The sequence below is a fragment of the Saccostrea cucullata genome, unplaced genomic scaffold (genome assembly GCF_032062105.1).
Source record: "Saccostrea cucullata isolate Sc308-1 unplaced genomic scaffold, CSIRO_AGI_Scuc_v1 ctg3955, whole genome shotgun sequence".
NCBI lineage: Eukaryota > Metazoa > Mollusca > Bivalvia > Ostreida > Ostreidae > Saccostrea > Saccostrea cuccullata.
In genome coordinates this window covers 47,985-120,073 of record NW_026919181.1, presented here as the reverse complement: position 1 = coordinate 120,073, position 72,089 = coordinate 47,985, and the positions used below count along the sequence as shown (strand labels likewise).

The window sequence follows — 72,089 nt, the reverse complement described above, 5'->3', positions numbered from 1 at the left end:
CAAAAATCAAGTGATATATATTCTCACGCTCCATATTTTGATAAGATTTTTTTTCTGATTTATCAAGTGTAATGACCCTGACTGCAGCCTTTAATTGGTTTGAGCTTATGGATTTGACCTACTTTTCAAAAACGTAAACTTTGGTCGTATTTACTGAATATTTTGTGCTAGGGATTAACTGTTTTACTGGTTCATTTCTTGTGGTAAGAGCCTCTCTTGAATACCTATATTTTCTTTTTATATGTTTATCCTTTTATTTGGACATCAGAGTTTGACCACCTTTTGAAAAAAACATTGGTGATAACTTTTGAATAGTTGATTTTGTGACTTTTATATTTCACCTTATGTATTCTTTTGAAATTTTTTTGGATATTAAATTGACTCCTTGACCTTGTCCAGTTTGACCTACTTTTGAAAATCTCTAACTTTGGTCATAATTACTGAACTGTTGCTGCTTTTATGGTTTTTATTTCTTGAAGGTAGACTCATTGTGAGGAACTTTTCTTCTGGTACCAAAATTAGTTTATATTGACCTTTGTGTTTGACCTACGAACGACAACATTAATCATAAGCCTCTTTGTTTCACAAACTTATCTTGAATTTTTATCATTAGCTCCTGAAACTTTTCCTATTGATTTAATAACAAATTTCAAGTTGTAGTCTATCAAATTTTTGGATATACTAGTATATAAATCATAGTTTACACATTGCACAATAGAGAATGACTTGTCACACATATTGAATCATTTTTTTTTAAAGATGTAGTCTCATAATTGCAAAAGTATTTGCAAACATATTGATTAATGTTAGCTTGCTAAGTTTTATTTGCAAAGGCAGTTGCAGATATAAGATAACATCTTTCAAAAAATAATAAATCAGTGCTCATTTTTTCTAACTCCTTGTCTTGTTTTGAAATTTGATTTCTTTTTTTAACTTACTTGAATTATCTCTAACCTAAATAACAATAAATTAAAATGATTTCAAATTTTGATTTTAACGTTTGTGACGTCCAAATAAAACGCATAATACACATGTAACCTTTTAATCCCTGATCTGTGTTCTGGTGTTTTGAAATAAAAAAAAAACACAATAAAAATTACAGTATCGAGATAAGTCTACTATAACGTATATCGTGCATTCAAGAGCAGAAAGATCTATTTCTTAATGATTATTTGTAGCAATAGAAGATATTGATCTTCAGAAAATGTGATTTTTTTTATTTTAATCTCATAATTAGGTATCATTGAGAATCTAGTATCTTTGCGTTTCTTGCCACAGCTAAAATTCAAGCTATCTAAATATATTTATGGTATAATTTGACTGGTGGAAAGAAATATTTAGTACGCCTCACTTCAACATTTTAGCTTATTTTCTCCATGATATTAAAAAAAAATAACAATAATTTCAATTTAAGCGGTTTTAAGTAGATTAATGGATAATAAATGCTCATACATTCAAAATACTGCATGCATGGAAAAAGATGAGGATATGTTTTTAGACAAGTATAATCTTAGGTGTATTTCCACAAAACATGACGATCAAATAAACCTATGATTAATAAAAAAACCTCCTTATTACAATGAAACTTGTCTTATCCGATATGCACGGGGAACAGCTGTGTTTGAATACACAAGGTGTAGTATTGCAGCATGTAAAGATCATTGAGATAAGTATAAATGACAATGGCTGAAATCACAGTAAAGAGTATTGCGTGTGTCGGATTAAACAGGTTCCACTGTAATAGGTTTAACAATCTTCATCCTAATTCTCCGTCCAGTTATCTCCATTTATCAGTGAACGAAATTTTTCTAATTTCAAATTTATTACAACACATATAAAGTACATCTTTTACTGAATACATTCCGTATAGCTTTACAGAGCAGTTCAACCCCCTTCTTTTACTGTTTATTACTTGATGTTAAATATAAAAAAAAATAACTCAGGGATAAAAATTAATTTTAATTATCTCTTGAGGTAGCATACTCCATGAATGATCACTCATCTGTTAAAAAATCAAATAAATACTTCACAGAAACATGTAAAATATAGCATATTTTTTTCTATTAAAAAACTTTTATAACTGAAATTTTCACAGTGATATGAAAAGAAAAAAAAAAAAACTTATTATTAATATTTAATGAGGTTTACCTAGTGAGGTTTTATCATCATGGTGGTCCCCTTCACTGACGGCCCACTCTCTACTGTGGGATACCAGGGACTTATCCAGTCTGCCGGGGGCCAGAGGCCGTTAAGGAAGGCCCAGTGGCAGTAGTTGAACCACCAGCCACCTCTAGTGTTACTGGAAGCAGCACAGTTACCACCCCTCCACAAGTCGTTATCTCTGTCTGGAGTGGAGAAGGACATCCCGGACAGATCACCATAAGAAGAACCAGTGTCTAACATACTGTCCCCTGTAATATTAAACAAAAGGAATCACAGAGACAATGGATTTATATATCTTCAATTGTTCATAATTGTTAAATTGTTAATAATCTTCTAAGATAGATAGCTTAAGGTGATGGAAAGAGAGATAATATTTATTTAGTTCAGTCCTAGAATCCCCACTGTGTATCATACTTGTACCTGCAGAATTACAGAAAATATATAGCACAGATAATAATTATGAATTTCTAATTTAAATCAGATAACAAAATACAATTCAATAAAACACTGCGAAATTCACACTGCATCCTTTCTAGTGTAACACAAAATCACAGGAGTGTTACACCTTTAAAGCTGGTATTTTTTTTTTTGTTTGTTTGTATGTTTAGAGGTCACTGGAAATATCAGAAAACATGAATTAATTATATATTCATACATGTCAGAGACCGTGCTTCTTAAAATGTATGAAATGCAATACGTATTACTCATTCATAATTAGAACGATATCAGATTTGATGTATCTGTAAATGTTTTCAAATATTAGGTTTTCATTCAATAAAGCATATGTACATGTAAATGTGAAACGCATTGAGGAGTTCTGATTGTAGATTATTAAAATCTTTTTTTTTCAAAAAATCTCCGATCATTTTTTGATCATTAGATTTTTGTAAACTTTTCGACATTTAAGATTATTAACGCTCTGTAAATTTCCTATTTCGTAGTATTTTAAATGTTATTTATTGAAGATCAGACAAGATTTTCATTAATAGAGAAAATATATAGTAAATGTGAAACACGTTGCGGTGTTGTTTTTTTTTTCTTAATTTGAATATGCTTCCGAACAAATAATTTTCTTTTAACAATAATTTTTTGTGAAAATGTTGACATGATAGATCATTTCAACTCTGTAAACTTGTTTCTCCGTAGTAGTTAAAATGTGAATTATTAAAAATTATCGGGAAACCCAAGCTGAATAACAATGGTTGAGCGAATGTAATAACTGGATTTGTTTGATGAATATAATTACATGATTTTCCTTGTACATAAAATAAATAATTTGAAATTCTAGCTTCTTGGAAAAATCCAATTCAATGTCTGCTGAATTCGTGAATTGTACCTGCAAATGATATTCTGAAATATTAAAATGTTTAATTAGTATGGAATCAAAAACGTATGCAGCATAAAAAAGGTATCTTTCTTTTTTTTCAACAACTTAATAATATTTCAATACAGATTAGTATTATAATGATAATATGCGTAATTTGGACCTAATTTTAGGAGCTTAACGTTGGTACACTTACCTAAAGTCCCCGTGGCAGGTCCTGCAAGAAAGAGTTGATATTTTCCAGCTTCGTCGGAGACGGAGAATCCGTCGTACATTTCATACAGCGTTGTACCATTCTGGAGAGTGATGGACACATACAGGGATGAGGTTTTTTCTTTTGTTAATTGATGGATTACGTCATTCCCTGTATTAAGATATATTTGAAATCATCTGAAAAGTTCATCGAATACAATTAATTCTTTTAAAGTCTATATGAATCTACCGTAATGAAAAATCAAATTATTTCCCATAGCTGTAGACAATAATTCTAAATTTGGTCTCTTAAGAATATGTCGCTAAATGATATTCTTCTTTTGTATATTTTAGATATCAATTAAACACGATGTCTGAATATCGTAGAACACACATTACCTAGTCTTAAATTTAGATCTTTATTATGCTTTAATTTTTTTTTTACCTGCAATAAGAATATTTTTATCTTCAAACTTTGAAGGAATGAAAAGCTTATTTGAAAGCAATTTACACTTACCAATCCAGACATTCTGTTCTGGTGAACCAAACCCATTTTTATAATCCGCCCAGAACCTGTCAAAGATCACGGATCCGTCTACGCGTTTCTGAATGGCCTTTGAAAATTAAAATTCATTATAATTCAATTTATTGCTTCAAACATTAATAGGATCCATATCTTATGATATAAACTACACGGATCCGTCTACGCGTTTCTGAATGGCCTTTGAAAATTAAAATTCATTACAATTCAATTTATTGCTTCAAACATTAATAGGATCCATATGTTAAGATATAAACTACAATACAATCCTACAATCCTTAAAACCACCAAACAATGTGTATTATATTAAGTACTTTTAATTCTAATTTAAACAACCTACCGTCCACCCCCCGCCCATTGTGGTCATATCGCAGAAAACACGGACAGGTACTGTTAGTGTACGGTAGGGGTATATATCATACACCCCTGTGATGGTATGTCCTTTTTCTCGAAGATCCTTGCAATCTTTGGGCGTGCTAGAAAAAACTTAAAACAAAAATACCAGAATCATACAATGTATATGTACAAAAAGTAAAAGGATGTATAATGCCTGCATGGTATATATATGTATATATGTTAATTGTTGATGCTAAAATGTTAATTACATGTATAATGCGTATTATGTTAAACTGTTTTTTGTTATCTAAAATCATTCTTGTTTTTTTAATAAATAAAGATCTTCGATTTATGACATGACTAAAAGTATTTCAAATTAAACACAATCATTTTCAATACTCTGTTGACTGAAAGAAATATGGAAGAGAAATCGATTGTAAATAAGATGACAAACAATTTTGACACAGAAATAGATGTTGAAAAATGAAGTAAATTCATGATATCGTTTTGTTGTATGGTAAAATGTCTGATCGATCGACAGGGAATGTTTAATTCTCCATGGCACAGGCCAACTGTTTTCAGGATTCACATCTTAGCTTTCAGAACAGCTGTTTTTAACATAGAAATCTTGAGATACTAGCTAAAATGAGTTTTTTTTTCGTTTATTTAGTTATAAAAAGCCAAACTTTTCCAATGGTTTGGACTGATCATTGTTACAAAGCTTAAATGAATATTACTAAATGCTCACGGTGTAGAAATTTTATCTTATGTTTTCCATTACATGCTAAGGAATTTAAAAAAAATAGAAAATTGAAAATAGAGAAAATCACTATGTATAATTCAATCAATCTCAAATTAAAAAATAATTCCAAATAAAAAAAAAAGATATATAAAGAAAAAAAATCAGGAAAGAGATGAGAATGTCACTAGAATAAATTATTTTGAAAATACAATTGTTTATACTAGATAAAAAGAAGTGTCAAAGAAAAAAAACCGTGTCTCTTCGAGAGGGATCTAAAAAAAACAAAGAAGTAAACAGAAAGATTTAAAGATTACAAATATACCTACCGTCATCCGAGTAGTATCTCCAACCGGCCTCATCAGACAGCTCAGACGTAAGACTTTTCTTATGCGTACGACATTTTTTCATTTGATGCCTGAAACCAAAGAAGCCGCACTTACTTTGACACAACGCAGCGCACTCGGTCAACGAATGAACATTGTATTCCCCTAAAAGTTCATAATTTGATTTCTTATCATTAAATTCCATTTTCGCGGTATATTTCTGAGAAAAAATTGTAGCTTTAGATAAAGCTAAGAAGCCTACAATTAAAGTGATAACCGCCTGACTGCCCATTTTTTTTCTTTCTTAAGAGAAAAGACTGCTGTGTTCTTGTGAATCTGTGATATTCTGCCGAATGGTCCTTCTACAGCCAAATATATATGTCGTACCTTAATCAATGCCTGAAAAGCGATTGGCTAACTGTTACGTACTCTATATTTTACAGTTGTTTATGTATCGATTTTATTGAATTTAATATGAATTTTCATAAGTGTATATTTTGAAATTGCATTTTAACGAGGCCGAGTCTAATTATTTCCGCCCTAGGGATTTTGATAATTTTTTGATAATTAATTTTTACTGTTATATTTATTGTTTTAGGATTAAAATATCAAATGTTTACCACCCCGTTTTCTTAGTGGGCCATCTTAAATGTTGTCAAACTTTACTATTGGACACTATGGGAATTTGTTGGAAAATAATTTTTTTCAATATTTTTGTACTTCTGCCTAGGGATTTCTTTTTCATTCAAGTAAATGAAAGTAAATGTAAAAAGTCACCAAATTGTGAAATTTCAAAAAAGTTTTCGATGGTTCTAGGTCGAAGAAAAATACCTCTAAAATTGCCATATTACGGTAAAAATACATATCTATGGTGACGTTGTTAGAGCCATTTCAACGTTCTTTTTCCAATAATTGTCGTAAAGATCACATTTTCATATCAGTAGGAGTTACAAATAATGTTAATTCTGTATTAAAATTAAAATAATTAATGACTGCTTGAAATTAAAAAGCTGATGTGCACTCGCAAAGTGATTAATTAAAAAATATACAATAAACGTGTGCTGTATATTTTACTAAGCTAATGCCTCTTATGTTGTGATTTTTTTTTTTCATTCGTTATCTTTGAAATAAGGATTTATAATACTGGCATATATTTCCTTGAATGAAATTGAAAAAAAAATCAGCTCTTTCGAAAGAAAATCTCAAAGAAATAATTATATGATGACATTATTATGATTCTCAGAAATTATAAAAAAAAAATACTGATTAATTCAAACTTTTATACATTAACCTCCAAATGTTCATATAACACAATGCATCATCATTGCTTTATTAACTTTTTAATCAGTTTCAAAGGACCACAATGAAAAGATATAAGAGGAACTTTGACAGCACCGAGCACATCTATAAACTGAAACTGAATCTGTTTTTTTAATCAAACGCCTATTTTACATCAACATATTCAATGGCGTTCTAGAAAATCTGTATAAAAATATATTAACATATAATATATATAAATATACATGGATACATGGAACGTAATGTAATTAAAATAAAGCATAAAGTCCCTAAAGTTGTAGCTTTTTAAATGTTTTTTTTTTAAATTCATGAATTGATTTTGATTTTTTATGTACAAAAGCAGTAAAATGCAGAACTTAGGACGTATACAGGACCTAGCACATCTCGGAAGAATGTAGACAAAACCGAGCACATCATAGAAGCTCGTAGACAGCACCGAGCACATCTTGGAAGAATGTAGACAGAATCGAGCACGTCATAGAAGCTCGTAGACAGCACAGAACACATTTTGGAAGAATGTAGACAGCACCGAGCACATCTTGGAAGAATGTAGAGCACATCATAGAAGCTCGTAGACAGCACCAAGCACATCTTGGAAGAATGTAGACAGAACCGAGCACATTATAGAAGCTCGTAGAAAGCACCGAGCACATCTTGAATCTTATCTTAACATTTCGACTTTAGGGACAGATGACACGAAAAAACTTTTGTCAAAAACTACTAAAATAACAACTAGAGTCTTCTTTAAATGAATACAATATGTAGTGTTTACATTTCTATTCAAAGTTGCACAAAAAATGGTATTTGAATTGAAAAATATTAGTATAGAATAATAAGGATGGTTTCAGAAGGGTAGAATTTGTACGTCACAGGTTAACATTTTCTTTATATTCTAGAAATTTATTATTATTGAGTTTCTGATTGACAATATCTATGTGGTTTTTGGAGACCAGGTATTCCAACAATCTATTGGAATTCCCATGGGTACAAATTGCGCCCCGTTATTAGCAGACTTATTTTTATATTCATATGAAGCAGAATTTATGCAAAATCTTTTGCGTGAAAAGAAGAAAACACTTGCTGTGGCCTTCAACTCGACATTTAGATATATCGACGACGTATTGTCAATTAATAATGATAATTTCCATTCCTACGTCGACACGATTTATCCTGGTGAGCTTGAGATAAAAGATACCACAGAGTCCGACACTTCTGCTTCATACTTGGATATTTTACTTGAAAAAGACACTAATGGTAATCTAACAACCAAGCTATATGATAAACGTGATGACTTTAACTTTTCTATCGTCAACTTCCCTTACTTATGCAGCAATATACCTTCATCACCTGCATACTGAGTATTTATATCTCAGTTGATTCGATACGCAAGAGCATGCTCTACGTATGAATGACAACACATTACTTATTTAGTTTTTTGTTTCTTGTAAACTTCAGCAATGTTTCGATAAGACTCTTTTTTTCTAACAATTTCCTGATTCTTTCTTTAATAATTCCTGTTTTCTTTTGTCCACCCCTCAGTTAGAAAATTAACCTTTCTTTGTAATGTTTCTTTGTTTTTCTATGCTAAGATAATCTACAGCCTTAAAGAACTAACTTCACTTTTGGATAATTCTAACGTCTGCCGTTGAGAGGAGATACTGTAAACCAAGTATTAAACGCGTGCGATAAATATCCGCGAGTTCCGCGAGTAACCTCTGCTCGCGGATATTTATCGTCGCGAACCAGTTGTTCATTTTCCCATGTTATGATTAGAGTTATTTGCCCTTATTTGTGTACCGATCCCGACGGTTCAATAAGTAATCACGGAAGAATTTTCGTGTTCTAGAAAGAGTTGAAGTTTTATTACAAACATTCAGAAAAATTATATAAACGAATGGAAAATCTAAATATATTTGTCTAAAAGGATTAAAATGTCAATAAATATTTCAGCTTGTGTTATCATTGTTCATTTATTGTCACAGACGAGTTAGAGATAGCCTGGTTAATTACGACTAATTATGGCCCAGTCCTGCTCCGTCCCAACCATTTATAATAATTGCCCTTTGGCTATGTAGATCTTGTAAAGCATCAATTACCCAATAAACACGAGGTACTTTTACACTTGAGAGTTTTAAACCAACTTAAATCTTTATTATTTGTTTACCGATTTTCATTCGAGCGTCGTGAATAATGCGTAAGAAGTATACTCATGGTAACATTTTACCTACTTTGGTTGCGGATATAAGATTTTTTAAAATAGACGCAATCCACAGAATGTCTTAAATAATACATAAGCAGTACTCACGGTAGCATTTTACCTAGTTTATGAGCGGATATGAAATTTTGATGCAAAAAATAAAATACTTGTGGAAATTAAAAAAAAAATATGACCACTTGTTCGCGGAAATAAATCGTCGCAGATTAGTTCTCCAGCGGTCAGTCATGAATAAAAAATGACGCGTATAATAATTGGTTTACAGTAATCGTTTCTGTAAATGCCATGTTTCAACTCTCTTCGCAGAACTAACACAGTCCACAGCTACCTAGACATCCTTGACGAAGGCTAAACGGAGGAAGGTCTTTTGGTTCATAATTTGTCGGAAAACATATATGCCAGGCTTCTCGTTCATCAAAGTCACAGAGTTTTACTACAGGTTAGCAGAGAACCCATCCTGACCTGTAATACTGACATAAAAAAAACAATAACAGAATGGAAAACATTATTCTTAAAAATCAGATGGAAAAATAACCAAAAAAGAGAGAACTGCAGCTTCTCAATCAGAGATTTTACACGGTATATATAGAAATGATTGAGGAATTCTTCCTATCCAATGATGTCATATGTGTACGAGGGTTGTCCGTAAAGTTCGTAGACAAGCTAAAAATTTAATAAAAGTTGTGTCATTGATATTTATTATTGGCATATTTTTAATCCTTTACTAAATATTAATTGAAAAATGAAAATTTTTATTCAATTATTTAATTGCAATTATGGCTACATAATTAGACTTGGAATGGAGACCCGGAGCACCACAAAATTTTCATTAAGAAATTATCTATCACTTTATAAATTTCATTTGTATTTTATAAAATTCTGCGGAAATCTTGAAGAATTTTACATTATGAGGTTGACAGAAGTTATCACGTCAAACCTGCAAAATTTGAACGTTCAAAGTTTCAAAATGGCTGAGCAATCAAAGTTAGAACATATTAAGACAGAGTTGGAATTGTTCATAAAAGGGACGTTTTCGGAATAGGTGGAGCAGTAAGCAGTAATAAAATTCTGCGTAGACATCGAAAAAACACCTAAAGAGACAAACGCGTTCTGTTAACAGTCGGGAAAACATAGAAAAAGAAGCCGTTTATTAGTATTAAAGTGGCATATAATATTTTCGGACGGAATGAACAGTTTACAGGATGACATGCTTGAAGGAAAACCATCATTCCGAAATTGAAGTGCTGTAAAAAATGAATTCGTAACGTAATCATGCCGTATTTTCTGTAAATAAATCGTCTTTACACGGAAAGAGGTTGGATGATTTCAGGATATAAGACAGGCATTGTTAAATAATATTTTACGTATGAAACCTGAACATTATGTGCAAATTTTTATTACTGGTTAAAACGATATAAGAAATGTATTGAGTATTAAATTTAAAAAAGTTACACGTGCTCGTATTTAGCTTTTGACGTCGGGTAACGTCAAAAATTTTCGTTTTAGTGCTCCGGGTATGAGTGTGTGTCTTTTCTGTATCTTATAAAAATATAACTATTTGTGCTTTGATTTTGTTGAAAACTTGCATATTTATAAAATGAAACATGAATTTAATGAAAATAATAGTTTCATACATTTTGTCAATGTTTATCAGTATTTATCAATGTTGTCCATGAACTTTACGGACAACCCTCGTATAAAGAGCTGCCTGGATTATTTATCAAAAATTAAGAATACAAAATAGGATCAGAGAAAACACGGGCCACCAAAACATAGGAGGTTGGATCAGATGCCATGGAGGAGTATCACCTTCCGACTTATAACACATGTTGTGTACTCCTTGTCATGATCGGGAAATAATGGGAAATCTGTCCTCAATTCATTTTAAATGATAGACTAAGAATACGTATAAAAACGAATCGGTATTTATCTCAAATATAATTGTATTTGCTGACAATAACATGTATAAACTATAGAACGTACGAAATGATGACTTGAAACCAGACTATTTAAATGTTTTTTGATCAACTTGTGATTCTATAATTTACATCGTTTGATTGATTGATTGATTGATTGTATATTGTTTAACGTCCCTCTCGAGAATTTTTCACTCATATGGAGACGCCACCACTTGCCGGTGGAGGGCTACAAATTTTGTCCTATGCTCGGCACTCAGGGCCTTTGAGCAGTGAGGGATCTTTTTCGTGCCAGCACCTACTGCGACACGGGGCCTCGGTTTATACGGTCTCATCCGAAGGACCGGTCTCCACGTCCCACAGTGGAATTCCAACCCGCGACGTAAGGATTGACTCCTTACTTCGCGAGTCTAGAGCAGACGCTCTAACCACTGCGCCACGCGGGCGACTAACATCGTTTGAGAAATTGTTTGTACGTAGAGCATGCTCTTGCGTTTTGCATCAACTGATATATGACGTAATATCTCCGAAAATGACGTCATTCATACACATACTTACAATACTGGCCATAAAAATGACGAAACAAAAGACACAATTTCATCAAGTTAAAATTTAAAAACAACTTTTGCTCATTACTCTGGCGCAAGCTATCGACCGCAAACGCCAGTTGGTAGAATGATTACATAGACTACAATATATCATATGGAGTTCTTTTTCGCAGATATTCTTGTTCTGAAATGGTTTAAGCGATTGTCAAACATCACATGTTTTTATAAAATCTCGCTCAAAATATTAAATTAAACAATAATTGCATTCTAACTGTGAGAAAAAGGCAAAGTTGACAAAAAGAAAAATAGACAGCCGTGTTACATAAATTTAATGGCATGGAACGTCAGGTATTTTAACCAGATTTGAGGGATCGATGAAGGCTCAAGAGAAGTTAAGTACTGTTCCACGTAAGAATCAGGCAGATAGTACTAATAAGCCGGTACAGTGAAAATCTGCGAATTCATTAAATCTGATTTTAATGTATTCATTTGGGTCTAAAATGAATGATAAGTAATGATTTTGCTGTAATTCTTCATTCATCATCCAGCTGGGGATAAATTTGTAAAGGGGGGTGTTCTGTATACATTGTATGTAAATAGTGTATATTTCATGAAATAATTTCCTTAAAACCCAACAGTATTTGGAAAAAAACTAAATACATGAATACAATAATGATGGAAAGTAGAAATAAAATATACTTTAATATTTTTGTGCAAATGAATGATTGCAAAGTTAAAGGGTAATCAAATAGTGCAATTTGCTACAATTCTTTGTAAAAATTATCTCCCTTGGGCAGTTTTCATAGGTGGCGCTAGTAAAATAAAAATGGCAGCCTCCATGGCAGATCGCTTTGCAAAATTGTATTGGAGCAATGTGCATTATTTATTGCAAATCTCTGGGTGAACTGACATAAATTGCATAAAAGGACTTCACAAGAACAGAACTATGGATGCAAGCACTAGTAAACGAAGTGAAAATCTGATGAGAGATACGGTGACGGTGAGCTGTAGCAGCAACTTGTGTATAACATGTCTATGGAATTACTATACTCGTATTGATCAAGGTGATGACAATTTTTTCATACTGCCGATATCAGTATGAAGTAAGAACAATTTCAGAAGTTCAACGACAAGGCCCTTCAGCTGAAAGCAAAAGTAAGCCCACGGAGAGACCGTCCACACCGCTTAGGCACTTACTCAACTTGGAAGGTGAGAGCAATGTAGTTTTGAAAGAGGTTAGATTAATTTTTATACAAAATTGACTTTTAAAAAAAATTGTTTATTGATTACACTTTAAACAGTAATTTAAAAGTATATTGGGGGGGGGGGGCTGACCAGTTCATTTGGATTTGAAACATAAGCATAGTACATGTATACATTCGCCCTTGATGCCGTTTGCTCTTATTGTGGTTCGCCTTGAGTCTGCTCACTCTAAAAAATTTTTTTTAACACTTGCTCCATTTGCGCATATGTTAGTTGGATAATACTCATAATTTCCTTTGATTTTTTTGAATTTTGGTTTAAATTATAATCTATTTTCAGAATTTAAAAAAAAATATTTTTAGTAATCGATGTGATAAACATTATTTTGAATTTATGTTCAATAAGGTATATTTAATATTAAAAGATTCTTAAAACTATATGTATTGTCAACATGCTCAACGGTTTCATGGTTAACGTCACTCTCAATTTCCTTAATTATTTCAAAACATACATGCTAATATGAACCCTTAAAAACTAACAAAGAAGAAGTTCTCTTACAGTAATAACAAAATTAACAGCAATTTAACCAAATCAGTCTTTAAATAATATTAAAATCAGAAATAAAGTCAATAAGTACAGATGGGAGAAAAACTAGATTATCTTTTAAAAAACAAAAATGACTAGAAATCCGGGATAATGACAGGAGTAAATATTTACAATAGAGCGATCAGGATCTATGGCGAACAGGACATAAGGACGAACACGAACAAACCCTGCACAAACGGACTCGTGCGAACAGGTAGATGATGCGAACGGACCTGATACCTATGTTCTGTTATATACAATTGTTGTAAACTCTGGCCAGATTAAAGGTGTTTGAGGGTAATTTCTCAAGTATTTGATGATGCAGTCCATTAAGACATTATTGTGTTCACTTCAAATCTGTATTAAAAAAAAGTGACGTAGCATAATTATATGATTTTATAGACATGTTAAAAGGAACATATTTTTTTTTTTATTTAATGTCTTGAAAATTCCAGGCATATGCAAGCAATGTTATGCCAAGTGACTGAAACAGAAGAGTTTTATCTCACAGTCTTGAACTGGAAGATGACGAAACATTTCAATGGTAAGGATCAGTCTGTGTCGTATGTAGAGATATGCATGTATGCTTAAATTGATGTATTTAAAATTAAGCAACACATGTTTGCACTTTGCACTATTCATTTATGTGATTTATTAACTGCAGGAACTTACTGACTTAGTATTGATGGGGGGCTCCCCCTTTGTTTTTACTACATATAAATGAAATGTTTATTGAATGTCCAGCCCCCTCCCCCATCCCATACATAGTGACACACACACCCATGTTGTACAGTTGGAGAAATGTAGTACATGTATTTGAGTGGACAATTTGAGATTAGAAGAAGAATATTTCAACCACCCATCCCTTACCTTTTAACACTGACATACACACACAATTGACATTTAAAAGGATTTCTGAGTTTGTTTTTTTTTCTCCCCCCCCCAAAAAAAAAAGCAGAAAATATCAAAAAATCAAAAAAAAAAAAAAAAAATGGTGCAATGTCAGTGAACTGTGTTTGTCATTTATGGCATCGATTGCCTACATCAAAGATGCTAAAATAATATTCTCTGTTTTGTATGATATTTTACACAAACAGTACAACTACATGTGGCATTTGTACATTAAGAAGCCATTCAACTGCATCAACATTGACCTTGACTTCACAATCACATTCCTTAGATTTGTGATTTGTGTTTAGCCCAGTTTCACAGAAAATATTCATGATATTTTTATGAAAGTTTATTTGCAGATTCATAATTTCATATTGTTGAGAGCATAAATATTTTTTATCATGTTTTTTGCCATGACTTTGAGTCTTTGACTTGGTCATGCAAGTCCATTTACATGTTTGTTTGAATGTATATTTGTTGTGACCCAATAAATTGTACACGTTTCATAATTTCTATTTAAAATAAAATTTCATTATTCTTATATAACTTATTCAAATGTAATAAAGCAAATGCAAGATAAATATTAGTCCCATAATAAATGAATACTCAATACCGACTCCTAAACTTCAATTTTGATAAACCTTTTATACAATAAATATCAATTGTTTGGTGATAATTGATAACCTTATTATTTCAGAAATCTCTGGAAATGGCATCATCAAATAAACAAAGACTGGAGTTCAGAAGACCAGTTCAACACTTCGGATAAAATTTATCAGGCAGTGACTTTCATCTTCGACTTCCATGCGTTTATAAGCACTAAAGATTACAGTTTTATGTCTCGGAATAAGACTATTAGAGACTACTAAACAAATGGTAGTTGTTGATTTCAAAAGAAAAACTGTGTTGAATTCTGATATTCTGTTTTACATATTTCCCAGTAGTGAGGTTTTAATGAAAAGATTTATTTTTCATGAATTCAACTTTGTTGAAATTTTTTGAAAGTCATTTGAATATATGATCAACCTGAAGGGCAAACATGTGTGATGTGTGAAAAATGTCGCTCAGATCATGAATATATTTACATGTACTAGTTATGATTGAAATGTATTACATGTACAAAAAGGACAACATAAAATATATATCAGTGTGTAAATAAAAATCATGTTGTATATTATACAATTTAGGAAAATTTTCTTAGTCACTTTAATGATTTTTCTAATTGAAGAATACAATATTCTCTGACCTCAAAAACAGCCTCAGATATTTGATATTTTCAGGTTTTAACACTTTTGGATTATCTCCCCTTTTCAGTTAAATTAGAGCATCTTAGTGGGCAGACATAAAAATTATTACATTGATTTACTGGAAAAAAGCATAGAATTGTGTTGTATTTGAACTTGAAAATTTGAAACAATTGTTTTGAACTGTAAAATTCATTTTACATGCAGGCATCTATGGCGTATACTGGACGTTGACATAGAAAAGTAAAATCGCTCATTTTTGTTAGAAATCATCCCCCCAATACATGCAATAATTTACACAAAAATGTTTTAATTTCATATACCATAGAGTATGATGTCTTTTGAAAAAATGCAGCTTTTTCTGTTGGCTGTTTGATTTTTATATTTTTGAAAAAGTGAAAATCCTCTAAAATCTATATTTTTGTTTTTTGCATATTTGGATTATCTCCCCTTTGCCAGTATAAAATTAGAGAGATTTTACAGGGCATGAGTATGACAATATTTATTTTTGAAAAAAGGTACCTGTGTTGTTGTATTTATAGTTAAAATAAAAAGAAAATTTTTTAGATTTGTATTCATTGCAGTTGTATATCCTGTATTTCTATGGCATATGGACTTCGACAAAAATAGTAGTAAAAATTTTTCTTTTTTGTTCGAAACTCATCCATAATTTTCAGATGTTCATGATTATTTGAGCAAAAATGTTTTTATATTTTTATAAGCTTCAAGGTATGATGTCTGTTGAAATAGTACAGTCTTTTAAGTTGAGTGTTTTTTTTTATATTTTGATGGCTGAAAATCTCCTAAAATTGATATTTTCATGATTTTGCATATTTTGGATTATCTCCCCTTTTCAGTTCAAAATTAGAAAGTTTCACTGTTCATGGAAATGCTTTGTTAAATTGCAAAAAGGCACTTGTGTTGTTGTATTTTGAGTTGAAAATAATAAGAAATTGTTTAGAAATGTAATATTAATTTCAGATATATATATCTATGGCATATACTGGACTTTGACAAAAATAGTGAAATTTCTCTTTTTTGTATGAAAATCATCTATAATTTTCTGATATTTAATATAATTTGCACAAAAATGTTTTTATACTTTTGTAAGCCACAGGGTATGGTGTATTTGGAAAAAAACATAATCTTTTGATTTGGCTGTTGGGTTTTTATATTTTTTAATAGCCTAAAATCACCTTAAAATCAATATTTTCATGTTTTTGCATTTAAGCATTATCTCCCCTTTTCTGTCTAAAATTAGAACACCTTACTGGACATAATTACATTATAATTATTTATGACAAGTTACTAGTTGAGCTGTATTTTAATGAGAAATAAACGTAATTGTGATACCTTTTCCTATCTTGTTTTAATTCAAACTTGAAAATTGGCAATTTTGCATATTTTTTAAGGGAATTTCAGTCATGATAGGCCGAAAAGAGTATTTCTGTTGCCATGGAAACCAGACGCTGATTTGATAAAAAATAAATTTATTTTAGGAAGTCACTAAGTATACTCTACCAGCATGCAAAGTTTAAAAAAAATCTGAGACACCTCATGTGCCGCCCCTTGCCTGATTCTTACGTGGAATAGTACTTAAGTCTAGTGTGTCCCATTTTTTCTCGTAAAATTTAAATGGCAGGGGCGCAGTTGTAACCCCACCTTGCCTCCACATATTCACAGAATATAATTCCTGGAAATTAAATAAGATTTTACATGTCTGTGTAACATAAACCTTTTTGGGAGTCAAACGTCAAAAGCAGTAGTGAGTTTTTAGGGCGCCAAAGTTGAATTAATAAGAAAAAAATACGCATAGAAGCAAGTCAGGGCAATACTTTTGTACATTTTATTTGTAAACGGTAAGAGTACTGTTACTCAAACTATGTTTGTTGAAAAGTGCATTAATATACTTCAGTTTTATACAGAACATGTTTTATTTCATACAATGGAACACTATATAAAAGACTGAAAATACAAGTCGTATTATGTAACTTAAAATCTTAAATGAATGTCGATAGCATAACCAGACATAAACCGTGTCAGTAATCAAACCAAACAATGAAATATAGAATTGTTGATAAAGAGTACCATAGTCCTACTCTACTTCTTTGCAAATGAAAATTTTCTTTGAAGTTTTTTTTTCAAATAAGCCATTGGCAGCACTTTTAAAATCGTCTCATGTGGATAAGAACGCGATTTTTTGTATGCTAAACATTCCATATTCTGACGTTATTTCGGAGATATTACGTCATAAAAATTATAAAGTGACGTCACAGTATGTGTATATTTTTCTGATCTTACCAATGATATCAAACTCAATAATTTCCGTAAAACGATTATTTTTTTATTAAACAGTTCTCAGGACTTTTGAAATGCCCCTCGTATAAAGTGATGACGAACAGTATACAAGCATTCAGTTTCAGCAAACTATACAATTAAGGAGCTAAGCAGGCACGAACCTTTCAAAAATCAAAGATGTGATCAGGTGTCAACAGGTGCCATGGATGAGTGAAAAAAAACGGAAAAAAAGCTGCCGATAATTTAATGTGCAAAGCATGCCTCTACAATTACTTTGAAGAACAACAGTAAGTATATCACCTAGCAGGTAATAATAAATTATATTTGCTAACAAGAGCATATTGTATCAAACACAATTCAATAATGTACCCTGCAAACAAGGACAAATTTATCACCTGCTTTGTCAGTTTGGACCAGTACATACAGATCGTGTAATCTATATAATTGTTTTTCCCTTCTGCCTTATCTAACGCAGAAGGGAAATGTCTTTCTTTTACGGATCTAAACCTCTAAAAGTTTACTCATGAGGTGATGTGTTATGAGTTATCATTAATATGAGATAATATTAGGCCATTTAACGTAATTCAAATGCAGGAATCAAAGAAATATCAATGTTTAGAATTATGTGTAAAATTAAGTGTTGGGTTTGAAAAAGACTTCTTTAACATGTTTAAGTCACTCGTATTTCAATAATTATTTATTACCACCCACAAAAGGATCTAATACATCTTATTAAGCAAATCAATCAAACCTCCTCAAGTGTATTAAGTTTTCGTAGATATTAGATTTGAATAAGACCACATAGCAACAAATAAATGACATTGATATAAGATAAGTATTCGCAAATTAAGCAAATAGATGGCTATTTAATTTTTCCCGTGACGTCATAATCAATTTCCTAACGCTCTGCATAGACCAATTAACCTATATGGGAGACCTTAACCAAGCTGCGAATACATAATATCATTTACATCGTTTCTGGAAGAACCTTGATATAATAATTTCTTTTTAATTGTCAAAACCTCATGGTATTTTACCTTTGAAAGACATCGTTTTAGAATAAGTTTACCTGAATAGAATAAATAATTTTTATATGCCTCATGTGAAAGAAACTTAATATTGTAGATTTTACCTTGAAATTGATACTGTTTTAGAACTATTTTACTAATTTGTTGATAGAAAAAAATGTTTCCACTTAAGCATCGTACATTGGTTCCTTTTTAGGACCCATCTAACTTCATCTTATTAGCTGAGATCTTAATCATAAAACATCTAACCAATAATTTGCTATTTTTGTGGCATGCTACCTCCAAAAATTTACACTGAAAACAGCGCTTTGGTTTATTTAAGACATATAAAAAAAAGCCCTCTTAAAGGATGTTAATTCCGGAATGTTGTGCCTGTCCGAGTTGTTTTGTGTCTGATTTGGAGTAGGCGGGGTATTTCATCGATCGAATGAAAGCATGCAATAGGGCTTCAGTTATAATAGTTTCAATTCACTCAAGTACATAAACATGAACTGTATTACATAAACTGGAACTCTTTACATAAACCGAAATTCTATTAGTTTAACAGAAACTCTAGTAAATTAACAGAAACTATTTTACGTTAACAGAAACTCTATTACATTAATAGGAACTCTGTTACATAAAGAGGAACTATATAACATTTAGAGGAACTGTATTGCATTTACAAGACTCCATTACATTAACATGGACAGTTACTCTTGTACATTAACAGGAACTTTATTATATAAACACGGATTCTCTTACGTTAACAAGAACTCTATCACATTTACAAAAACATTATCAAATTAACAGGAACTTTGAAACATTAACAGGAACTCTATTCAATAAAGAAGAACTCTATTACATTAACAGAAACTCCATTACATTAACACAATCTATATTACATTAACAGATATTCCTTTACATTAGCAGGAACTTTATTACATTATCAGGAACTCTATTATATTAATAGGAATTCTATTGCATTCATTGGAACTCTATTACATCAAAAGGAGCTCTGTAAGATTGCTCAGACGGAAGAGAACATTGAGACTAAGAAAAAAAACTGTATATATTAAGGTTCACTAACCATCTGATAGGAGAGATAAGTGTTTGTTTGTTTGTCTGTTTAAAGTACGTGAATTGACCATTTTTGTCAGTTTGTGAATATCTTAATAAAGAATTAGATTTTAATGGGAAAGTTAAGAAAAAAGTTTAAAAAGATATAAAGATAGATCATACACAGGCAACTTAGCCACATATGATTCTCATATGAATATCATATGATTCTCATACGATTGGTTTCATATGAGAATCATAGAAAAAGGGCATCATTTGTGAATCATATGAAGCAAATCATATGATTTACATATGATCCACATATGTGAATCATATGAAAAATAACTACATATGATTTTCATATGAATGATTTTAGTATGTTTCAAGCCATTCACATATGAGAATCATATGAAAAGGGCATCATATGTAAATCATATGAAACACTTATGTGTGTTTCAAGCCATTTACATATGAGAATCATATGAAAAGGGCATCATATGTAAATCATATGAAACACTTATGTGAATTCTCTTTCGATATTTTTCACATTCTTTTACACATTTAAAAATCAGATATTTCTGCTTTAGATGAAAATTCATTACATTACAATGATCTATCTTCGTTGAAACATATTTTAAAATATCTAATAATGCTTACACAACTTTTTTGATAAAATTATTTTCATCAATAGAAATAACATATTTTTTTACAGTGTACATTCTAAACAAGAGAATATACAAACAAGGCAGTAGCATTTGTCGATACATGTATTTAACATATTCTAAAATGAGTACAAATTATAAGATTTTCAATGATTAAATAGTTAAATATGTATACTTACATGTACAGATGAATAACATGATTAGGTCATGTACTTGTATAAAAAAAAAACATATGACATGAAAGTGTCCACAGCAAAATTGAAACATCAGCAATAACATTTGTCATGTATTCTCTATTATAAATTTATGAAAAATCAAGTTATTTGATATTCCAGCATACATATAAGAATGGGAAATCTTTACAGGTCAAATTCAGACAAAATTGTGTACATCCTCCCCATTTCATAATCATTCCATATATTTCCTTGTTCCTTTTCCTTCTGTATCTCCATTATTTTCAGTTGTCCTCCCTCTGATCAGACCATTTTGAAAATCTCTTTGAACTGTACCAAAAATGCAAATCCTCCAGTTCTCCCCTTTCTAAACAATTTCTTTGTGGCACAGAATGGTCTCTGCAAAAATTTCAAAAATAAAAGTAAAATGATTCTAAAATTACAAAATAAATTCTACAAGTTATATTAAAGTAACTTATCAGTAGCAAACAAATGTATTCCCAATTCTCTACAAGTTATATTAAAGTAACTTATCATCAGTAAACAAATGTATTCCCAATTCACCGACACAGATTTGATACGAGATAAAACCAATGTTATATATGTTATACAAGGTGTTTTGTGGAATCCTATTATGTAATTTGCAAGACAATTACACTGTTAGAAGATATACTTCAGAATAAAGAGGTAGAGCCACTTCGGGCTTTATTTGGCCCTGAGAATTTCTGAAAATTCAAAACCGCTCAGTTTAGGTTGCAAATGCAGCATTTATCACTTGGACTGTTGGTGACCACGTATCTATTAATTGTGACGTCATTTCACATCTAGTCGATGCATTATGACATCATAAAATGCGTCATTTTCCTAATATCCTGTAAATTCCTTGAAAAATGACCTAAAAATGAAGCGTTTTTTTCAATATTTCATATACAGCACAACCTCTGATCCAAAATATGCCAATACATAATGAAAGGCCTATTTCTGAAGAGCAAAAAACATGTTTTAGTTTTTGGATCGTGGGCTGTGCTCATATTTTAATTCTTTGCTGAAGGTAGTCAAATAAGCATATTTTCTGCAAATTTCAAGAACATTGCAATTTCTCAAAGCCTGTTTTCAAATATTTGGATTCTCAAAATGAAATTTCATTATAGAACATGAAAGCACCAAGTGTCTACTTTATTTTGATATATGAAAATGGAAAGAGGGTGATAGTTACTTAATTGATATAAGTACAGGGCCATTTCAGGCAAAAGATGGCTCTTGCTCTTATAAAAAGCATTTTTTTTATTTTGACAATATTGAATTGAATTTTGCAAGACAATTACTTTTTTGGAAGATATGCGTCATATCAAAATCATTAAAAAAGCATTTTTTTATTTGACAATTGAATATGGAATGTTCAAATAGTATATATTAATTCAAATTGCCAAAAATTAAGAAGATTCTGACACAAATAGGCAGAAAAACAGACTTTGTGATTCAAGGATATCCCACACTTTGTTGGGAAGAATATAACAAAGTCTATTAAACAGTGTGTAGTTACCTTAACTTTGAAGCAAGCCTTGGATCTTTGGATTTTTTCTTATGAAAGACTGGCTGTATATTGAACCTGTAAAACAAATTTTCACACAGTAGATATTTTCTAAGCATAACTAAAACTTAAACTACAAAAAGAGAGAGTACAAGTTTGTAGGTTCTCAATTGTCCTAAATATTCTACAAATTACCTGAAACTATGTTCTCTAGTGTTGGAAAAAAATATAAATGTCAATGAATACATAGATGTAAATATTCAATGGATTAGCTATCTGATGTACCTTCAACACATAGTCACATGCACATGTATTTGTACCTTGAAAGTTGCCACTATTATTATTAATTTTTTGCTGAAATTCAAAAATTCAATTTATCCCCTGAAGTAATTGTATAGTTTCATAGCTTTTAAAGCAAGAAAATTCTATTCATACTTTCCATATTTAAAAAAATGCATTTACAATTAAAATTGTTTCATAACGTAGAATAAAACTTTTATATTATTGAGTTGAATTTACTTTTGATGAAGCTGTGCAAACAATGTAGAATTATAAAGGAACAACAAGAAATTATCAAGACATATTTTGTCATAAAGAAGTCATTACAGATGTACACTTTCATTTTTTATTGCAATATTTTTACCTTTAATACTGTGATGGTGCAATCGTCTGTCAGATTCAGCTTTAGGATCAATCGCCATTCTTATCAGCTCTGGGCTTCGTGGACTTCATAAAAATGCAGCACTGTGACACTGAATTCAAGTTGTTGAATGCATCTATATGCCATAAAAAAAAATAATTTGTCATTAAGTCGATGAAAGAGTCGACTTGATAACGATCTCAACATACAAAACGCCAACTGCTATACAGGGTTTCTACTTTCACTTTCAAATCAGTACATAACAAAAGTCAAAACAAAAAGAAATCAAAGTAATGCCTTTAGCCTAACACGTAAATTGTAATGTTTACATCCAATGAGAAACAAATTAATTTATCCAAAATATACTTACAGATTACTAACATTATGTAGGTTTGCGTAATGCATTAATTCAACAATTACAATTGATGAGATTAGCCTATTTCGATAGAAATAAGTTCATATGAACCTGTAACCGTAAGGAAAGGATATTTAAACAATATGAATTAAAGATCTTTATAAAAATTGTTAGGAGATAACTTACTTTTTCCAACACCCAACACTTCTGCTGCAGCAGTGAGGTCAAACATGACGTACACTTCCATCCGATAAAAGTCAAATCCGGTCCGGAAAAAAATACGGATTTTTTTTTATTTTATTCAAGTTATAAACCAAACACAAAAGATTTGAAATAAAAAGCAATTTAATTTATTCTTTATTAATTTTATCTGGGAAATACATTATTACAGAAAAAAAAAATTGTGAACGTTTTTTTTTAAGGGAAAGAGGGGCGGGGGGGGGGGGTGTTAAACAGAGTAGAGCAGAGCTTTACAGAAGTAATTGCTAACAAATACTTTTGAATTAAATTACTATTGATAATATTAATAATATATTATTGAAATTGCAATTTTACTTGCATAAACCAAGGGCAAACTAGTGAACACAGTTTCATATGATTCTCATATGATCACTGTTTCATTTGATTTTCATATGATCACTGTCAAAATATTCATATGATTTTTACCTGAGTATATCAAGGGCAAATTAGTGAATATGGTTTCATATGATTCTAATATGATCAGTTTCATATGATTCTCATATGAAAACTGTCAAAATATACATATGATTCTCATATGCAGGGCCTTTCATATGAGAATCATATGTAAATACGATCATATGATATACATATGTGTAATCATATGATTCTCATATGATTGACCACATATGATTCTCATATGATTGTATATACATATGATTCTCATATGATCCACATATGATCATCATATGAAAGGCAATGCATATGTGGATCATATGTGGCTTAATTGCCTATGTATACTTGTAAAAAGGCCTACCTTACAACAAATGATGCCTTCGATAAAAGTCTACCACTAAGATAAGGGCGTTCCATTTTTTTTTACAGTATGTAGGGTCTGCTTGCGCCTGACTTTTTTTTAAAAGAAAACAAAAAACAGCAATTCCATAAAAAAAAACAAAGCAAAATAGATGAAAACAATAGTTATAATATGTAAATTGCTCATTTTTCGACATTTGAAAATATAAGAACTAATTTCTATAGGTTAATAAACTGTTATTTTTTACCCGTTAACACTTGTTCATTATATCTTCAAATGTAAGAAAATATCCAATCCACCGTATGTTTTGTGTTTTAGTTGTATTTCTTTTTATTTACAAAGGAAAACGTATGAATTATCAGCAAAAACATATTTCAAGAAAGATCGCGAGACCTTTAGTTAAAACAACTGTTTTACGGAGTTATATATAAGATATACGGAGATATACCCTCCAATTTAATTCAAAATTTCTCCAAGTGACATTTCATGAATACTTTAGCGATAGGTAAAATATCATAAATCTCTTTGCGCTACAATTGAGCAATTTTTAGTTTTAATAAAGAATCTTTGTAATGTAAACATGCATACAATAACATAAAAATATTTTTGTCAAATTTCTCTAACATGCATTTGATTAAAAAAATAGATACTCCTTCATAAAAAAAAAATTATGTAGATTATATTTAAACACCTTTGATAAAAAGTGAGATTTTTTTTGGCTTTCTTTAAATCTGATTTCAAAATTTTAGATTAAAAAAAAGTGCACATTAAATCAAAATTGTAATTTCTAATTTCATCCAAAAACATTATTTTGGAATCGAAAACCTCCTAAGGGTACTTTTTCTGCTCTAGAGTCGTGAAGTAAGAAGTTGATCTATGCGTCGCAGGTTCGAATCCCACTGTGGGACGTGGAGACCGGTCCTTCGGATGAGACCGTATAAATTGATTTTGTTTGTCTTTTTGTAAAGTTCAATTACTGATTTATTAAGCATACATACACAGACCTTTATGTAGTTGTTGTTTGTTTGTTTTTTTTTCTTCTGGGTGGAATTGAGTGGAATTTTTGGTTTATTAACTACATGTAATTCATTTCCTAAAAAAGTTCTAAATGATGTAAAAACCAAAACACAGTTACAATTTTGATATTAATGATTGTTTTGAAACTAGCTTTTATTTTGATTTTAACCTTAATAAACAGAGGCCACAAGAAGGTCCAGAATTAAGACGTTTTCCCAACTATTCTCAATTCTGTCGGAATTTCATAAAATTTGAGATAGTTTTCATTTCGAAAAACATCTGAAATTTTTTGTATCTAAAATGCATCTGATATAAGTGTATGATTAACGTATGATGTATGCATATGAAATGGCAGGTAGGCAAGCTAACGCTCTTTTTTAAAACAAAATAAAAAAGAGAAATTGGAAATTTGCATGTTTTCAGAATTTTCTGAGCCTACTGTGTATCAAAAAACAAAAAAACAATCCTATTTTTTTCAGCGATGGCAACAGGTTTTAATTGTAGTGGGGGTATTAGCCTACCTTATGTTTTGACAGTATTGCTTGTCGTATGCTGTTGCTTTTCCATAGGTGTTACCAAAATTATTTTCTTGAAATTCCTGCTTGCAGAGCATTTCTAAAATTAGCTCTAGCGTGTTCTTTCTTAAAAGCAACACATAATCTAACCCACAGATGCACAAACTTCTAAGAGAATTTTACAGAAAGCTATAAACACAGAACACTGTAGGGTAGTTTATGCTGTTAGAGAGGTCCGCCCTCAGAAGTAGAGATAAGAAAATTATTACAATTAACTACACAATGAATAATAGCATAAATATGCTAGGATTATGTGGGTCGGATGATACGTAAACGAATTTATTATTTCCAGTAATTTTCAAATGAAAGAAAACAACTGTTTCTCTGTTTAAGCAAAGTGATTTTTTTTCTGAAGAATAAAGGCACGTTACCTATGTTGAAAATGAATGTAATAGCCTCAATATGCGCAAAACTATACGATGTAATTTTCTTCAAGTCTGACAAACTATGTGCCTGCGTTTAGAGGTTCCTTGCGTTATTGTTATAAACTTAGTATGGTCCTCATTAGATAATAAAATAAAAAAAAACTATAGCTGCCTCTGTAATATTTCTACTCAATATATCCCAGTAAATTTAAATACCTTTGTCTGAAATAAATTGTTCTTATATGATCAATTCTTCATACACAAAAAAATCTCCATGAACCATTATATATTTTCCTTAAACAACAACAATTTTGATTTGACAGTAATTGTTCAACTATTACTTTCATGTTAATTTGCCTGAGGGTCAGCTTCCGATATGCGTATTCTAAATGAACATAAGCTTTTATAATTTTCTTTATCTCCATATTTCTTTTGAACAATAACAACGAAATGACCAGTTTATCCTACGTGTGTTTTTTGCAAGAAGAGGTGATGAAAAGTGTGGGTGTTATGGGGCCTTCCGAACATACATGCAGCCATTTCTTACTGAAAACAGAATGATCTCACTTCCTCTGCAAACATTTAAGGGCCACAGATTCAACATTTTATTTCAAAATGCTGCATGCCTTTACTTTCTACATCCTTACATGACTGAATTTCTGGAGAAATCAGATATTGAAAACAAAAGACTTCTGAAGTCTGTTCTCTCAGATCTTAGAGTTTCTTTTTATGTTACCGGACTGAAAGCCCTGGGATTGATTTCAAAGATGATTACAACACCCCTTTGGAATATTCTCGAGAACAAGGATACTTCAATTGAAGAAATGACACAAAATTATCTCCATCTATCAACTTATTTGGCAGATGTTACTGAAAATTTAGCTGATTTTATAAAGGGAACCTTTCCAGCTTTAACAGGAATAGACTTTAATGGCGACAGAGGTTTTGAATTCCTGACCAAAGAGTCTAATTATGATACTGATGTGGAAATCATTCTAAGTGTCCTGTTACCAGCGATCCGGAAAGTAGTACTGCATGTCTATAAAGACCACTTGCCAGATGGTAAATATGAAACTTTCACTGAGGAGCTCTAACTGGCTACCAAAAGTGTGGACAAACATAATTCCTATTCCGAGCGACTGTTCGCGTACATGGACCAAATTTTAAGAGCTTAACCTAATATATCAGCTCTAGCTCTTGAGGCTTACGCACTTTTCCTAATGAACAAAACATCCACATGGATAATAAGAAACAAAGAGGACATGGAAGACCTTATTTTGGAAGCTAGAAAATCCGTTTCCACTGAAAGAGATTTATTCTCAAAAAGAAAAGGAGAAATTCAACGACAGAGAGAGGAGAAACAAGAAGAAGAGTTCCGAAAAAGAGTTGGAAAAAAGAGAAGAAAACAAGCGCAACTGGAAAAACAGAGTGATGACATTATTTTCTATGGTTTATGGAAATCAGCCCGCGAGTGTAAATTGAGAATAAAGGAGTTTGGACGCACATCAGACAAAGTCAATGCTTTAAAAGCCCAGCTCCGGTACCGTAAAAATGTTCTAAAGCAGAATGTTCTCGAACAAAAACTGTTTTCATTTCCCAGAAAGAGTCATGATGGAAAAAGACAAACATTGACACACAATGAACTTTTGTCAAATCTATTAAAAGTTCTGAAATCTGTTTAAATTAAACATGAAAATCAAATTACTACATTTTTTACATTGATTGTCTGTGTTATTTGATTGTTTTTATATAATCTAAACACTATTACAAGAAAAGATTAAGTTTTTGTATTTTAACTGCTTTTATAACTGTCAAGTGCCGGAGATTACTGGTAGATACCATACATTTAAAACATGTACTTTTAAACATTATAAGTAAGGGTACAGAGAAATTGTCAAAGATTGTCAAAGAATTATGTTTAAAACTTCTATTGCACACACAAAAAAGAATTCAGCTAAAGTGAATTTATTTGATAATTTATTTTTGACTACATCATGATCATTTTTCAGAGTTAAAAATTTTGACGTCATTTTTGCAAGTGTTAACGTTGGCGCAATAATACGCATTTTTACTTGTGATGCATTGTGGTAGAGGAAGTGAAATTAACAATAAAATAATTAAATGTGTCATATTAAAGTTCTTTTACAAACAAACATATTATTTTCATTTAAGATCTAATTTTTCAAAGTATTTGCTGTTCATTCAAAATCAATACTTTGAAAAACAAAATGGTCACACAAAAAAGCGCAAGCACTACTTTTTAGTAGTCTATTTTTAGTAACATCTTATGAATAGAAAACCAAAATGTTATATTTTCTTTTTCTACTCTCCATATGCTTTAAGACAGTATATAATACATGTGGTAAATATCAAATATAAAAAATGACTTGTGGATGCTATAACAATACGTATTCTTGATATTGTAAAAAGCCCTGAATTTTGGAATACATTTTATATCAGGTAAAAATACTATGCTTGCAAAGTAAGGACTATATTCTAAATTCATTTTCTCTCTTTCCAGTTTGTGCAGATTTCATTAAGCATGGTGTACAAAGTTCTAAATATAAACACATTCCTAATGCAAGGGTATGAAACAGTAAAATGAAAGTTGCGTTGTTTTGATTTTTTCACGTTACATTTTACAAATGCCAAACATTTCATATATTTAACGAGACCGAGTCTAATTACTGTATTTCTGCCTTATGGACTTTGAGTTTTTTTTACTGTTATAGTTATTGTTTAAAGACTAAAAAAATCAAATGCTTACCGTCCCGATTTCTTTAAGGGTCAACTCAAATTTTTATTTTTACTATTGAACCCTATAGGAAAATATTGGAAAAGCGCCAAATAATTCATTTTCCAATATTCATTGCATTTCTGCCCAAGAGATTTTTTTTCATTCAAATAGATAGAAGGTGTAGTAAATAGTCACCAAATTGTGAAATTTAGAAGAAGAAAAAACAGACCATCCAGCTTGGTATAGGAATTAATTACAAATTTTATTTTCTGAATAGAGCCCTGTTCCTCTAAAATTGCCACATTACGGCATAAATACATATCAATGCAGATGAATCATTGCCGCAAAATTTTTACAGAAAAATAGCAACTTTTGGACCTCTGGTATGTTTCTTTGGATGGTCTGTCATTAGGTTTTAATAAAAAGTCCATGAACGTCTTGAATAAACAAACTCCATTCTTCTGCGTCATGCTTACCTTCAAAATCAGAAAATGTTGACGTCGTTAAAGCCATTTCAGCATTTTTTTTTCTGATTCATATCGTAAAAAATCACCCTTTTAGACCAGTAAGGGTTTTTAAATAGTGTTTATTTTGTAATAAAAAAATGGCTAAGGTATACTGTTGCACTAATGACTGCATGTAATAAATAAGCTGTGCCAAGTTATGCGCACTGGGTTAGACTCGGTCTCTTTAAATATGTATGCAGGCACTCTATCAATAGATAACACAAAAATACACTGAGAGGTTGCATACAGAACTCTTTTGTGTGCAGTGTTTAGGCATCCTTATTGATAGACCTCTACCATATAGTTTCCATTCAGGGAGGCTTATGGAGAAAACGAACAGTTTTCAAGATCTATATAACAATACGAAATATGAGCAGAGCAATTATTGAACAATTTCACTGACCTTGCGGTTATCTAATTTCTATACTAGTAGTTTTGTTAATCAAGGAAGTTGTTAAAATTATACAAAAAATCATGTGTCCTGACCTTTGCATCGTGTCCTTGACATTTTCTTGTAGATGTAAGATTCCTCTAGGTTCCCTTGCCACACCAGAGAGCTAATCTGACCACGCGTCCAGGATTCGCCATTAAATCTTCGTCACTTCCGGGAGCGGGGATGGGCGCATGAGCGGAGACCTTTGTTCCGAAGATCACGATCCTCGGTGTCTATGAAGGACTTATTCACACTGTAGACAAGAAGGAGGATTTTTATTCGTGGCTGGTAAAATTATAAAACGAATCAACCAAAATGAAAAACGAAATGAAGCTTTTCTTATTTTTTGTCCCTACCGGTGAAACAAGAGAGACTAAATATTTCCTCTGCATCCGTCCTCCCGCCTGTCCGTCTGTATATCCGTCCGTCTAGCTGTCCCTCTGTCCCTCTGTCTGTCTGTCCCACTTGGTTTCCTGCATATTTGCTCTTCATGTAAACACTGGCATATTTTGAGCTGATTTTTTTTGTATGAAAACGAAATGAATTTCCATATTTTAGTTACATATTTTTGCATTTTTGCTCCTCATGTAAACATTGGCAGATTTTGAGCTGATTTTTTGTATGAAAACGAAATGAATTTCCATATTTTAGTTACATATTTGTAGTCCCCTGTCGGTGAAACAAGATCGACCAAAGGTTTCCTCTGTTTTCATTTCACGCCTGTCTGCCTGTTCCTCCGTCCGTCTGTTCAACATGGTTTTCTACACTTTTTCTCCTACATGTAAACCCTGGGCTGATTTATGTATGTATAAGTTGCTGATCAAGTTTTCATTTTGATACGCTTGAATGATTCCTGTATTTTATCTAAAAGCTTGCAAACATTGAGAGTATTTCTGGTGTATTTTGCTCGACGTTGATGAGTTATACATAAATCTTTATTTTTGATCCACTTCAATGATTTCTGATAAAATATTCAGCTCTAAAGGGAACCACATTATACTTGTGGTAGGGGACTAGTATTGCTAATGTAACACTCTCACGACTCTCTATTTTTTAGATTCGTTCAATCCCTAAATATTCATTACCTTAAAGTAATTTTGATCATCAGGTATAAAATATATAACATATTCTGAGCTATAATTTATTCTTAACCATTAGGATCTTATTGTTTTCAAAGGTAGATAAACATGGGACCGATGCTACCTACAACATAGATGCAGAAGATCCGGCCTGTAGTAACTGGTTACGATTCGTTAATTCTCCCGCCAAATATCAACAGGAAAATGTTGTTCCTATCACGTGCGAGGGCATCATCTTCTATATGACCTCACCTGACGTAGAGCCGGGTGAAGAGCTTCTGGTCTGGTATGGTGACGGATATGGGAGGTTTTTAGGCGTAAACCGCATACATCCGGGTAATTGAACAATACATTTTATGGTTAAATGTTTCCATCCGGGTATTTAAACAATCTACTTATCAGATAACTTGGCCATATTAGGGGTGTTAAGGAAGTTCGTTCCATGATGAAATATTTTCAAAAATTTCCAAATAGTGCCTAACTAAAGAGATTAATTTTCAAGTCTGGCAAAATCACAAGAGTTTGCTTTAAATTTAAAGGAATTCATTTCTAGCAGAAAACTGTAGAATTGTTCATCCATTCGAAAAAAATATATAACATCTTTAAAGCACCCGAATGATAGAAATGCTGGTCATTTTGAGTAAAAATAAAGGCTAATTTACTTTTTTTCTTCATAGCTTATCTTGCATCAGACAAGCTGATGAACGATGGACTAACAATGATAGATAACTTTTCAACAGAATAGGTTTGTCATTTTGAATTTTCCACAGAATTGATAATTTTTGCATAGTATTTGAAAGGATGTCCTGACTTGTGTGCTTAATAAATGTCACAAATTTACGCCATCCCTGATTTTTTTCTGAACAGACATCATCTGTTTTAATACCTGCCCTCCCCTTATCAATTCAAAAAAGACAGTTAAAACCTTATCATTAGCAAGAATGGACTCTTTAAACATGAAATATCACAAATTGTAAATATCTCTTCTCTTCTCTTCGTATTTCTTTTCGAAAATAAAAGAAAACATGTGGAACGAACTTTCTTAACACCCTTTACAATGTGGTCATTAAAACATTTTTATGCCCTCGTGAAAAATGTTTCGGGGGTTTATAGTGTTTGTCGTGTCTGTCCCTCTGTCTGTCTGTCTCTCTGTCTGTCTCTTTGTGTGTCTCTCTGTCTGTTTGTCCGTTTGTACACAAACACTTTAATAATGTCCATAGCTTTCGATTTAGTGGAGCTATGACTATTATATTTTACACGTGTATTCTTTGTGACAAGACCTTTCTTAGGGTACCACATCAATTGACATTTTGACCTTGACCTATGAGTTTGATCTAGTTTTACACAAAAATTCCAAACTTTTACGTTTGCCATATCATTGGAACAGTAGATACCAAGATAGTTACAATTTACATATAATTCACATATATATTTTTTTGTTAAGAAACTTTTCATTGGATACCAACAACTTTGACCTTGGAGATTTTAGTACTTGTTTAAGCTTGGCCATAACGTTTGAACGGTAAGGACAAGACCTTTTATTTGATATTAAAAACCTTGACCCTTTGACTTTGACCTTGGAATTTGACATATTTTTACACAAAAAATCCAAACTTTTACTTTTGACCTAATTCTTAAACGATAGCGACTAGGAATATCATATTCTAAATATCAATTCTTTGTGACAAGAGCTTTCTATTGAAACTACTAGTTTTGACATTTTGACTTTAGATATTTTCGTATTAACAAGAAAACTTTCACTTTGGCGATAACTTTTGAATTGCAAGGTTTAGGTCTTTCAAACTTCACTTATGTAGTCATTGTGAGAAAACCTTTCATTGGATATCAACACTTTTAACACCTTGACTTTGACCTTGGTTTTTGATCTACTATTAAAAACGCTTACCTTGGCAGTAACCAGGGGTGGTGGAATGGTTTTCTATGTCAGATGTTTATTTTATGGAAAGGCCTTACTTTAGGTACCAACGTATTTGATCTGCATTTGAGAAAGCGTAACCTTCGCCATGTTGCCATATGGTGGCATCAGTGTTTCACAAGCACATCTTGTTATTGCATGCTGTTGTTTCTTAGGAGGTTCTAAGGTGTAAACCCCATAAACCTGGCTATATATATAAACAACTAATTCATAACATGCTTTCATTTTTATCACACGCGTACATTTACAAAAAAATATTTTTGTCAAATTTCTCTAATTTGTATTGATCAAAAAAAATGATACTCTTTCATCAAAAATTATTTACATCATATTTAAGCACCTTTGATAAAAAGTTATATCGTTATTTTATTTATTTATTTATTTATTTTATTTTTTTTTTTTTTTTGGCTTTTTACAAATCTGATTTTAAAGTCTAAATAAAAAAAACTGCACATTAAATCTGGAAAATATATTTCTGCAGTGTATTAAAATTGTTTATTTCTAATTTCACCCATAAACATTATATTCCTTTGTTATTCAAATTGAAATAAAGGTCGGCTTAGGTTTGCTTATGCTCGTTTGAAAATATTCTATGGTTACATGTACCACGACGCAAAAAAGAGAATACTTTCCATTCAAATTTCTACTGAATTTGGATACAGCGGATCAAATTATATAATTTTTAGAGCATTCAGGATGTAAAGCAACAACTCATATTGTATCGGTGGTGTTTCAAATTTGAAGATATAATTTTTTTCTTGTCCTTTTCTGCAGAAGTTGATCTCAACGGTTCGTTTGCATTCCGTGCCAATGTTTTGACATTTGACGACAATGAAAGACTCATTTTTGATAACTGGACACCAGTTACGTATCAGAACTGGAATCCTAACGATGAAGGCGAGACAGCAGTTGACCCAAATTTTGGCCTCATTTTGACTTATCATAACGACGGAAGGTGGCGCTGGGTGACGGAGAGAAACTACACGTACTATACAGGAGAAGAAGGACTAAAACTCCCCTTTATTTGTGAGGATTCCCCATTTTATTTGGAGACAGAAGAGTGTTCTGTAACATAATGTTTCATTTTTTTTTAATTAAGATAAACATTTACAATCATTATCTTTTGTTATATAATTTCATTAAGCAGGGTGTATAAAGTTCTAAATCATTAAATAGAGTATTCTTAAGTTAACGTCGGATCGTATATTCCTTTCCTCGGAAGTCATCTATATTTATCCTCGGATCGTATATTCCTCTCCTCGGAAGAGATCTAAATTTAACCTCGGATTGTATATTCGTCTCCTCGGAAGAGATCAAGGTTTATCTTCATGTTTTGAATAAACTATAAATAGCATATACACAAAGACAGACCGTACATTATATTGTTTCGTTCCCAAGGAATCTGACTGTGATCTCCCCTCACCATACATACAAACATTTTAACACAAAGTGTTGTTTTTAAAATTTCTATCTGTAATCCAAAAAAAGGGCAAATATATTTTCCTAGGACGGTCGGTCCAGTTGTCTGTTTTTAAGTTTTTTTTCCTGATTTATCTGTAAGTGGTAAATCAATTAGCCCTGACTACAGCCTTTAATTGGTTTGAGCTATGAATTTCATATTTCACAGGTTTTTTTTTTCTTTATTTTGACGGTCAATTTGGAATTTAGAATTTGAGCCTTAGTCATATGAGCTATTGCTTTAATATTTCACTGGTGTATTCAACGTATAAAAACTTTTCCTAGGGTAAAAGTACTTTTGACTTTGACCTTTATGACTGACTCACTTTTAAAGAAATTTTCAAAATTTTAAGCTTAGCGTAGCTTTTACATGGTCAAATCAAGTGATATCATACTCCTCACGCTTATATTTTGATAAGACCTTCTCTTGAGTACAAACAGTAATGACCTTTAACCTTGATCTTATGGATTTGACCTACTTTTCAAAAACGTAAAATTTGGACGTATTTAATGAAGATTTTGTGCTAGGGGTTAACTATTTTACCGGTTTATTTCTTGTGGTAAGAGCTTCTCTTGAATACCAATAATTTCTTTTTTATTTTTTATCCTTTTATTTGGACATCAGACTTTGACCTTCTTTTGAAAAAAACTTTGGTGATAACTTTTGAATGGTTTACTCCGTGACTTGTATATTTCACCTACGTATTCTTTGTAAAAATTTTTTGGGTATTATTTATATTGACTCCTTGACCTTGTCCAGTTTGACCTACTTTTGAAAATCTCTAACTTTGGTCATAATTACTGAACTGTTGCTATTTTTATGGTTTTTATTTCTTGAAGGTAGACTCATTGTGAGGAACTTTTCTTTTGGTACCAAAACTACTTTTATATTGACATTGGTGTTTGACCTGCAAACGACAACATTTATCATAAGCCTCTTTGTTTCACAAACTTTTCTTGAATTTTTATCATTAGCTCCTAAAACTTTTCCTATTGATTTAATAACAAATTTCAAGTTGTAGTCCATCAAATTTTTGGATATACTAGTATATAAACCATCGTATACACATTGCATAAAAGAGAATGACTTGTCACACATATTGAATCATTTTTTTTAAGATGTAGTCTCATAATTACAAAAGTTTTAGCAAACATATTGATTAATGTTAACTTGCTTTTTATTTGCAAAGGCAGTTGCAAATATAAGATAACATCTTTCAAAAAATAATGAATCGGTGCTCATTTTTTTCTAACTCCTTGTGTTGTTTTGCAAATTTGATTTTTTTTCTAACTTACTTGAATTATTTCTAACCTAAATAATGAATTTAAATCATCTCAAATTTTGCTTTTAAGATTTGAGACGTCAAAATAAAACGCATATTACACATGTAACATTTTAATCCCCGATCTGTGTTAGAGTGTTTTGAAAAAAAAAACACAATAAAAAATTACAGTTGATTAAAAAAATATACATCTTAACTTCTTTATTACAATGAAACTTGTCTTATCCGACATGCACGGGGAACAGATTAAAAATATATGTGTTGAAATAAACAAAGTGTAGTATTGCAGCGTGTAAAGATCCTTGAGATAATTATAAATGACAATTGAAATTAAATGGCTGAAATCACAGTAAAGAGTATTGCATGTGTCGGATTAAACAGGTTCCACTGTAATAGGTTTAACAATAAGGTAATCTTCATCCTAATTCTCCGTCCAGTTATCTCCATTTATCAGTGTTTGGAAAAAAAGAACAAAATTTTTCTATTTTCAAATTTATTACAACACATATAAAATATATCTTTTACTGAATACATCCAGTATCGCTTTACAGAGCCTTTCAATCCTCCTTCCTTTACTGTTTGTTACTTGATGTTAAATATTAAAAAAAGAACTCTGCGATAAAGATTAATTCAAAATCGTCTCTTGAGGGTTTCTGTAATCCATGGATGATCTTTCGTCTGTTAAAAAAAAATAAATCAATACTTCACAGATAAATGTATGATAACATATTTATTATTAAAAAAAACAACTTTTATGACTGAAAATTTCAGAGTGATACAAAAAGAAAAAAAAAATGGATATTAAGATTTAATGATGTTTACCTAGTGACGTCTGATCATCATTGAAGTCCCCTTCACTGACGTCCCACTCGTTACTGTGGGATACCATGGCCAGAACCAGTCTCCCGGGAACCATTGACCGTTAAGGAAAGCGAAGTGACAGTCATTAAACCACCAGCCTCCTCTAATGGTACTGTGAGCAGCACAGTTACCACCAGTCCACCTGTCGTTATCTCTGTCTGGGGTACTGAAGGACATCCCAGACAGATCGAAGTTATTAGGATAACCGGTGTCCAACATACTGTCTCCTGTAGAATTAAAAAAGAAAAATATACATGGACACTTGTTTAAAATAGATCAGTAGAGTTATATCCACTATACTCGTCGTGACCTCTGTTTGGGTGGAGAAGAACATCCCAGACAGATCGTGGTAAATTAATACCTGTATTTAACATACTGTCCCCTGTAAAATCAATCAAAAAGAATCACAAAGTTATTATATATTTTTAATCTAATTGTCAATAATAATACTAAGGCACATCTAAGATAGACAGCTTTATGTGATGGAAAGAGTGATAATATTTATTTAATTTAGTCCTTGAATCCCCGGTGTCTTAATACTGGCACCTGCAGATTTAGAGAAACAATATATAACAGAGATAATAATTATTAATTTACATCTCATTAATCTTAATACTGAAGTACGTCTGAGATGCACAGTTTAACGTGTTGTTTCTTGTATAGAGAGATAAAAAGAATACAAGCCAACAAAACCACTGGCGTGTTACACCTCTTAAGCATGGTATTTTTTTTTTGGGGGGGGGGGTTAAAGATCACTGAAAATATCAGAAAACATGAATAAATGAAATATGTCAGAGACCGTGCCTTTAAAAATATATAAAATACAATACGAAGTAAATCATTCAAAATTTTAACGATATAAGAAATAGTGTAACTGTAAATGTTTTAAAATTTTAGATTTTCATTAGATAAAGCACATGTATTGTTAATGTGAAAAGCATTAAGATGTTTTAAATATGGCTTCTTAATTTTGTTTGAATTTAAATGTATTTGATCAAATACTTTTTTCTACTTAGTATCACTTGATATTTAAGCTTAATGACGCGCTGTAAAAGTCATTCCGTTGTAGTAAATTTTTTTTTTCAAATTTTAGCTTTCTGGCTATAAAAAATTCAATGTTTGCAGAATTAGAGAATTGAACATGCAGATGATATTCTGAAATTTTAAACAAACTTAGTGTGCGCTGAATCAAAAAGATATGCAGAATACCAGAAAAAACGTATCTTTTTTCAAAAACTTAATAATATTTCAATACAAACATGTATTTTTATCATAAAATGCGTAATTTAAATCTAACTTTAAGAACCTAACGTGGATACACTCACCTAAGGTTCCCGTGGCAGGTCCTGCAAGAAAGAGTTGATATTTTCCAGCTTCATTGGAGACAGAGAATCCATCGTACATTTCATGTTGTACCATTCTGTAGAGTTATGGTCACATACAGGGATGAGGTGTTTTCTTTTGTTAATTGATGGATTACGTCATTTCCTGTATTAAAAATTCCATTGATTCTTATTTGAATTAAATCATACCTTATTGAGTAATCAAATTACTTTCCAGTTTTAAGATATATTCAAAATCAATGGCTAAGTGTATTACAATAATATTGTTTCGTAAAAATAGCCCAAGGGAAAATAATATAACAATTTAAAGATTTTTGTAAAATGCATTGTTTAAAACTGTATCAGACTATATGCCCATTGTATAGTATTTAAATGCATGTTATTTAACTACGTAGATACAGATATCTATAATCTGCTCCTATATCATGCTTTATTTAGATTTACGAGGGTTGTCCGGGAAAATCGTGGACAAGGTATTTCTTTTTGAAAATAATGGCACATTAAGCCGAAATTTTCAGTAAATGTTTATTAATCATACTGAAGTGCATCATAATTTTTTGATAAAATTATTGACAGAAATTAAGATTTTATTATGCTTGGATGTTCACAGGTTCGGTCCTACGGTTCACGGTGAAAAAAAAAACAAAGGTTATATTAGAGAATACATGAGTATTGATTCGGAATAAACGATTTAAGCACATGTGATTGGGGCTAAAAATTATCCTTTTTCGCTTCCACAATTCATTCTATCGTCTTTTTAAAAAAATCAGGGCATTTGGTTATTATCTTTTTTGCACTTTCCTGAGCATTCGAAATTTGAAACTGGTAAACACAACACACGAAAAAAAAGTGACGTTTGATGACGTTACGGCCCAGTTTAGTTTGATATAGATGGTGTGATAACATCTTAAGAATCTTTAAATGAAAAAAATAGAACAGAATTTCAAAATAAAAATCCTCAGATCTTTAGTATAGAAATGTTATGGGGCTTTTCATAGAGAAGTCGTTCTTGATCGAGTCCCCATGTAGTACAAACCATACGGACTGACTACTACTGTAAGAACAAAAGACGCTGTCACTGGTGACCCTCAATATAAGTTATGTAAATTATGGGTGTGCAGATGACACAGACTTGTACGTAGGTATATTTTTCATTTAGCTCAAGCGTGCTTAATGAAATATACCTACGTGACAATTCTGTGTGATTCACACACCCATAATTCACACAAAACTTAAAAGCATAAGGACTTTCAAAAACTAAAGGACTTTCAAATACGGAAGTCTTTCGAATTTCCATTCTTGTATGTCTTATCTTTCCTTTATTTTATAAAAACTCGTAAATGAATCTTTTATTTACCATTGAACTGGTAAAACAAGACCAAAGCAAGTAGAGTACTGTTTATATTATCCGTGCATCATTTTATTTTTTTTAACTGATTTCAAAATTCAAATGTTTATAAATATCTTGGTTATAATTTTAAACCAATTAAAGACCCGGTATTGGCTTATATTTACCAATCCAAACCTCCTGTTCCGGTTCACCAAAACCATTTTTGTAGTCTGTCCAGTTTCTGTCAAAGCTGACGGATCCATCGAATCGTTTTTGGATTGCCTTGGAAAGATTTATGTACATTTGTTAGGCTAATTTGGATTGCCGTGTAAAGATGTGGGTACATTTATCAGGCTAGATTTGGGTTGCCATGGAAAGTTGTATGTACATTTATTAGGCTAGTTTGGATTGCCGTAGAAAAATGTATTAAAATTTATTGGGCTAGTTTGGATTGTCTTGGAAAGATGAACGTACATTTATTTGGCTAGTTTGGATTACCTTGGAAAGCTGTATGTAAATTTATTAGGCTAGATTTGATTGCCCTGGAAAGGTCATTGTGAATAAATAAAAAGGTGGAGATAGCGAGCAGTGGTTGATCTTTAAAAAAGCAACAACCAATCCGTATCAGTAAACAGGGCATAACCTCCACCCCCACCCTCGGAAATTCGATCTTTAAAAAAGCAACAATCCAAATCATTACATAAATATAGATATCACATTATCATCACATTATCATCAAAAAACTCAGATGTAAACAGAAATCAAAACCTACCGTCCATCCGCCGCCCATTATATCCATATTACAATGAACGTTGATCGGAATGGACTTTATCCCGTATGGGAAAATATCGTACACGTCCGATTTATCATAACCATTGTCACGAAGTGCCTTACAATCTGAGGGAAGAACTGAAGAACAAAAGTGAGAATTATATAGGATTAAGATTTATAATAAGTAAAGGAAAATCTTAGATGAAAACTGAGAATTATTTAGGATTTAGATTCAGACCATCTGAAGGAAGAACTCAAATCAAAACTAAGAATTATATAAGATTATGAACTAGACAATAAATAAAATAGGTATCTTCATAATACAAACGAAATTGAAACGACTCATAAGAATAAACAATCAAAATAAGGTAGATAAATCGGCTACAAGTGTAAGATTGAAGAAAAAATAAAATAAAAACTAATACATACATTCCGGAAAGTAATACCGCTATCCGTTTTCGTCCGACATTCCGGAGGTGAAGGGCTTCTTGTGGGTCCGGCACTTCTTCAGCGTAGGATTGTACCCGAAGAAACCGCAATCTTTCAGACAGATGGCAGCACACTCACTTAAAGAATGGGCTTCGTGTTGTCCTACAAGTTTCTCATCAGACATCTTGTTATCGAGTTCCAGTTTCGCGATATATCTGAAGGAGGAGATGGTAGCACGAGAAACTGTAAAGAGAGAGGCCATTAAACAAACAATACGAAGACTGATCATTTTCTGCTGTGTATTTACAGCGTTTCTGTAAGAGCTTAGAATTAATCCGTCAACTGACGAGTTTAAATATCAAATTATTATCTATTCCTGCAAAACGATTGGCTTGTTATTATGTAATTATTATTTCTAAAGATCGATTGTGTTTAATTCCTGGAATTATTGTATTTGCCGTTCTTATTTACGTGTAACCAATGGAATTAATTTTGTATTAATTGCGTTGTTCATATTTTCTATGTAAAGTCAATGATTTAATTTCAAGAGAAGTGCTCGGAATCTATAATATTTTAATTTATTCTTTATTTAGATAAGGCAGATTTATATTAACGTTATCAAAATATGGCAAGTTCTATATAATTTTTTTTTCGATAGTTTTGATAATTGTATGTTCTTCTTATTCCTGAGTGAACTTCAGGCAGATTAAAATATACCGGTAGTGGTGTCAATGCAATAACAAAACTACGTGAATATTTTACCAAAGTGTCATACTAGAAAAAAAAAATAAATATTTTTATATGATGTGCTAACGAATTTTCATTGAAAAATGAACAAAATGAAACTATTCCTTTGCATTTGAGATAGAAAAAACCTTCAGGATGTCAAAAATATTAGAGGAAAAATGGACATACCCCTTATCTGAAAGAATTGCTTTCCTGAGAGATTTTATGTTTCTTTCAAAAAGAGATAATATAACTCATTTAGATACTCAGTAACCGGATAAATATCTAATTCAAGTTTACACTTGTGCGGGAGAGTGGAGAAAGCTCTAGATTAAGGGGACATGTGACATTGTTTTACAGTAGTAACAATCAAATGATTTGATCAATTTTATGCCAAAAGTACAGGGTATTGAAAAGAATTGAACTCCAAATAGTAGATTGTCAACTATGGAAAATTTAGAATATTTTATCAGCTTTAAGAAAGACAATTTTCAATGAAAATTTGATGACAAAAGTCCGCTTAGTTACAAAAATGTAACTTTTTAGGACAAGATCGTCTCAAAAATTAATTAGGCTGGTTCAGCTATTTTTTTTAGCAAGGTATTCTACAATGATTTTTTTACGTATATATCCTTATAAACTCCACAATGACAGATCTTGCATTATATTCAATAGCACACTTGTCCCCACCCAACACAGGTTTCCATCGCAAAAGAGTTCCACTAAGTTGAGTGATCGCGATACCAAGTATTACTTTGAACATTGTCGTCACAATTGCATCAAAATAAAAACTAAGGGAAAGGATGACTGTACAGCTGTATCCAGATAACAGTGGTTGAGAAGAAAATATGTCATACATTGTTTGAAAATTAATAGAGAAATAAATCTGGTCTACTGATTTTATAGCCGTGTGTTTCTCTTTTCCTGAGACAAGCAGTCCTGGCGGCCTTACATAAGCCAAGATTTCCTTTGATATTACTGACAACATCAAAAATACAAATATAAATAATAAACAACGATTATTCAGTGAACATTGCCTTATGGATAGCAATAGCTCTTCTGTTTTATTTTCCTTGGTGACAGTGGACCAATTGATATTTGTAACAGCTTATTCACTGAATTACGTTGTGTATTTCTTAAATTTTTCATGCTTTCCATGAGTTGGTAAGAAGGTTTTAAATTGGAAAACAGTCATTTGTTCAGAATGTTCTACGTCTTTATCTCCATCCAAGATGTCAGATGACTTATAGATTCCCCAAGAAACATAAGTCAGAAGGTTTCTACTTGTTTGGTAAATAGTCACCCATCTGTCCGTGTGCTACGCTTTTGGGTGCCAACCCCTTATCCTCAACTCCTGTAAACCACGAAATGAAATTTAATGAGACATTTTGTATTCTTTAAAACCTAGTGTTATTGTACACCTCTTACATGTATTTTACTCTTTAATAGATTACATATTTCGGGTTTGTCACAGCAAAACATTGACAATGCCTGTTAGTATATAGAACTTAGGAATTAATTACTTCAACAAGACTGCTGTTATTCTTGTTTTATCAACTTAATTGTCAATAATTTATCTCGTTTTAGAAATTGTACATAGGTAGATAATGCTTTTCTTTATCTAATCAACTGAAAGATATATATCCCGTATGTATGTGATGAAGGCATAAGTAAGGAGAATTGACGATTGAAATATTTAAGTCATTACTTTTATTAAAAATCCTGGTTGTTAGATTACCATAGACACCTTATTCAATTAAACTTTTCAGATAATGCACAGATGTTTCATATTCTTTGTCGTTTTTTATCCAGAGCTCTTTAGGATATATCTTATCGACATAAACATGATAAGAATGGAAATAAGCATTGTTTGTTGCAAATACGTCGTCGATTTGTCTAATTGTCGAGTTTAAGGCAACAGGAAGGGTATTTTTTCTTTTCCTGTATGAGATTCTGGAAATATTCTACTTCGAATGATTTCCAAAATAGGACTTCTAATAAAGAAATTCTGCATTTCTTATTTTACAATTTGATCTGAGATTTATTTTTGAGTCTACCAGAGCAATATTTGCCAATACACACCATATGAGAGGCGGGGGTGTATCATTTAGTGATCTCAGTACTCAGAGTATACCCCGTGTTTTTCCTGGTTTCAAACAAAATATATCACAATCTTTACAAATACAGTCTAATCATTTACAATTACCAGGAATTAGGGCAATTCAAAAATTGACATTTGAGCTTACAAATTTACATCAATGTTTAGTTGAAACATAAACATCCGATCCCTTTACCAATCCTAGTAATGGCTTGGAAATGACACAATTAAGAGAAAGGAAAGCTTTTGTTGTAATGACAAATATCTCCATTATTACCAACACTTTCAATGGATGTATAAGTTAATTATTCATTATGAAACTATGTAATAAAAGCCACACAAGGAAGATTTAATGTAATATTTTAGCCTTATTTTTTCTACATCTTTATATCCTCAGGGTGTTTACTATAAATGATGCCCACTAGTGTATACGGGTAGGCATAATAAATTGACATTCTTTGTGTTAAATAGGTTTACTGCTCTCTACTTCCTTCTACGTATGTGGTGATAATATTCCAATGAGGAAAGCTAGGGATTTTTTTTACTCAGCCTTGACATCGTGTATGAATCTCTGTAACAAAGATGAATATGATTTCCACAAAACATGTTTACTTTGAAAAATACCTAAACAACCCCTCCCAAACACACATACATACTAAATAGATAGATACTGGCTTATAGAATCTGATAAAAAGTATCAGTAATAACAGATTTTTAGTATTTTAAATATCCTAATTAAAAAAAGGTAAATATACACATATCATATGCAGTGTTCATTTAAGGACATAGGGAATTCTCGTTGGTTACAAAAGACACATAGTACGTCTTATGCAAGTGAGTGCAAATTAAAGACATGGTTAACTGTAAAACTCTTTACGCATGAGCTAATTGATTAGTTAATTTCCCTTGTTATTATCGTGAAATGTAAAAAAAAGGAGTGAAAGAGTCGATCGGGGTCAAGAAGATAATTGATTGTTTATGTCAAGGGAATGATATGGAGAAAACGAACAGTATTCAATTTCAAACTTTATAAAACAATACAAATTAGGAGCAGAGCTAACATAGACCCCAAAAACATCAGAGATTGGATCAGGTGCCATGGAGGAGTGAGCATCCCCTGCTGACCAGTCAAACCCGCCCTTTGCTCCTTGTCATGATTAAAAAATAATGGAAAAAATCCGTCGTCAATTCAATGTATAAATGAAGGGCTAACAATTGGTATTAAAAAAGTCCGTCAGCATTTAACTCAATTAAAAATTGTATTTGTTGACACAGTCATTGTATCACGAAATGATGACTTTGCTGATATTCTTGTTTCATCAACTTGCTTGTCAGTAATTTACCTCGTTTTAGAAATCGTTAATTCGTAGAGCATGTAGACGATAGAAAATTAATGTCATTACGTTTATCACAGAGCTTGGTTGTTAGATTACCATTTTTGTCATTCTTATGTAAAATATCAATATATGTGAAGCAGATGTTTCACACTCTGTGATATCTTTTACCTCAAGCTCATCAGGATACATTGTATCGACATAAGAATGGAAATTTCCATTGTTGACAATACGTCGTCGATATATCTGCTTAAAATATTGAAGGCAACAGATTTTTTTTTTCTTTGCCTGTATCAGATTTTGGACAAATTCCGTTTCATATATGAATTGAATATGAATTCAAAATTGGACTACTAATATTGCAATTTTACATCTCCTCTTGTACAATTTGATCTGACATTTATTTCTGGAGTACGACATAGATGTTGCCAATATATATAATATTTGAGGCGGGGGTTAGGGTATCAATTACTTATTTCAGTGCTCATCGTAACTTCAGGTTTTCTTGGTTTCAGTCAGAATTTAAACTTTACCAATTTATTCTGATCTTTTACAATCATTCACGCAATTAAAAAAATGTCACTTGAGCTTACAATTTAACATCAATATTTAGTTGAAAATATAAGCAACCCATCTCTTCAACACTCGTAACAATTATTTAGAAATGACACAATCGATAGACAGGATCCCTTTGTTGTAATAGCAAACCTCTTCATTATAATCAACCCTTTAAATATCTGTATAGGTTAAATATTCATTATGTAACTATGTAATAAAAGCCCTACAAGGAATAAAGTAATACTTTAGCCTTATTTTTCTACATCTGTCTATCAAAAGGGTGTTTACTGTAAAAAAGAAAATACCCATTGATGTTTTCGGGTACGCATAATAAATTGGCATTCTTTGTGTTAAATAAGCTTACCGCTCAAAACTTCCTAATACGTATGCAGTGATAATCATCCAATGAAGACAACCATTTTTTTTATTTACCCTTTACATAAAATCGAGCATGAATCTCTGTACAAAGATGAACATGATAAACAGAACAATTTTTGGGATATAAGGAACCTAAAAAAGCTCATGAATTTCCAAACCGTATATATGGACAAATTTTCTTTTCAAATGTTACAATTTACTATTTTACAAAACAAACAGTACTGTATCATCCTATGTTTTGTCATTTCTTTTTGCAACTTTGTCCGTTTTCGGTGCTATATTTCAACAAAGTCAAGATGGCTCTGATAACTATAAATGCAAAGTACTTAGATCGATTATGACGTTATAATCAATTTCAACTTTTCTTTTCACGTACTCTACGGCTTTAGCAGAATTATGTTGAAAAAAAGGTGTACCCATGGCATTCAATTTGAAATCCTCTAAAAAGTAATAGTAAAACCTATATTAAACTTCATATCATATCAAAGAAGAGGCGATGAACATACGAATTATTGTTTTCTGAGAGACTGTAGGCAATCTGGACACATTTCCTTTGTTGAATGTAAAAAAAAAACTCCCATATTCATGACTGATTTTAATCACTTTTCATTCAAAATGACAGTTTAAAATATGGTTTTTCATCTTGTTTACCAACAAATTAGGCCCGGAAAGACCTTCTTGTTGTAAAGCATTATTAAAGGAATCTATTTCTCGAATTTAATAAATCTCTAGACATTTTTTATTTACTAGATCTTGACTTTAGTCGTTAATTTGAAATTTTTGAATAAATAGTATCAAGGAAATATTAATCAATCAAACTTAAATCAAATATATTTGTAAATATATATGGTAGAATCGTTCAGATATAACATCATACTATTTATTGACAAAGTCGCTTTTAACAAATAAAAACAACAAATTAATGGTAATTTGGTATGGGGTATTTAAAATTCAGTAGAGTTATGCCTCCGATTAAAGTCCGATGATGTGTTCCCGTTCTGCACACATTTGATAATTAGGTAAAGAACAATAGGTGTGAAATGTGTTTTGATAACAATTATAGTTAGGTTCTGGTTAGGATATACTTGGGTTTACATGTATTTCACCTATTTATCATGAACAAGAAGAATAAATTTTTATTTGTAATACCTGCTGTGGCCTAATCCAATGCCCTGGGATCATGCTTTGGAAAATTTAGAGTATAAAGTACCCCAGAATGCTTCCACATAAGTTTCAGCTTTCCTGACCAAGTGGTTCATGATTAGATATTTTATAAGGTTTGTCCTAAATAATTCATTGTTAAACTTCGATTTCCTGTTGTGGTCCCAACCCTTCCCCCCGGGGGTCATGATTTGAACAATATAAAATCTGCAGTACCTTTTTGGGATCTTTTTGTCCATATTTGCCAACGTCAGACCCTTTTTTCTTCTTACAAAAGTACATATATTTCTTTATAACTTTAGTTTGCACGCAAATGGGTCATTTTACATAGATACTCAAATTACTAATACCGATTAGGTCGATATCAATTTTGCAGACAAAATATTTATATGTAAGCCATATTGTCGTTTCTCATTATGTAGAGGAATTATTATACATGTATAGTCATGTTATTATCAGGAGTGTTATGGTTCTTTAAAACTCTTAATCCTTCTGCTTTTATTATATTACTGTTAAATCACAGAATGGGATTAAATTTCTTTGAAAATATATATGATCCTCTCTTGAGTGTTTCAAAGGCCTTTTTTATTTATATACATATTCATTTATTTGATCAATTAGTTATAAGAGCAACTTCTGTCTACAATATAATTTTGTACACAAGACAACTGCATCAGTGCATTGATCATTATACTCTTATATAAAATATCATTGAAACATTGAAGATGGTTTAAAAAATTGTCTTTATTGTTTCTTCATAAAATTTCTTTGTCTGAACACTAGATATAGGTTTGGAAAAACATTTTTCTACAGTTTAAAATAAATACCGTATAAGTAGAATTTTTAGCGAGGATTTAATTTTGGCATTATTAGCGAGGGTGCCGAGATCGCTAAAATTGAATATCGCTAAAAATTAATTGCAGTTTATTTGCTATGACTTCTTTAGAATTCATTTTAAAATCGCTAAAATAACATCTCGCTAAAAATAAATTACCAGTTTTTCAGGGCAAATCGCTAAATTTGCGCCTCGCTAAAATTTCCACTTATACGGTAATGTTTCGAATCCATTTTTTTTTCTACTTTATTCCGATGGATTAAAAGAACTTATAGCTTGGTCAGAGAGCTTCACTCTTGTTACATCTTCACAGATTCTGGAAATGTAAAATCAACAAACAATTAAAATTAACAAAAAAGAGAATAACAATTTGTAGGAAACACTTCAGCCAAATACAACAAATGTGTAAGATTATTCTTCCTAACAATAACATACAGCCACAGATTGTGAAAAACTCACTGTTAACCCCCCGTTCACACATAGACGCCGCTTCTACTACGATTAAAGTGTGGTCAAAAGCGTGGTCGATCGTGACAAATTGCAGAAGGAACGTCGTGATGTCGTCAGAAGCGTAGTATGATCGCAGTAGAGTTTTCTAGATCGGAGAGCAAACATGTTCAAAATAAGCGTAGCGGGATCGTGGCCAACAAGAATCGGGGTGAAGTCTTAAAAAGGGCACAGTAGAAGCGCCGTAATCGTACAAGCAGCGCGGAAGCATCGTAAAGAGATCTTCATGATCGTAGTAAAAGCGCCGTGAGAGCGTAGAAACTTAGCAAGCACGCTCTTACAACGCTGCCTCTACGTTCGTACTACGTTCGATTCTCACTAAGATCTCTCTACGTGCCTGAAGATCTTATGAAGACCTACAATGACCTTACGCCGATCATATCACGACCTATCAGACAAGAGTTTGTTCTTTTACCGCTGATATTTGACCAATCATCATCTGTTAACTACATGTAAAGGGTGACACTATACTTGATGATCATTTACAATTGAGCATTTTCACATCTTGTTACAGTTATAATAATTGAAAATGCCATAAACCATGTGGTAAAGGCCGGAAAAAAAACACTGCGGTCGCAAAATATGTATCATCGCTAAAATTGTACAACAAAAATCTGCAGTCTCAAGATATATTTACATCATCACCAAAATCGTACTAGAAGCGTAATGCAATCGTAATATAATCGGCATCACCGTAGCGACATCGCGGTATAGTCATCTAGGTCTGTGTAGCGTCGTAGTATGGTCTTCAATGTCGTAGTGGCAGCGTAGCATAAACGCACTAAACACGGCTGCTTGTCGGCAACGGTCTGCGTAATATCGTAGTAGAAGCTTGTTAGCAGCGCGTTTGACGTAGGAACATCGTAGTACGGTCGTAACGAAGACCATAATTTGCCAAATTGCTCTATTTTCACGCCGATCGGCTGCGACCTGCCCCGATCCAAAAATATTTCAGATCGTGGCTTGATCGGGATGATCGCCGTAGAGTCGCAGCCCTGTGTGAACGGGGGGTAACGAACTGAATCCCTGTAACATTTACTTATGTGTCAGTAGCATGACATTATAAATGATAAAACAAAACACAAAAAAATAACTTAAAATCTTGGTTTAAATTGATTTTATCATAGGAAAATCAGGAAAGAAAGGGCTAAAAAAAAGAACTGTAATACATTGCGACTCAAGTATTTATTATCAATATACATGCATTCTCTTTTTTTAATTAAGCTGATATAACAAATGACTCTCAGAAAATACAATTGTTTTTATATGATAAAATTATTTTTTTGCAAAGAGGCACAGAATCCAAGATCTCTAATGTACTATGTGAAGGTCTTAAATCCAAATTTTCTAGTGAACCATGTGAAGATCTTACCACTCAACCTTTAAGGTCATATAGATTAAATGGCTGCATACTGGTTCTGTAACTTCATACCATTCAGTATTCAAAATATAATCTTGATTTTTTGCAAACTTATAAGCCATAAAATTAGTTTTTAGTGGCTTATTGTTGCTTGGCATACTCTAAGGACAGATCAGAGGTTTAAATGTGTCCAAGGTATGCATTAAAATTAAGTTTAGAATGAACAAAAAGTGGACTCGTGTGTCCTACTTTTGACCTATTTTTTGGTGAACATGATATGACTCTAACGAGATGATCCTAGCTCTAATAGTGGAAAAAATAGGATGATTTAGAGAGAAAAAATGGTCACATTCGCGTATGACCTTTATCCCACGGAGATGTCTTGACGAGTTACATGTAATCTACAACATTTCCTTATCCTCGAGTCTGAGTATGGCGATAATCTCTCCAGTGTTTGTTTGTGAAGATTTTTTTGTCATCACATTTTTTCTTCCTTTCCATCTCCCTCTTATTCTATACATCGCTTGGTTCAACGATACTCTGTGCCAAATTTGACCAAATTTTGCCGAGGGGTTCTTAAGATAGGACCCATATTTAAAAAGTTAACGCACATCACACAAATGCTAATAGCTACAAAGTCCTTTAAGGTCTAGTTGTTTCTCAAACTTGAAAAAAATCTAGACACCCTTCATATACTAGATCTTGACTTCCAAGGTCTTTTTTATATATAGATTCTATATTTTCTGTATGATCTTTTAAAAAACATTACAAACAAATCAACCTATTTGGTAATAATTTTCTTGGCTTATTTCATACAAAATGTTAAATTGGTGTGTTTTTACTTAATTTAATTGTATTGAAGCCCACATGATGTGTCTGTGGAGATTTATATCAATATCTTCTCAAACTTCTTTTTTATGTCTTTATTCTGCAAAGTGTCACAGAGTGTAAAAATCAGGTCTTAACTGGGATTCAACCCAGGGCCTCTGTCCTACCCTTCCAGGGCTTTGAGATATTCAGACTTGATATATTTCCTATTTTCACATTTATTAATTCAATGGCATTTGTGAATCAGAACTATTGTTTCTAGAATAATTGATATGCCTGCAGAGTTCGATCGAGAGTAATTATGTCGAAAACCAAGGGATGTATATTTACGGCTCAAAATCAAGACCTAGGAACCGGTTCTTGGGTTGAGGCCTAATTACTGTAGATCACTAAATTTTCCCGACACCTTATCTTCGCGAGATAGTCATTGACTCTTGATTAGCGAGACAAAATTTTCGCGAATTGTGGTTATTGCTCTATATAATCTTAAGGAATACTATTATACGCGAGAATAAAATTTTCGCGAGCATACTGTATCGCGTAATTACGCGAAAATAAAGTTCTCGCGAATAAAAAGTGATTAACAGTATCAGGGGTTCTCTCTTACAGTTAATACCGGCAAAGATCAATTAGTGCACAACGACTATTCCTTTTTCAGATATCCAGAAAACGTAGGTCAGAACAAGCATCTGAAACAATCCTGGTAGTATGCATCCTTATCATCCATGAAAGTTTGGTCATAATAAAGCCCATAGTTTTGCAGTAAAAACCTGTTTACTCATTATTATCCAGCATCTGAACCTTATATGGTACAATGAAACACATTAGAAGCATCTCACATGCATGTCTGAAGAATATGGGGCAATGAATTTCTTACAATGAAAAACTGCTCCAAAAACCTTAACCCATGACACATCAGCTCTCTAAAATTCGTTATGTTATGGTCAGCTAAAAAAACTAACATGCGTAGATATGTATTCAGTCAAGGAAATGCGACTCAAAATATCTCCTTCTACAACGTATGAGACAGGCGAACTTCGTTCTGAAGTTGTTTTGGTTTCCTCTACATCCGCCGTAAGAAAATAGTTTACATCGTTTGGTCGATTTGTTATACCACCAACGTCGGAATGCTCCCCTACAGGGACCTACGACCTTAGGCTGAGAACAGACACCTCTGGAAGTAGCTGAAAAAGATATCAAAATTTGGGCAAATGATGGGTGAAACCTATCAACGGTGGAATGCTCCCCTACAAGAACCGACAACCTTTGGTTGGGAACAGACACCTCTAGGAGTAGCAAAAAGAATGCAAAATTAGGTCTTATGATGGACGAAATCAGTCAACAGAGGATATTTATTCCTTTTAGGCATGTGATCCCACCTCTAGGATCAGCAGCTGGAAAATAGGAATAAAACATATCGTGATTAGTGAGTATTGTCAACAAAGGACGTTTACTCCTCTTTGGCACTTTGAAATTCCTGGGATATATTTTCCCCAGTGAACAAATTTATATCAATTCAAGTTTTATTAAATTCGATCCCAATTTGCTGAAGTATTTTATATCAAGTTTCGATACGCGTCCATTAGAGCCACAGCAACATTTACTTTACTTACGTTTTATACAGAGCCTTAGTGTACAGAATACACGCCCATTAGAGCCACAGCAACATTCATTTTACTTACGTTTAATACAGAGCCTTAGTGTACAGAATACACGCCCATTAGAGCCATAGCAACATTTACTTTACTTACGTTTTATACAGGCCCTCAGTGTACAGAATACACGCCCATTAGAGCCACAGCAACATTTCCTTTACTTACGTTTTATACAGGCCCTTAGTGTATAGAATACGCGTCCATTACGGCCACAGCAACATTCACTTTACTTACGTTTTTTACAGGCTCTTAGTGTACAGAATACGCGTTCATTAGAGACACAGCAACATGTCCTTTACTTACGTTGTATACAGGCCCTTAGTGTACAGAATACACGTCCATTGGAGCCACAGGAACACGTATTAAAGCCATCAATAGAGGGGAAACTCTGACCCACTTTATAATACCTGCCGTTATATCTACAACCTACAACAAAATAAGACAAGGTCTTATGCAATATATGACATTATACAATCTACAAGTATCAAATAAAAAAAAAAATTGATGTAAAACCACGTCATACAAACAACCTACAATATCAAATACAAAAAATCTATTCCTGCTGACAAATGCTGACTAACGTTTTTTATACTAATTATTAGTCAATTACTTATACATTGAATTAACGACGGATTTTCCCGTTATTTCCTGATCATGACAAGGAACACACGGCGGGCGTGACCGGTCGGCAGGGAATGCTCATTCCTCCATGGCGCATGATCCCACCTCTGATGTTTCGAAGGTCTATGTTTGCTCTGCTCCTATTTTGTATTGTTTTATGAATATTGATGTTGAAAACTGTTCGTTATCTCCATATCCTTCTTCTTCATCTCACAATGAAATCCCTCCCGAAATGTCTACAATCTTCAAATATCAAATAATACAAAGGCGCTCAAGAGAATACAAAAAATGTAAGATGTAAAATATTAATACATTACTGCTAAAATATTTCTACCAAATTTGGATAACACATTACGTCAAAAAATATAATAGAAGAAAAAAATAAAATCTATGAATTGTAAACAAAAATGTATGGTGTTTTTATAAACTACTTTTATTTGTATGGGCTTTACTTTGAAGATGTCGTGGTATTAGAAAATCCACAATCATTGCATGTTCTCCTAGAATTCCTTAATTTCAAATACAAAATCATGAATTAGCATTTCTTTAACCATGAAATCAATTCCATTAAAAACAATATTTTTCTACAAATCACTGAAATTCCCTGCTTCTAATTCATGTTAATTTACAAAATACCGTGGTTTACATTAGTTTAATATGCATAATTCAATATTGTTTTACCGCGTCATTTGATTTGATAAAAACTATTTTTATCGTATAACCTGTTTTACCTACCTCACAATGACTTCCAGAAAAATCGAACACGCCCATCTTATTGTATACCTACGCCACATGCACGCTGTTTTTGTACAGCTGACACGCCCATCTTATCGTATACCTACGCCTAATACATGCTCTTTTTGTACAGCTGACACGCCCATCTTATCGTATACCTACGCCTAATACATGCTCTTATTGTACAGCTGACACGCCCATCTTAATGTATACCTACGCATTATACATGCCCGTTCTGTGCAGCTGACACGCCCATTTGTTCCACACGTACACCTGTTACAACCGTCAGCTGTTGATGGGAAACTCTGTCCGAGTTTGTAAGCCCTGTAGTTGTAAGTGCATCCTGTAAAAAGTACTTTATAGAACTATCTTTGTTATTGACAACAAGCATGAGTATGTCTAATAGGAAAAGAATATCCACTTTTACGCATTTTAAAGAAGACATTTTCAGTGAAATAAAATTGAATACTTATATTTATTTAAGTTTTTTCTGCGTCATAATTACTGTATACTGTAAATCACTTTTTATTCGCGAGAACTTTATTTTCGCGTAATTACGCAAGACAGTATGCTCGCCAAAATTTAATTCTTGCGTTTGATAGTATTTCTTAAGATTATGTATAGCAATAATCACAATTCGTGAAAATTTTGTCTCGTTAATCAAGAGTCAATGATTATCTCGCGAAAATAAGGTGTTGCGAAAATTTAGTGATCTACAGTAGAAGTATGAATACATCAAAGACGAACTGACTGGTTTGAATTAAGGAATAACTGTCTTATTTTTCGAATTCATGAAGTGATCAATGGATTGGCTTGTGTGATCATTTGCATAAACGCCGAAGGCGTTTATGCATAAAATTATCACAAAAGCCAATCCAATGATCATCTTCATGAATTCGAAAAATCTGACAGTTATTCCTTATATTTACATGCTTTGATTCCGCCAATCCACGGGCTCCAAGCCTGCTTCTCTCTAGGTGTTGTCCCGCCCTACACGTGCTTTTTTTTGGAACCGCACCAAAACATTCATGAGGAAATAAATTACATTTACAATTGGTAATTTTATCTCGGACAAAGACATTGGAAATGTAAATATGGTAAGATAACTTTGGGATTCAGTGAAAGTTTAGAAAGGGAATTCAAATTAAAGTTTGCTTTCTAACAATTTAAGTGTAACACTATAATTCCTATTACTTACTTGTGGTACACGCTATTAGAGTACAGATAACTTGTCCGTTAGCTCTACAGGTGCATCTGTTGCACCCATCCCCAGCGGGAAAACTCTGTCCAACCTTGTAGAATTTACCGTTATACTGACATACTAAAAATAGATTTTATTGTTATACCGACATACTAAAAATAGAATGTACCGTTATACCGACATACTAAAAAGAGAATTTACCGTTATACCGACATACTAAAAATAGATTTCACCGTTATACTGGCATACTAAAAATAGATTTTACCGTTATACTGACATTAGAAAAATAAAATTACCGTTGTTTAATGTTGTACGGACATACTAAAAATAAAATTTATCTCTATACCGATATACTATAAATAGACTTTACCTTTATACCGACATACAAAAAAATAGAATTTACTGTTATACCGACATACTTGAAATAAAATTTATCGTTATACCGACATACTTAAAATAGAATTAACCGTTATACCGACATACTAAAAATAGGATTTACCGTTATACAGGCATACTAAAATAGAATTTACCGTTATACTGACATACTAAAAATAAAATTTACCGTTATACCGACTTAATAGAAAAAAAATTATCGCTCTACCGCCATACTAAAAATAGAATTTACTATTATACGGACATACTAAAAATAAAATGTATCGTTATACCGACAGACTATAAATAGAATATACCGTTATACCGACATACTAAAAATATAATTTACCGTTATACCGACATACTTAAAAAAATTACCATAATACCGACATATTAAAAATAGAATTTACCGTTTTTTCGATGTACTGAATATAAAATTCATCGTTACGGGAAAATCTGTCGTCAATTCAGTGTATAAATAATGGACTAACAATTAGTTTAAAAACTTCAGTCAGCATTTTACTCAATAATATATTGTGTTTGCTGACAAGGTCATTGTATCGACCGTAGAACGAAAAAGATCCCTCGCTTCTCGTTAGCCCTGAGTGCCAAGTAAAGGACAAAATTTAATTTGCAGCTTTTCTTCGGTAATTGGTGGCGTCTCCATATATTAGATTTTCAATAGATTGTTGGAAGACCTGTGGGCATGTTCACGAATCTATCTTAGGATTACGGTGTGCTCTAAGAACGTCTTAGGAAATGTCACATTCTTAAGTCAGTTTCTCGAAGCTTTCCTCCATTTAGAAACTTCCCTAAGCTTTTCTAACTTTAGGACAACATAATACCTGTCCTAAGATCATTGTAAGTTTGTTTTGATTTTGGACATTGCACGTTTAAGCAACAATATCTTGTTTCTCAGCAGTCAGTTAATGAGCTGATGATTTACACAAATAATTGAAATGTTACCCATAGGCCTCTTTTCATACGTACTATAAATTGCGAATGTGATGTCCCGTATATTACCTAATACAAATTTTGGATATTATCATAATGAATATTTTCGGTATTTGTTGGAAAAATATAATACAATGCTCCTCGGGCGATAAAGTGTGAAAGGAGAAAGGGGGCAAAATCCCTTTTTATTATCACCCGTTTCGTATCAAATACTCGTTCAAAGTAAATGAAAACAAATAAGGTTATTACAATGATGGTAATGTTTGAATGAAAATTTAAAAAGGGATTTAAAAGAAGTTGAAACCTATACCCCGCCCTCTCTATCTCTCTCCAAAATAGGATTTTCGAGTTTGGACTATATTCTTTTCCTTTTTTATTGTCAAGTTTTCTCATTTTAGTTAATTTTTTTTTATCGCCCTTCCAACCATTTCATGACCGTTGTTAAGACGCTGTCAAAAACATTCGTAACATACGTTGTATTATCACCGCCTCCCCACCCATTCTTATCTTTAATATGCCCTATACATTATAAGAATAAAGAAACAAATGTCCCCTCTTTTATATGCTAATGAGTGGTCTATGGATACAGATACAGTACAACTTTTGATCCTTCTAACATGACTTTATCAAAACTTCAACATAGATGAATAGCAATAAACTTAATAGAAAATAAGGTGGGTGCAGCCCTCGATCTGATAGCATACTATGTGCTATTATGAGACAATGAAACTATTGACATGTTCTAATCCTTTAATTAACATACAAAATTTTAAAAAAAACTTCAAATATTTAAACTGTTGAGAGTTTAAATATTTAAGAATAAAATGTTTGCTTTAAATTAGTGATTTCCCTGATTGAATGCTTTTTAGTATCCCACAAAATTCATTTTAGTTTGAATCAGCAAATTTGTCAAAATGTGAACTTTTATAAAACTTCATAAACTTCATAAAACTCCATATCATAATCATCATCAAGGTAGATCAATGAGAGATTATGATTTTTTAAACTATAAATCTTGCTGTGGAATATCCCTCTGATAAGAGAGATAACTCTTCTGATAAGAGAGATAACTTTCTGCAGACATTTTGTCATGAAATTCAGCGAATTGTCATGCAAGAGTTTACAAATTTCATTCATTAGGACCATTTTATAGTCACCTTTATCAAGCCTGTTCTAACCTACAGGTGTTGATATGTAGTTTCTATTGCTAGTATATTTATTAATTATTATGCCCCCCTTCGAAGAAGCGAAGGCATATTGCTTTGCTGCTGCCTGTCGGTCCGTCGGTCGGTCTGTCGGTCCATTTAGTTTCCGCTTATTTTCTTAGCAACTGTTATACATACTGAAATGAAATTTGGTATACAAATACATCACATAAATATCTAGGTCAAGTTCTGTTTTGGGAATAATCGCACCATTTTTGACAGAGTTATGCCCCTTGAACTTAGAAAAATTTCAATTTGCAGTTTCCGTTCATTTCCTTTGCAACCGTTGCACATACTGAAATGATATTTAGCGTACATATTTAACAAAAGGATTTTTAGGTCAAGTTTTATTCTGGGTACGATCGCACCATTTTTGACAGAGTTATGCCCCTTGGACTTGGAAAAATTCCTATTATTTGCAGTTTCCGTTCATTTTCTTTACAATCGTTGCATGTACCGAGATAAAATTTAATATACAGATTTATCAGATAAATGTCTAGATTAAATTCTGTTTTAGATACCATTGCACCATTTTTGGCAGTTATACCCCTTGGACTTAGAAAAAAAAATTACAATTATTTGCAGTCTCCTTTCATTTTCTTTGCAGAGGTTGCACATTCTTAAATGAAATTTGGTATACGGATTTATCAGATGACTATCTTGGTCAAGTTCTGTTTTGGGTACATGTACAATTGCACCATTTTTATCAGAGCTGTGCCCTTTTGGACGTGGAAAAATTCCAGTTTGGGGGGGGGGGGCATTTAAGTGTTTTACAAACAGTTCTTGTTTATAGAAGTTTACCTAAAACATTATACTAGTTCCTTTAAACGGTGTAAATTGACAAATCTCTATCTCTTAACGTATAATTCTTTTAATTGTACAGAAATTTCAGATGCAGAAATTTATAAACATTAAATTAATAATTTGTTTCATTAAAAATATTTTTATGGGCGATAACGGAACGATAACTCTTGTTTATGGATGCGTGTTATTTTTTTTTTTTTTTTTTTTTTTTTTTTTCAAATCATTTATTCAATAATGTACAACATAACAGTGAGGCAAAACTTCCGCAGAAGCCCTCTGGTAATACTTCATCAGGGATGCCAGGAGCTCCCTGGATCAATATAATATTATTTAATATATTTCCAATATTTGAACACAGAATTTTTCACATTATGCTAATATATAATTATTGACTTCATTTTCATACATATACATAAGTATCTCAAAGAAAATTTTTACCATTTATATATATATAATCAAAGTATTCGTTTAACATCAATAGAAGCATGACCCTTGTTGCAGTGGAGATTGTGTAAAAAAAAAAGAAGAAGAAGAAAGTCTATATCAATCTCACTGTAACTAGTATTTAGGGCCAGGTCACCCTAAAATACTGGTCTTTTTTATGTTTTACATCTTAAAAACAGGATCAATATGCAGAGTTTTGTGATAATAAAATTAGATTATATAAAAAAAAAACACATCAGAATGAATGAATTTTACAAAGACAGGAAATTTTTTTCCTCACATACATAATTTTAATCATATTTTAAACATAAAGTTTCCAGAACCATGAAAAATAACATAGCAAAAACATTTGTGTCTTATAGTGGATTTAAAATTTGAATACATGTACATGTATATATTGTTTATCACGGGAGCATATACTAGTATTAGAATCACAAGGAATTTTGAAATACATGATTAATTTTCTCTTTGAAATTTGTCAAATCATGTGATTGTAAAAGTGAAAAATTCGATTTCATTTCATTTTTGAATGCGTTTTTAATGCTGAAGTCAGTTATTTTTAAATTCTCATATTTAATTTTATTTCTTGTTTTCCATATGACCCATTTATAAATACATATTAAAATGTTAACAACATTTCTTTGGGTTTGCGGTTCCTTCAAGTAGCCTAATGTTATTGTTTGTTGGTTAATTTGTAAAGTTCCATTTAGTTGCAGCACATTTTCAATTATATCTTCTAGTAATTTAAGTGTTGTTTTAACTTTTGTGCAATGGAAAAGGAGGTGTTGTTGATTTTCTTTATGATTTTTACATAGGTTGCATAAACCATTGGATAGTCCGATTTTACATAATTTATCTTCAGTATACAATATATTATGCACGCATTTCCATTGGAATTCTTGAATTTTATTTTTAACTTTCATTTTTGAAATACTGTCCCAAACTAAGTTCCACTGTATGTTATTTTGGTAAATATTTTCCCATTTTTCTTGACATTTTGGAATTATTGTCTTGTTTAATATTTTTTCTATGTTCTTTAACTTGATATCTTCAAAGGTTTCCACTTTATTAGTATCTCTTTTTATAAGTAAATTATTATTCAATTTATAAGGGAGTTTTGTTTCGCTATTTGATACTGAGCTGTTTCTTTTCAGTATTGGATAAAACAGTTTAGGAATGGCTGATTTTATTTTACTATATTCAAATATCCAACATCTTTTGTCTACTAATTTATTAAAAATGGTGTCGTTATATTTAAAACAATTTTCCGCATCATTCCAAATGTCTTTAATTTTTAATAAACCACTTTTGATAAATGATTCCACATATAGGCTTTTCCCTTGGAATTGTATAAGTTTATTACCAAAGAGTGAGAGGTTAAGTATTTCCTCTCGATTCTCTGGCACAAATTTTGACTGAAATTCGCTGTATGCAATGAGTGCTTTCTTATAAAAACTAGACATGTTATTTAAGGAAATTGGAGATAAATCTGAACAAGTGCATAAGAAATATTCTTGACTTGAATGCATATCTTTACTCTGTAACCAGTATTTACCAATAGCATTCCATGTTTCTAACTTTGAATGCATGATTTTATAAATTGTTTTTATTTGTTTACTTTTTATAAAATTGAATAAATTTATCATGTTCATTCCCCCTTCGTTCTTGCTTAAGCAGCACACGTTTCTGTCAATTTTATTTAATTTATTATCCCAAATAAAAGACCAGACAATGTCATTTATTTGTTTTGCATATATATCAGGTATTCCCCTCATTTCGATTTCATAGCCAATAATTGGAATTATCAAATTTTTTATTATCAAAGTTTTCCCTTTGAATGTAAGGTTCCTAGTTTTCCAGACATGCAAGCTGTTCTTTATTTTTTCTATTTTTTCCAACCATATTGCATTAGTATCAATGCCATATCCATGATTTACCCCCAAAGTTTTTATATTAGTTTTTATCCACTGTATCTTTTTAAATTTTGGTGTTTTACCTCTTGATTTGCCTATAAACAGGCCCTTTGTTTTCGAGAAATTGATTTTTGCCCCAGAGGCTTTTTCATATATTTCTAACACATTGAAGGAATGTATTATAGATTCTTCGTCCTTATTAAAAAGTTGTGTATCGTCTGCGAACATATTTATTTTACATTCTATTTTTTTATCTTTATTAGGAATTAAAATACCCTTTATCTGCGGATTTTGTCTAATAGCACAGGCCATAGGCTCTATTTGAAGAACATATAGCAATGGAGCAATAGGGCAACCTTGTCTTGCCGATCTTGAGATTGGAAAGTATTTAGATACAAATCCATTAGTTTTAATGGATGTTTTTGATTTAATAAGAAGCATTTTTATCCAATCGCAATATTTTTTACCAAAGTTAAATCTTTTTAATGTTGCTTCTACCCAACCCCATTCAATTCTATCGAACGCTTTTTGTTGATCTAGAAATATAATTGCTCCTTCTAAATCTTCATTATCAGCATAATCAATAATATCTTGAATCAGTCTATTTGCATCACTTATGTTTCTGCCTTTAACAAATCCTTTTTGGTCTGGGTGAATTAATTTCGGTAGAACTTTTTTTAATCTCTCGGCGAGTATTTTAGCTATAATTTTATAATCATTGTTCAGCATTGTTAAAGGTCTCCAATCTTTTATTTCTTCTCTTTCATTCCCTTTATGTATTAATGAAATGACTCCTTTTGTTTGAGAGTCACAAAGTGTGGCCCTATGAAAAATGTGTTTTATAACTTTTGAAAATTCATTTTTAATTATATCCCAGTATATCTGATAAAAAGTTGATAAAATCCCATCTTCACCGGGAGATTTATTTGGCTTTAATGACATCACTGCTAGATATATTTCTTGATCGCTTATATCACTATCGAGCATGTTTACATCACAATCGTCTAATTTACATTGTACTTCCGCTAATAATTGTTCCCCACTTTCACTATCCCAACCTTCCGTATTTAATAATTTGTAATAAAAATTAATTTGCTCTTCGATGATTGAATCAATGTCAGATTTGTAGGTACCATTTTCTGTTTTTATTCTATTCCACAATTTTTTCTCTCCATTACTCTTTTCTAATTGAAAGAAGTATTTCGAAGGAGCTTCTCCTTCTTTAAACCATCTACATTTTGATCGTATTATTGCCGCTTCTGTCTTATCTATATAAATTTCTTTTATTTTTTGCTCAAGGTCATTTTGATACTTTTTATTTGTCATAGGATTGTTTTTAATCTCTTCTAATTCTTTTTCTAATTTCTCTAGTTTTTGTTTATTAACATTTAATTTTTTTGACATCTCAATACACAACGTTTTTATCTTATATTTAGTTAAGTCCCACCAGTATAGAATATCCTGACAGTTAACTAAGCTTTTCTTGTAATTTTCCCAGAATTCAACAAATGTTTTTCGGAAGTCGTCGTTTGTTAATGTTTTATGATTCATTGTCCATAACCCTGGGCCTCTTTGGATATTATCTAATTGTAGTTTTAATGTTATCAAATCGTGATCGCTAAATGGGAAATGGACAATAGCACAATTGTTTATTTTGTGTAGTATATTTTCACTTGTAAGGAAATAATCTATTCTTGATTTTGAATTGCCCCTATGAAATGTGTAACATCGTTTGTCCGGGTTTCGTTCTCGCCAGATATCCTGCAATTCACATCGTTTAATTAAATCTTTAAGTTCTGATACTGCAATATCTTTTCGTAGGGGCACGGGATGCCTATCAAGCTGTTTGTTTTGAGTGCAATTAAAGTCACCGCATATAATTTTATGATGAGCTAATTCATCAAATTTTAGTGAGTTAAAATACTGCTTTCTATCAACTCCGTTATTCGGTGTGTAAATACACTTTATGTCTACTGTAAAGTCATTATTTTTTATGCTAACAGTTATGTCCCTTCCTTCTCTGTCAGAAATAGTTTTTGTGATTTTAAATTCGGGCTTTTTGATCATGAACAACACCCCCACACCCCGTGATTCGCTAGACCAATTATTCCAAATAGAGTTTGACCCTTTAAATGTTTTCCATTCATTTTCCCACTTTTGCGTTTCTTTATCTGTCCCATGTGTTTCTTGTAAGCAAATTATATCGTATTTGCGTTTACTCAACCATGAAAAAATACACATTCTCTTTTTCTTATCTCGTAGCCCGTTAACATTAATAGAGGCTATATGTAGAGTCATTTTAAGTGATAGAGCAATCTAAAATATACCACAAAATACGAATGAAAAAAAAATATGTACAATATATATACAAGTAGTAATTATGTACATATAGTGACCAATCTATCTAACAAAAGTCATATTGATCAGCTCTGTTACTTAGAGTTTACATTTTTTGTATTTTGCCCTGTTTTTCGGTGGAAGCTGGGGTATTTGAACTTAGCTTCCGTTTTGTAATGCTAGGGGTTCGAGGAGGACCGTTCGCGGAGCAATTGTAATTGCAGAAAATATCAGCAATTTTCTCGGCACCTTCGCTACTGACATGCACACCGCTGGGGTCATTGCTGTCATACAGTGCTCTAGTAGCAAGCCCTTGGTCATTTATGAATGAGCTGCATACGTCGATCACTGATAATAATTTATTTTTTTCACACAATTTTTCAAGGAATTTGTTCACATGCCAAGTGTTGTCGTTCATTTTTTTAATCGCGGCGCTTTTTCCTTTCCTGGGTATGACTGTGCATACTGCAATTCGAGCTTCGGGAAAAGTTTCTTGAATCTTGCTAAGACCCGTCATAACATTGCCCGTTAAATCACCAATTTCGTCTTGACATCTGGTAACATCATTTGTTCCTAAATGAACGATTATATTTTCCGGAGTAGTTTCGTCCAATTTTTTCTTAGCGTATTCCAGTAATTGTGTCACGTTTTCGTAGGATGACCCAGAGACCGAGGCGTTTAAGATATTTGGCGGAAGCTTCTTAATGCGCTTGCAGTTCGACGCCCCCAGAATAACGGTATTGATCTGCTGATCGTCATGCGTGTCCGCTTCCGTACTGTCAGTTTCGCTTCGTTGGTCATCGTCGTTTAAAGCCTCTCTGCCTTCATTGATATTTGCGGCATATTTACCATACTTTTGTACCATTTTTTCTGAAAGTAACTCGCAGTTGTCCTTGCTATGACCCTCTTCTTTACAATATCTACATACAGGTTCATTTTCACAGTCTTTGGCTAAATGACCTTGTTTGTTACAATTATAGCAAATTGTTTTGTTTGTGGGTTTGTGTAGGCATTTGTACGAGTGTTATTTTACATGCACATAAAGCAATTTGATATTCTAATTTAAAAAGTAACGCTTCAGTATGTTTGCTAATGGGAATAAGATAGATATGAGAGTAAATATTATTATTAATATACCTCATATTTCTGATTTAATTGTGAGATAATATACAATTATGGACTGTTTTGGTGCTGAATATGGTTTGTTATTCACCAGAAAAATATTCATATTGACCGAGGCGGACTATATAATAAAAAAAAAAATATTGATCTTTTTATTCACCATATCAAATTTTCTTCACATTATGGTTTGACATATTATTCAACGCAACGCAACGATTATTAAGCAACGCTTCATCCTTCAAACTATATTCCATTTGAATTTAATTCTATAGTTGTTGCTGAAAACCAATGTTTGGGTTTTTAAAAAAAATTGTGAAAGAACTATATGCGGTATTAACCAATATTTGCCCCCCAAAATCAAACTTTGATGGAGTAATATTTAATTAAGTCTTTAAACAGGGGAGTATATGCTGACTTCAAAGCACTGAATAATTTCATAAGTAATGACGTCATATGTACGTAATGACGTCACAAATATGACGTAAATTTCAGTTTTTTATGAATTTTGCAGAAAAATGTACATATTTCGTCGATATTTTAAATAAAAGTCACCGAGCGCATGTGTGTTCAGGATAAATATTTTGATATAATGTGTAGAATGATAATATCAATGAAATATGTCAATATTGTTCCTGAACACACATGCGCTCTATAAATTTTAAAGCTTAAATTGTTGAAATTTTGTCCTCTTTCTGAAAAAGGATATAAAATCGGACTAGTTTGTGACGTCATAAAAACAGAAATTGTGAATACACTGCTCTGGAACTATAATATTTTCTGTTAACTTATATTTCTCGTACAATTTATTGAATTCAGCACATTTCAGGACGTTTTCAAAATTTGACTTTTGTGGGGGCAAACATATGCAATATACCGCATATAGTTCTTTGGAGCAGAGAGATATTGCCCCTTAACTGCAACTGGTTTGTTTCATTGCAATACTAGCTATATAAAATGTTTTATAATATCAAAAATGCAAACATGAAGATATACTCAGGTCACATGGACATGCAAATGGATTTCCTTTTTAATGTTATTTAATTTCTTTCCCGTACTGTCTCCATAATTTTATATTTATCAAGAAATGTTTAAGAAAAAAGTGTTCATTGTACGTTAAGATGTCCTAATTAAAGAAGTTCCTAAGTCACCGTCGAGAAACATCTTATCATATGTCCTTAGTTGATCTTAGGATAATCCTAAATTTTTTCCTAAGTCATATCTTAGGAATGGTCTTAGGACAAATTTTGGAAAATTTCATGAACATGCCTGCAGGTCTCTAAACACAACATAGACATTGTAAATCAGAAGCTTAGGCATCTTTTTGATGTCAACCTCAGAGTACTTGTGCGTGCAATCAGAATGTTTTTTACAAAATAATTTATCAAATGACTAATGACAAGGTTAGTAAATTTATGAGTTTCAATTTTATTTTAAAAGCAGCTGTCTGTGATGTCTTAAAGTCTTGGCATTGTACGATTTATCTTTGGGAATGGATGTGTATTAAGCTGAAAAGTTTTAAATTGTTAGAAATGTTCTTGGAATGTTTAAACATTAGCAATTAATTAACACCATTTTTTAATATATCGCTGTACAGTACTTTTGAAGTTTCTCCTTCACTACTCTAAATATCTTAGTGAGGAGTAACGATAGCTGCAGATCTGCAGTGCCACCCATTGAAAAAACTGTATATTTATTGCGCACAAAAAAGTGCGCCCAATTCTTGATTAATTTTTCCAAATTCTTACCTCAAATGCAAAAACTGAAAGATTTCAAAAAATCACTCTCTCCTCTATCAAGTTCTCTCGTAGTTGACATCTGAACGAAGCATATTGGACCGAATTATCTTTGAAACCAAAATGGCAGTATAAATAAGCGAAATGTCCGATGATTATAAACAACAATTATGAGGAATGTTTTGTTGTGGAAAGAGTCAAAGAATATGTTTGGAACACACGGTTAGTAATATTTTGAGATTACAGCTTGAAAAACATGGAGAAATAAATCGAGAACCGAGCGCATTTTTTGTGCACAATAAATATACAGTTTTTTCAATGGGTGGCTCTGTAGCTCTCCGGTCTATCAATAACTTTTTTCGGAGAGCTACAGATCTGCAGCTAGAGTAACGAAAGAGCCTTCTACTTTGTTGAACATTTACTTGAAACCATTATCTAATCTTTGTTTATAAGGATTTTAAAGAAATTTCAGTATTCAGTATTATGGTAGTTCAAATTCATTTTGGTTCTTAATGATATTAAAAATACTAGTATTCAAAACTGACATATGTGTTGAAGAATTCGTAAGAAAAGGAACTATGCGTATAAGGAGGATTGCCACTTATAGAATTCAATCCAAGTTCTTCTTAAGTACAATTTATATAATAAGCCTTACAACTAAAGTCAGTTTTTACTGTACTTTGATTTTGTGGGCACTGATATATAGTCCGAAAGGGTAGCTACGCACCCTTCTTCTTTTCTCCCTCGGGAACTTCTCATCGTGCTCTGCACCCGCAGCCGAATGAACAGCACTTCTGAACTTTGAAAGTAATTTAAAAAAATCTTAAAATATTTGTATTGCCCTGACTAAAATATTTTTAACGTCCAGGATCATTTCATTGACCATTGCGCTAATGAATGAAAATGTATCGAACGACTATAGTATATGTATATTTGAATATGAAGGCGCCCCTACTGTGCAATGCACATAATGAAAATTTATCATTATAGTCTGGTCCTGATTTTTGAAAAGAAGGTTAGAAATAACTTCTAACGGCAAATAATTATTATTTGGTCCAGCATAGTTTTTAACCTAATTCGAGTATGCTAAATCCGAAAAAAAATATGCTGACCTTTATGAGAATGGCGTTAAATAGGTCAAAATGGCGATTCAAAATGGCGGACATCCAATTTTTCTAATTTTTTCTTAATGTCGTTCAAAATGGAGAAATAATGAGTGAATATCTCACTGAGTGTAATAAAACTATCAAAAATATAATAGAATTCTAACATAATTAGTTTATTAGAAAAAAAAATAGAAAATTTAGTCGTTTCTGCACTTAATTCGAATTTTCTCTGTTGTTTTGTTTATTTTTTTTCTATATTCTTCTTAGTTCAGGATTTTAAATTTGAAAAATATCCATACACTGCAGATTTGTATTTTCTCCCTTACATTTCACTATTCTACAACTAAATGATGATGCAAGTCAAAATGGCGATTCAAAATGGCGGATATTTATTTCTTTTTCTAATTATTTCTTAATGTCGTTTACATAGGAGAAAGGATTTGTGAATATCTTACTGAGCGTAGTACAACTATGTAAAATGTAAATAGAACACGGATATTATCACTTGAATTCGGAAAATTTAGTTTAGTTTTAGTTTAGTCAAAATGGCAATTCAAATGACGTCTCACACTCAAATTTCGTAAAATGCCCAAACTGCCCGATTCTGATTCGAGAAATAAATTTACAGTTTTTTTTATTCATAAAATAATGTTCAAATGCAATGAAAGTTGAAGGATATTTTTGTTAATGACTTAGGATTTTTATAACACGGATTTTTGTTTAATTACTTCTATTATTAAGATAAATTTTTGACAATGCCGAAGACATGTTACCTATTATCTGTCTATCCATGCATCTTCATATAAAAAGTTAATAATATCAAATACTAACTGCTGTTTTGAGGACAATACGAAAATTAAGCTACCCCAAGAGCAGCATTCCCCGAGCATTAAAGCGAGTGAATATTGTAGTTCGAGGGTTGCTAAATCATTTCAGTTGTTGGAAATGCTTGATTTATTTTTTATAGTCCAATTTTGAAAAAAAAAATGTTTATGTTCATGTGGAAGGTCTAGTGCAACATAACTTAGTATGATTTTTAAAATGATGGACCACGACCATTTTAGAGGGCTAGTAATTGTTAAATCATATAAATCTGAATATATTATAATATCCAAATATAAACATATCTATTAAGAATTATCAGTATAATATTCGTAAACCATAATTTTTCTTGATTGTCCAGCTCTGATTCTGTGTCCCTTCATTTGCATTTTGTTATTCTCAGTCAAAAATTCAACTGCATTCTCAAACATTTTACGTTGTGAACGGATAATTTTGTATTGATCAGTGTATAATTTTTTTTTAAAAAAAACGAAATTTACAACATACGAAAGAAAAAAAAAAATGTTTGTGTTTAATAGATCCCCCTCGATTCTTGATACAACCTTACACTACCCTAACAAAGAAGTGTGGATCAAGTTGTCCTTTTAAGTTTTTGGAGTGTTTAAGAAAATCTTGTTGTTAAGAGAAGTGTTGACCAGATCGAAGTCAAGAATAGCTTAGGCCTATTGGTACGAAATCTTGTAAAATGTAAAACATTAGAAAGGGAGTTATGGATCACCATTTGCAAAGTTAAATCCGGTTTTTTCACAATACAATTAAAATAATCATCCCGATAAACAAAGAAAATGCAGTTTATTGCTCGTAAGCTTGGACCAGTAAAAACCTATAGTATAATACAGCAGTAAAAACCTATAGTATAATACAGCAGTAAAAACCTATAGTATAATACAGCAAAGTCTTTTTTCTCACTTCTTCGTTACTGTCTAGCCGAAGGATAGGTAGCATTCCCATTGCCCTTCCATCTCTTAACATGCGTCTCTGTGATAAACTTGAACAATTTTTCTGATAAAATGCCAAAGTCTTCTTATTTTTCATGTTTCGCCTATAGCCTAGTTATTTCTCAAAACAAAAAAAGGATCCCATAACTATGCTGAAAGACCGGGGTTCTGTAAATGTTGACACTTGTAGTATAAGTGACTCTGACGTTTTTAGTTTGTCTTTCTTAGCATTTTATTACCAGATTAAAGAGGTTTTGGACTTACATTATATAAAATTTCCACAGTGGGCATTTTTTACAGACAGCAGAAACCATGGAAACATTTTATATATGTTCCTAATTGTCGTGACGTCAGATTTATATCCCCTGCAAACCATAGTTATTTTATCTAGAACTTATTAACTAACCGTTTCGGAAGAAGGAAATATTCTGTAATTCTATATATCTTAGAAACTTAGAATAAAAAGATGCAAGATAAGTAACAGAATGTGGCCCCCTCAACCATACATTCGGATGGAAAACAATAATTTCATAACGTTATGAAGTAAACTAAAAATCAAATCTTTGTTAACTGATTTTAAGAATTTTTCTCACCATCCTATTTCCCTGAACGCATTTAGATATGTTGTGCTTTTGAAATATGTATGTGAAGCCCATTTCAATTTGCAGTCGCAAGATTTTATGTAAATTTTTAACTTCATTATCCTAGATATTTAGTAAACAATACTTACTTATGAAAAACTGCTCTTTTCATGAGTAGTTGATGCAAAATATGTATGTTTTATTTAAAATAAATGATTCATATATATGGTAGGATTCTTCTCTGGTTTCCGACAACATGACATATTCAAAGTGCATTTGCTAATATGTCATATATTTAGGTGTAGAGATTCAAAAGACCCTACCTTTCTTTCCTTGTCACAATTGAACAACTTTAAAGGTAAATTGTAAACTGCGTTTGGAAGCTGGCAAGGACTAAATTTTTGGCGGATTGGTTGCGTATGAATTTATCTTATTTTCTGGCTCTCAAACCTGTTATAGAACAATGAATTTAGTTTAAATTTTTACACAGTATTTTAAAATATAAGTAGGGATCGCATGATTAAAAGCATCATTTTTCATTCTTATTGCACAGGGAAAAGGTATTGACCTTGACCTGGCCTTGCCTTTAATATTAAATGGTCGAATTTAATCGCATTGAAACCATCACTTACATTCTGTGAAAAAATCATTGATTTTTAAACACAAGAACTGTGAGAAGAATCCTACCTTTATATTCCTCGTAACTAACTGGCTAACGGAGTGAAACGTATAAATGATATTGATTGGTTGAAATATTGCACAGAATCGTTAATTTTTAAAGAACTCATTATTACTACGCTAAACCCGTGAAAACATTTTTTATCGAAGCAAAGTATAATTTTCTTTACAGAAGGAAACCTATTTCACGACAAATCATTAAAAGAAATAAAAACACTTGCTTTGGCCTTCAACTCGACTTTCAGATATATCGCCGACGTATTGTTAATAAACAAAGGTAATTTCCATTCCTACGTCGATACGATATATCCAGGAGAGCTTGAGATAAAAGATACCAAAGAGTCTAACATATCTGTTTCATACTTGGATATTTTACTTCAAAAAGACATTAATGGTATCCTTACATCCAAGTTATATGATAAACGTGATGACTTTAACTTTTCTATCGTCAGCTTCCCTCACTTATACAGCAATATACCTTCATCACCTGCATACGGAGTATATATATCTCAGTTGATTCGATACGCAAGAGCTTGCTCTACGTATAAACAAATTCTAAAACTAGGTAAATTGTTGACAAGCAAGTTGATGAAACAATATCACCAGTCCCGTTTAAAGTCATCATTTCGTAATTTCTATGGTCGAAACAATGACCTTGTCAGCCAATACAATTTATAATTGAGTAAAATGCTGACTGACGTTTTCCATACTAATTGTAAGTCCATTATTTATACACTGAATTTACGACGGATTTTTCCGTTATTTTCTGATCATGACAAGGAACACACGGCGGGTGTGACCGGTCAGCAGGAGATGCTTACTCCTCCATGGCACCTGATCCCACAAGTGACGTTTCAGTTGTCCGTGTTTGCTCTGCTGTTATTTTGTATTGTAAAATGGACTTTGAGATTGAATACTGTTCATCACCTCCATATCCTTCCATCGCTTAGTTGTTAGAATATCCTACGTGTTCAAGGTGGTTTAGCTCCTTCACTCCCATCTTAACAAACTGGAGTCTTCAATGCGGCTCCAAGACCCCTACCTTCTATTGCCACTCCCTTAGGATTTCCTGGATTCGTCGCAGAAAAAGAAATTCAATGTAGATTGCAGATAAGACATATTGCATTGCAATAAGTTTTATAATGCACTTATCATTATCCCAACTGTCCTTCCAAGAACCTTTTGTGCTAGTATTCGTAAATAAAAGTCAAACATTTGATATATCAAAAGTAAATTTTATTACAACACTTTATGATATAAAGGTTTAATCAACAAAATTCAGTATAAAAATTATTCAAAAAAAATATTGCTTCAGAAAACAGTTCATTCACAAGACCTTTTTAAGAATATAATAGTTTACAAGTTCTTGGTTGGTATAAAAGTAGTATGATAAAACATAACCCCATGGTTGACAGAATTGTCTTTTATATCAGAATGACTCACCAGACTGCTTGTTGTTCATCAATATGTTGTTCTTTTTTTTAACAATATCCATCTCTTGAAAAAAATAAATAAAATATTCATTCAGAAAATAAACATTTACTATCTCATCGAATTTCTCTTATAAACTTTTAAAAATAATTATGTTGGTACTGGAAAGTATAGATTTGATATTCTAATATAGTGATGTTAATTAGAATGACAGATATTTCCCTAGTGCCGTCTGACCATCATCGTTGTCCCTCTTATAAACGATCCATCTGGTACATCAGGATACCATGGCCAGAACCAGGACTCCGGGGACCAGGGACCGTTAAGGAAGGCCAGGTGACATGAGTTAAACCACCAGCCTCCTCTAATGTTACTGAGAGCAGCACAGTTATAACTAACTTTGTCATTGTCTCTGTCCGGGGTGGAGAATGACAGACAGATCTGCTTTATAATTACCAGTGTCTAACATAGCGTCCCCTGTAAAATTATCAAAGAAAAATATATCACAGAGATAATGGATACAAATATCTTCAATAATTTGTATCGAATTCCAATTGTCAATACCGATGTACATTTAAGGACGTTCGATCCTGAGCTTTTGAGTGGTTTTTGGTCCTGTCTTTTATTTATAAAATTGTGCATCATCTTTTTGTTTTTTGTTTCGAACATACTTTATTGACAAGCAAAAGGATAAGAAATAACTTCTAACAACTTACTATTTTTTCTCCTAGAGTTCTATTAGAGCAACGTCAAATAATTAATTATGTGAAGTAATTTGAACCCAAAATTACAAATAATCCTAATTTTCCAGCATAATCTTCTTTGTTTTTAAAATCTATAATTTTAATTTTCTTCGACTCAGCAATGACGAATTCAATGTCCCTGGAAATTGTGAATTGTACTTACAAATGAGATCGTGAAATATTAAAAATGTTTAATTAAAATAGAATCAGAAACGTTTACAGAATACTTGAAAAAAAATTCATCATTTACTCCAAATCAACATCAAAACAATCTTTCAATGAAAAGAAGTATATGATGATATACATGATTTTGATCCGGTTTTCAGAAATTAACGTGAATACACTTACCTAAAGTCCCTGTGGCAGGTCCTGCAAGAAAGAGTTGATATTTTTCCGTTTCGTGGAAGACAGAGAATCCGTCGTATATTTCAGCGTTGTACCATTCTGGAGAGTGATGGAAACATAAAGGGATGATGAGTTTTCTTTTGTTAATTGATGGATGAAGTCCTGCATTAAGAAAAGCC

At 31.9% G+C, this 72,089-nt stretch overlaps 1 protein-coding gene, 1 long non-coding RNA gene and 1 pseudogene across 2 annotated transcripts; all 3 read right to left on the bottom strand.

Annotated features, from left to right (window-relative positions):
* Window positions 1-2,148: 2,148 nt before the first annotated feature.
* On the bottom strand, window positions 2,149-5,826 carry LOC134281701 (ryncolin-1-like). Its single transcript, XM_062764139.1, has 5 exons — window positions 5,739-5,826; window positions 4,561-4,706; window positions 4,197-4,293; window positions 3,684-3,851; window positions 2,149-2,411 (listed from the first exon to the last, which is right to left on the bottom strand). The coding sequence occupies exons 1-5, from the start codon at window positions 5,824-5,826 to the stop codon at window positions 2,149-2,151; spliced, it is 762 nt and encodes a 253-aa protein (XP_062620123.1).
* Window positions 5,827-20,785: 14,959 nt separating this feature from the next.
* On the bottom strand, window positions 20,786-22,975 carry LOC134281653 (uncharacterized). The gene is made up of 3 exons (XR_009995141.1): window positions 22,896-22,975; window positions 22,265-22,330; window positions 20,786-21,120 (listed from the first exon to the last, which is right to left on the bottom strand). It is a non-coding gene; the product is annotated as an uncharacterized LOC134281653 (long non-coding RNA).
* Window positions 22,976-36,184: 13,209 nt separating this feature from the next.
* On the bottom strand, window positions 36,185-40,648 carry LOC134281657 (fibroleukin-like; annotated as a pseudogene).
* Between the last annotated feature and the right edge of the window lie 31,441 nt (window positions 40,649-72,089).

Bases quoted from the DNA above. Each gene is read 5' to 3' on its own strand.
- LOC134281701 (XM_062764139.1), bottom strand. From the start codon at position 5,826: ATGGAATTTAATGATAAGAAATCAAATTATGAACTTTTAGGGGAATAC. The intron at 4,294-4,560 runs GTAGGTTGTTTA...TAATTTTCAAAG, and splicing joins CAATGGGCGGGGGGTGGACG to GCCATTCAGAAACGCGTAGA. The intron at 2,412-3,683 runs GTAAGTGTACCA...TTAATATTACAG, and splicing joins ACCTGCCACGGGGACTTTAG to GGGACAGTATGTTAGACACT.